Source organism: Symphalangus syndactylus, chromosome 13, assembly GCF_028878055.3.
Source record: "Symphalangus syndactylus isolate Jambi chromosome 13, NHGRI_mSymSyn1-v2.1_pri, whole genome shotgun sequence".
NCBI classification, from domain to species: Eukaryota; Metazoa; Chordata; class Mammalia; order Primates; family Hylobatidae; genus Symphalangus; species Symphalangus syndactylus.
In genome coordinates, this window is record NC_072435.2 from 21,527,351 (window position 1) to 21,585,000 (window position 57,650).

General features: G+C 45.9%; 2 protein-coding genes and 1 non-coding gene across 5 annotated transcripts; 2 read left to right on the top strand and 1 right to left on the bottom strand.

Annotated features, from left to right (window-relative positions):
* The first annotated feature begins 6,069 nt into the window (after window positions 1–6,069).
* Window positions 6,070–13,494, top strand: ZIM3 (zinc finger imprinted 3). The gene is made up of 4 exons (XM_055236158.2): window positions 6,070–6,084; window positions 10,083–10,209; window positions 11,437–11,535; window positions 12,317–13,494. The coding sequence occupies exons 1-4, from the start codon at window positions 6,070–6,072 to the stop codon at window positions 13,492–13,494; spliced, it is 1,419 nt and encodes a 472-aa protein (XP_055092133.2).
* Window positions 13,495–14,471: 977 nt separating this feature from the next.
* Window positions 14,472–14,685, top strand: LOC129461398 (small nucleolar RNA U3). The gene has a single exon (XR_008650533.1). It is a non-coding gene; the product is annotated as a small nucleolar RNA U3 (small nucleolar RNA).
* A 2,138-nt stretch (window positions 14,686–16,823) lies between these two features.
* USP29 (ubiquitin specific peptidase 29) lies at window positions 16,824–32,002 on the bottom strand. 3 transcript variants are annotated; one of them, XM_055237455.2, is made up of 4 exons: window positions 31,841–32,002; window positions 28,515–28,664; window positions 26,879–26,980; window positions 16,824–20,034 (listed from the first exon to the last, which is right to left on the bottom strand). In XM_055237455.2, exon 4 carries the CDS (start codon window positions 20,016–20,018, stop codon window positions 17,283–17,285), a length of 2,736 nt encoding a protein of 911 aa, XP_055093430.2. In that variant the 5' UTR covers window positions 20,019–20,034; window positions 26,879–26,980; window positions 28,515–28,664; window positions 31,841–32,002; the 3' UTR covers window positions 16,824–17,282. The 3 variants fall into 3 exon arrangements, with proteins under 3 accessions (XP_055093430.2, XP_063471340.1, XP_055093429.2); XM_063615270.1 differs by lacking the exon at window positions 31,841–32,002 and adding an exon at window positions 30,951–31,036; XM_055237454.2 differs by lacking the exon at window positions 31,841–32,002 and adding an exon at window positions 30,827–30,984.
* Between the last annotated feature and the right edge of the window lie 25,648 nt (window positions 32,003–57,650).

The window sequence follows — 57,650 nt, forward strand, 5'->3', positions numbered from 1 at the left end:
GGCTATTGCATGTAATCCCAGTGTTTTGGGAGGCTGTGGCAGGAGTATTGCTTGAGGCTAAGAGTTCAAGACCAGCCTGGGCAACATGGCGAGACTCCATCTCTACAAAAAAATTTTTCAAAAAAATTTGCCAGGTGAAGTGGCACATGCCTGTGGTCCCAGCTACCTGGGAAACTGAGGTGGGTGGATGGCTTGAATCCAGGAGGTTGAGGCTGCAGTGAGCTGTGATTGCACCACTGCACTCCAGCCTGGGTGACAAAGAGAGACCTTGTCTCAAAAAAAAAAAAAAAAAAAATTGAAGGAAAGTGACCTATGGGGAAAGAATGTAAAGAAAACATTGGACGCCGGTGCTGTGGCTCACACCTGTAATCTCAGCACTTTGGGAGGCCGAGGTGCATGGATCATCTGAGGTCAGGAGTTTGAGACCAGCCTGGCCAGCATGGTGAAACCCCGTCTCTACTAAACATACAAAAGATTAGCTGGGCGTGTTGGCGCACCTTGTTAATCCTAGTTACTCGGGAGGCTGAGGCAGAAGAATTGCTTGAACCTGGGAGATAGAGATTGCAGTGAGCCAAGATCGCGCCATTGCACTCCAGCCTGGGTGACAGAGCGAGATTCTGTCAAAAAAAAAAAAAAGGAAAAAAACATCGGATAGTTTGGCTAGAGCATAATAGACTTTCTGGTTTTCCAAAGTTTGAATTACAATAAGAAGGTGTGATGTACTGCTTTTGCAATTTTCAGTAGCAAATAAATGTGCACATAGAGAAACAATAAAATTGACATATTTGAGTCTCTTAAAAAAAACACTTTAAGGCTGGACGCGGTGGCTCACACCTGTAATCCCAGCACTTTGGGAGGCTGAGGTGAGTGGATCACCTGAGGTCAGGTGTTCGAGACCAGCCTCAACATGGAGAAACCCCGTCTGTACTAAAAATACAAAAAAAAAAATTAGCCGGGCATGGTGGTGCATGCCTGTAATCCCAGCTACTCGGGAGGCTGAGGCAGGAGAATTGCTTGAACATGGGAGGTGGAGGTTGCAGTGAGCTGAGATCACGCCATTGCACTCCAGCCTGGGCAACAAGAGCGAAGCTCAGTCTCAAAAAACAAACAAACAAACAAAACTTTATTTGCTTATCCATAAGAAACAATTCCTCATCTGTTCAAGTTTTTTTTTTTTTTTTTTTTTTTTTTTTTTTGAGACGGAGTCTAGCACTGTCACCCAGGCTGGAGTGCAGTGGTGTGATCTTGGCTCACTGCAGCCTCCACCTCCCAGGTTCAAGTGGTGTGATCTTGGCTCACTGCAGCCTCCACCTCCCAGGTTCAAGTGATTCTCTTGCCTCAGCCTCCTGAGTATCTGGGACTACAGGCACGGGCCACCATGCTTGGCTAATTTTTGTGTATTTTTAGTAGAGGTAGGGTTTCACCATGTTGGCCAGGCTGGCCTGGAACTCCTGACCTCAAGTGATCTGCCTGCCTTGGCTTCCCAAATTGCTGGGATTAGAGGCATGAGCCACCGCATTCGGCCAGCATAATTCTCAGAGGCTTAAAAATTTTTTAAATGGCAAGTGAGCATTGGATTAAACTCAGTCACCAGATGCATTAGTTTCATGTAAGAGAATCCTCGTGTCCTTGGAAGCTTTGAGGCCAGGCACTGACTTCTCTCTAGCTATAAAAATCCTACATGGAGTCTCTTTCCAATAGATGGCTTTTTCTTCTACATTGAAAATGTGCTGTTGCGCCAGCTGCAGTGGCTCACGCCTGTAATGCCAGCAATTTTGGGAGGCTGGGATGGGAAGATCACCTGGGGCCAGGAGTTTGAGACCAGCCTGGGCAACATAGTGAGACCCTGTCTCTAAAAAAATAAAAGTAAAAAAGGCCAGGTGCAGCAGCTCAGAAAAAAAAAAAAAGATAGAAATCACTCCACCCCTTTCAGTTCACCCTCAGGCTTGTTCTGTCCCTCAGGCTGGAATGCAGTGGCAAGATCCTTGCTCACTGCAGCCTTGACCTCTTGGGTTCAACTGATCCTGCCACCCAGCCTCCCAAGTATCTGGGACTACAGTAGTCCTCCAAGGCGGCTGGGATTCAGGTGTGAACCACCGGGCTGGCTGGGTCATTTGCTTTTTTTGTTTTTTTTGCTTTTTTTTTTTTGAGTTGGAGTCTCCTTTTGTTGCCCAGGATGGAGTGCAGTGGCATGATCTTGGCTCACTGCAACCTCCACCTTTTGGGTTCAAGCAATTCTGCCTCAGCCTCTTGAGTAGCTGGGACTACAGGTGTGCAATACCATGCCCAGCTAATTTTTGTATTTTTAGTAGAGACAGGATTTCACCATGTTGGCCAGGCTGGTCTCGAACTCCTTACCTCAGGTGATCTATCTGCCTCAGCCTCCCAAAGTGATGGGATTACAGGCTTGAGCCACTGCACGCCGCCAAGGGTCATTTGCTAATACGATCTTTGGATACCTCTTCTCCTGGGAGGAGGTCTAGTCTGGTGCATCCTGTCCCATGAAGTCTGGTTTAATCTCTTGGAATTCAGTTGGATGCTCAGTTTTGGAACCTCTCCATGTCTGCAGGCAAGGGCATGTAGCCTGTGCTTAAATTCAACACCCAGACTAGGGTGGGGCTGGATTGGCATGTTGATCTCATTTTGAGAGTATTAGTACCACTGAAGAGATTTTGCCGGTTGGAGGTTGGAGCCTGAATACTTTCTGTCGGGCGGAGAGCACTTTAAGGCATTGTTCCACCCCCGTTGGCCCTATTTCTTTTTTCTTTTCCTTTTTTTTTTTTTTTTTTTTTTTGAGACGTGAGACAGGGTCTCGCTCATCGCCCGGGCCGGAGTGCAGTGGCACGATCTTGGCGCACTGCAGCCTCCGTCTCCTGGGTTCAAGCGATTCTCCTGCCTCAGCCTCCCACGTAGCTGGGATTACAGGCACGTGCCACCATGACCAGCTCATTTTTGTATTTTTAGTAGAAACAGGGTTTCCCCATGTTGGCCAGGCTGGTGTTGAACTCCGGTCCTCCCAAAGTGCTGGGATTACAGGCGTGAGCCACTGTGCCCAGCAAATTTTTTGCCTTTTTAATTTATTTTCATCCTCTGACATTTGGATAATGTTTTCCATGCTTTCTATTTCAAAGTCAAGGTAAAAAATTTTTACTTGCATGAACTTAAAAAAAATTTCCATTGGAAACTGATTGGGCAGATTTGAAAATTAAGCTTTCACGATCACAACTTTTATGAGAGCTCATTCAGTTTTGGAGAAGTCAAGGAAAGAATTGGGAATTGAAATTTTGACGTGGCCTGATAGGATTAGGTGGGGCTTTCGTAGGAAGTGAGTGTTTTGGGTTGTTTCTTGACTGGATTATGATGCGGAATACAGTGGGTAGGGGGCCAATTAAGTTTTAGTCATTAGTTTAGCTTTTCAGTATATATGCCTTTTCATTTTCAGTCCCTTTCAGAAGAAAAGACCACAGGCATCAGAAATCAATCAACTTGATAATTTATGCCAGATTCCACTGGAGGTAAGCTGATTTTTTTTTCTCCCTGAAAGCCAAATGTCTGGGGTTTTGTTTGTTTGTTTCTTTCTTTTCTTTTTTTTTTTTTTTTTTTTGCATTTTTACTTAGTTTCATTTTTCTACCTCTCCTGTTTGCTGGAATAAGCCAAATGTTTTACATTGGTAGTTTAGATTTTTTTTAAATTGTCATATTGAAAAGTGATGCTCCCAGGAGACTCAAAATTATTTTCGTGGCCCTCCAGTCCTTAGCATTACTGCTGGCCCACAGCTACTTCTAAAAACTTTTTTATTGACAAATAATAATTGTGTTTATTTATGGGGTACGATGTGATGTTTTGATACATGTTTACATTGGGGGAATGATTCAATCAAGCAAATTAATCTATTTTTGTGGTGAAAGCATTTACAATTTACTCTTTTTTTAAAAGTATATATATTTTTTGTTGTAGAATTGGACTCCTCAAACTTTAATAAACATTAAAGTTGTGCCTGGCAAGTTTACTGTTTTTTAAAACATATTTGCTTATTTAACACTTTATTCCTGGCTGGGTGTGGTGGCTCATGCATGTAATCCCAGGATTTGGGGAGGCTGAGGGAGGAGGATTGCTTAGCCCAGGAGTTTGAGACCAGCTTGGGTGACATAGCAAGATCCTTTCTTTTTTTTTTTTTTTTTTTTGAGATGGAGTCTTGCTCTGTCCTCCAGGCTGGAGTGCAATGGCGCGATCTCGGCTCACTGCAAGCTCCGCCTCCCGGGTTCACGCCATTCTCCTGCCTCAGCCTCCCGAGTAGCTGGGACTACAGGCGCCCGCCAACACGCCCGGCTAATTTTTTGTATTTTTTTTAGTAGGGACGGGGTTTCACCATGTTAGCCAGGATGGTCTCGATCTCCTGACCTCGTGATCCGCCCGCCTCGGCCTCCCAAAGTGCTGGGATTACAGGCGTGAGCCACCGCGCCCAGCTGCAAGATCCTTTCTTTACAAAAATAAAAAGTTAGCTGATGTGGTAGCATGCACCCATAGTCTTAGCTATTCAGGAGGCCGAAGTAGGAGGATTGCTTGAGTCAGGGATTTTTAAACTGCTGTGAGCTGGGATCACACCACTGCACTCCAGCCTGGGTGACAGAACGAGGCACTGCCTCAATAAAATAAAATAAAAAATAAAAACTTTATTATTTAAACAGAGGCAGGGGTTTCACTATGTTGCACAGGCTGGTCTCAAACTCCTGGGCTTGGCTGGGTGTGGTGGGTCATGCCTATAATCCCAGCACTTTGGGAGGCTGAGGCAGGCAGATCACTTGAGATCAGGAGTTCGAGACCAGCCTGACCAACATGGTGAAACCCTGTCTCTACTAAAAATGCAAAAATTAGCTGGGCATGGTGGTGCGTGCCTATAATCCCAGCTACAAGGGAGGCTGAGGCAGGAGAATCCCTTGAACCCGGGAGGCAGAGGTTGCAGTGAGCCGAGACTGTGCCACTGCTCTCCAGCCTGGGTGACAGAGCAAGACTTGGTCTTAAAAAAAAAAAAAAAAAAGTAACTCCTAGGCTCAAGTGATCCTCCCACCTTGGCTTTCCAAAGTGCTGGGATTACAGGTGTGAGCTGCCACGCGTGGCCAAAATCTACGCTTTTGGCAAAGAATTACCAATGATCCAGCTGTCCCACTTATGGCAAAGCTGAAGGGCTATCTGCATCCCGTGTTCACTGCGGCGTTATTCATCACGACCACAGCTGCTTCAGGATTCATGGTTTCTGCTCTCAGCCTTCCTCACTGTGCTCTGGCTGATCTGATGCTTGCCTCATTGTGTTTGCACAGGCTTGTTTTAAAGGTGCTGTTGAACTGCTGTTTAGCTTTCTCTCTCTTTTTTTTTTTTTTTTTTTGAGACGGAGTCTCGCTCTGTTGCCAGGCTGGAGTGTGGTGGCACGAACTTGGCTCACTGCAAGCTCCGCCTCCCAGGTTCACGCCATTCTCCTGCCTCAGCCTCCCGAGTAGCTGGGACTACTGGCACACGCCACCCCGCCGGGCTAATTTTGTTTTTGTAATTTTAGTAGAGACGGGGTTTCACCGTGTTAGCCAGGATGGTCTTGATCTCCTGACCTCATGATCCGCCTGCCTTGGCCTCCCAAAGTGCTGGGATTACAGGCATGAGTCACTGCGCCCAGCCAATTTTGTATTTTTGGTAGAGACGGGGTTTCACCATGTTGGCCAGGCTGGTCTCGAACTCCTGACCTCTGGTGATCTGCCCGCCTCAGCCTCCCAAAGTGCTGGGATTACAGGCGTGAGCCACTGTGCCCGGCCTGCACTTTCTTCTTTGAGACCCAGTCTCAATAAATAAACAAACACAAAAAAACCAAAACAAACAAAAAAAGACCTTCATTGGGGGATAACTGAGGTACAAGTCAGGGCTTTTCTGAGTGGTTTAAGGAGAGCTTTTATCCAGGGTGTGGAGCATTCTATGCTGGATGATCCCCAAATTGCAAAGCAAATTCTGCTATTTCATGACTCTTTTCCATTCTCCCTCAGATCTGCCTTCCCAAGACTTTATTGACTGGTAAAGAACAGGAAATGAACAATTCCCAGGTAAGCTTTTCAAAAAAATCTAAATCTCATAATGAATAAATGTACGACCCACGTTCCTCTTGCTCAGAATTAACTCCGCTAACTTTTTGGCATATTTTCCTTCTTCCTTGCGTACTTTTATTAAAAGGTAACACACACTCTACTTTCTGCTTTCCTATTAAAGCTAAAACATTTCAAGTAAAGCTCAAGACTGGGCATGGTGGCTCACACCTGTAATTCAGCAATCTAGGAGGCCAAGGCAGGCAGATCGCTTGAGTTCAGGAGTTTGAAATCAGTCTGGGCAACATGGCGAGATTCCGTCTCTACAAAAAATTAGCTGGGTGTGGTGGTGGTGGTGTACGCCTGTAGTCTCAGCTACTCTGGAGGCGGAGGTGGGAGAATCGCTTGAACCCGGGAGGTTGAGGCTGCAGCGAGCCATGATTGTGCCACTGCACTCCAGCCTGGGCGACAGAGCGTGACCCTGTCTCAAAAAAAAAAAAAAAAAAAAAAAAAAAAACCTTGGTTGCAGAAACACCAGGGGTTTGGTCTGGGTCCTGCTACTGGCTGCACAGAAAGCCAATGACTGAGACAATGGGTATTGCCAACGAAGCTTTAATCAGCTGCCGTAGCTGAAGAAATGGGAGCTCAGCCTCAAATCCATCTCCCTAACTCACTAAAACTAGGAGTTTATACAGCACGGAAGAAATGTAACAGTGTGTAAGAAAGCAAGAACTAGGGAGGGGCAAGGAGACATCTGCTGTGGTGAGTTTCAGTTGATTTTTTTTTTTTTTTTTTGAGGGAGTCTTGCTGTGTCACCCAGGCTGGAGTGTAGTGGTGCAATCTCAGCTCACTGCAACCTCTGCCTCCCAGGTTCAAGCGATTCTCCTGCCTCAGCCTCCTGAGTCGCTGGGATTACAGGTGGGCGCACCACCACTCCTGGCTAATTTTTGTATTTTTAGTAGAGACGGGGCTTCACCATGTTGGCCAGGCTGGTCGCGAAATCCTGACCTCAGGTGATCTGCCTGCCTTTGAGAGATCTGAAGATCTTTTCCTGAGGAAGGAAATCAGACAAAACAAATACAGGTTTCAAGCTTTAACAGCGGAAGGGTCAATTTCTATGTTTATCCAAAAAACAAAAACAAAAACAAAAAACAAACAAAAAACTCACAACTGTCTATGGGATTACTGGGCTGATTTCAGCTCAAGCATCTTTTTTTTTTTTTTTTTTTTTTTGAGACAGTCTCCCTCTGTCACCCGGGCTGGAGTGCAATGGCTTGATCTTGGCTCACTGCAACCTCTGCCTCCCAGGTTCAAGCGATTCTCCTGCCTCAACCTCCTAAATAGCTGGGATTACAGGCGCCCGCCACCATGCTCATGCCCGGCTAATTTTTGTATTTTTAGTAAAGATGGGGTTTTACCATATTGGTCAGGCTGGTCTCGAACTCCTGACCTCAGGTGATCCACCCGCCTCAGCCTCCCAAAGTTCTGGGATTACAAGGGTGAGCCACCACGCTCAGCCTCAAGCATCTTTTGACAACTGCTCTTACAAACCTGGTCCACTGCTAAGCCCTGAGATGTAACAGTGTCATGTGTGTTTCACCCCAACCTATTTTTTAAATGATTGGTGTCTTGAATGTGTGTCCTCTCCCGACTTTGTTCTGTGTGTATTTGAAACAAATTCTATAAGTCCACACAATAAACTGAAAAATCATAAACTAGTACCAATCGGAATCAAAGTAAATTATGGATAGTTGAAAGACCAAGGATAAGTTGTATGCAGTTAGGCAGATAGTAGTTTCTTTGCAATTGTTAAAATTAAGCCTGTTGACCAATTTCCTGTTGACAGGAAAGGCATACTAAGGCTGGGTGTGGTGGCTCACACCTATAATTCCAGCAATTTGGGAGGCCAAGGCAGGAAGACCACTTGAGGCCAGGAGTTCAAGACCAGCCTGGACAATATAGTGAGACCCTGTCTCTACGAATAATAAAAAATGAGCTTATCATGGTGGTGCATGCCTGTAGTCCCAGCTATTCTGGAGGCTGAGGTAGGAGGATTGCTTGATCCTGGGAGGTTGAGGCTGCAGTGAGCCATGATCACGCCACTGTACTCCCGCCTGGGTGGCAGAGCAAGACCCTGTGTCAAAAAATTTCAAAAAAAGCCAGATGCAGTGTCTCATCCCTTTAATCCCAGCACTTCGGGAGGCCGAGGTGGGCAGATCACCTGAGGTCAGGAGTTTGAGACCAGCCTGGCCAATATGGCGAAACCCCGTCTCTACTAAAAGTACAAAAATTAGCCAGGTGTGGTGGTGCGTGCCTGTAGTCCCAGCTACTCAGGAGGCTGAGGCAGGAGAATCGCTTGAACCCAGGAGGTGGAGGTTGCAGTGAGCCGAGATTGTGCCACTGCACTTCAGCCTGGACTACAAGAGTGAGACTCTGTCCGCTTCCCCCCAAAAAAATAAATAAATAAACAAAATTTTTAAAAAAGTGAGCTAGAACACAAACACAACTAAGAAATTTATCTGTCCAAGAGGACACTAGGTGCTGGCTCTTAGAGGTGAGATTTTCAGTTTCTGACAAAGGAAGTCGCTTTACAAGTGTGATTTCAAACACTGTGAGTGTTGAGTGGCAGGAACAAAATGCTGCCATAAGTTCAGTATGGCTGCAGGAGAGACCCAGGGGAGTGCCGTGTGACCCCGTGTGAGTGGGAGTGTGGTAGACATGCCAGACGCTGGCCCCTGTAGCAGGTGTCACCTGTTACTCCCAAATGCAAGGAAAGCTGATAAATTAGGGGAGCGCACCATCCAGTCTGAATGTCGACTGTGGAAAATAGATTACAGTCAGTTTAGATGTAGCTGGAAGAATTAGGGGGCTATTGGCTTATTCTACTTATTTATGTATTTATTTATTTGAGACGGAGCCTCACTGTCACCCAGGCTGGAGTGCAGTGGTGTGATCTCAGCTCACTGCAACCTCCACCTCCCAGGGTTCAAGCGATTCTCCTGCCTCAGCCTCCCGAGTAGCTGGGATTACAGGCAGGCACCACCATGTCTGGCTAGTTTTTGTATTTTTAGTAGAGATGGGGTTTCACCATGTTGACGAGGCTTGTCTCGAACTCCTGACCTCGGGTGATCCACTGCCTCAGCCTCCCGAAGTGCTGGGATTATAGGCGTGAGCCACCATGCCCGGCCTCTATTTAAAAAAGAATTTCTAATAGAGGCAGGATGTCTAAAAGAAAAATAAAAAATAGAAAAAAATATAATAACATTTTTTTTCTTTTCTTTTTTTTCTTGAGACAGAGTTTTGCTCTTGTTGCCCTAGCTGGAGTGCAGTGGCGCGATCTCGGCTCACTGCAGCCTCCACCTCCTGGGTTCAAGCGATTCTCCTGCCTCAGCCTCCTGAGTGGCTGGGATTACAGGCACCTGCCACCATGCCTGGCTAATTTTTTGTATTTTTAGTAGAGATGGGGTTTCTTCATGTTGGCCAGACTGGTCTCAAACTCCTGACCTCAGGTGATCCACCCGCCTTGGCCTCCCAAAGTGCAGGGATGACAGGTGTGAGCCACTGTGCCCGGCCAAAATAATAAAATTTTCTTTGAGATAGGGGTTTCGCTGTGTTCCCCAGCTAGTCTCAAACTCCTGGCCTCAAGCAATCCTCCTGCCTCGGCCTCCCAAAATGTTGGGATGATAGGTGTGAGCCACCATACTCGGCCTCTGCCTTACTCTAAGTAAAAGATGACAACGTGGATTAATTAATAGTGGAGAAGATGGAAACTAATGGCCGGGTTTGAGATTCAGGAAGTAAAATTGGTGGGACTAGAGGGTGGAGAAAGATGGCAGTGTCATGGGTAGGTCTAACGTTTATGGCTCATTGGCAAGATCCTCTGGGCACAATTTATTTTCGTCCAGAGTAGAGTGAATTATGGACATGATTAAAGCTTGGTTCAGCAGAAACAAGTTTCTGTATCCCCAGCCGCAGGATTCAATGGCATTTTTATACTGATTGGGAATCTGTTGTTACAGGGAAGAGTGACTTTCAAGGATGTCACTGTGAACTTCACCCACGGGGAGTGGCAGCGGCTGAATCCCAAACAGAGAAACTTGTACAGGGATGTGATGCTGGAGAATTACAGCAACCTTGTCTCCGTGGGTAAGGACAGCTTCCCAGGCAGGGGGACTCAAAATCTAAGGTGTGAAACACACAGACACCCCATGGTTGGCCGAATAGGGTTGGCACAGAGGTGCTCCTCACTCTGCATATGTTTTTGTAGAGCCGGGACTAGGGTGAGGCAAGTGAAGTGTACCAAGTGCTGCATTTAAGGAGCCCCCATCCTCAGGGTCCTGCAAGTGCCCGGAGAATGAGTGAGGGCCTCTGTAAGTTTTGTGAGCTGGGTGCCCTGCCCTTCACCCTACTCCTGGTCTTGATTTTTGGAAAAGCATTATCCTCCAAGAAGAAAAAGCATTTCCTTCCTTCCCTTCCTTCCTTCCCTCACTCCCTCCTTCCCTCCCTCTCTTCCTACCTTCCTTCTTTCCTCCCTCCCTCCCTCTCTCTTTCTTTCTCTCCTTTCTCCTAATAGGGTCTGGCTGTGTCACCGAGGCTGGAGTGCAGTGGTGCAATCATAGCTCACGGTAGTGTTTTTTTTTTTGGAAACAGAGTCTTGCTCTGTCTCCCAGGCTGGAGTGCAGTGGTGCGGTCTCGGCTCACTGCAACCTCCACCTCCCAGGTTCAAGTGATTTTCCTGCCTTAGCCTCCCGAGTAGCTGGGATTACAGGCGTGCACCACTATGCCTGGCTAATTTTTGTATTTTTTGCAGAGATGGGGGTTTCTCCATGTTGGTGAGGTTAGTCTCGAACTCCTGACCTCAGATGACCTACCCACCTCAGCCTCCCAAAGTTCTGGTATTACAGGCATGAGCCACCGTGCCTGGCGTCACTGCAACATTGACCTGGGCTCAAGCCATCCCCCCACCTCAGCCTCGAATAGCTGACACCACAGACGTGCACCACCACACGTGGCTTTGGTTTTGTAGAGACTGGGTCTTGCTATCTTCATGTTACATGTAACATGTTGGTCTCAAATTCCTGTGCTCAAGCAATTCTCCTGTCTCAGCCTCCCAAAGTGCTGGGATTACAGGCATGAGCCACCACGCCCAGCCCAGAAAAAGCATTCTTTGTTTAGTTCGACTGCTCATGTGCATTCCTTCAAACTGTCCCTCCACACAACTCCCCCCAACCAATGGCACATACCCACACACTGACATACAAATGCTCACACTCACACACAAATATTCACACAAGCACTTATATACACTCACACACTTGCACAAACAACTCACACATCCACAAATACCAAGCCCTGCGGTATCTTCCACCACAGGACGAGAGGAAACCACCAAACCTGATGTGATCTTGAGGTTGGAACAAGGAAAGGAGCCATGGTCTGTGGAAGAGGAAGTGCTGGGAAGTGGCCGTCCAGGTAGGTGACCAGGAGAGCACTGTGCGTCAACGTTGCGTGGAAGCCAGTTCAGCTTTTCTAAATGAGGAAGTCATTTGCAGCAAGTAGAGCCAGCTGTGACTTCCTGGGAGCGCTGGAAGAAATCTCCAGGTATTTTTCTCCACTCAGAAATTTCTTTACATTCTTCTCTGGGTTTTCCTTTGCAGGCAAACTCCTTTTTTTTTTTTTTTTTTTTTTTCTTGAGACGGAGTCTCTGTCGCCCAGGCTGGAGTGCAGTGGCTCGATCTGGGCTCACTGCAACCTCCGCCTCCCGGGTTCAAACGATTCTCCTGCCTCAGCTCCCGAGTAGCTGGGATTACAGGCATGTGCCACCATGCCCGGCTAATTTTTTGTATTTTTAGTAGAGAGGGTTTCGCCATGTTGGTCAGGCTGGTCTCGAACCCCCGACCTCAGGCAATCCACCCTCCTCAGCCTCCCAAAGTGCTGGGATTACAAGTGTGAGCCACCGCGCCCGGCCTGGCAAACTCTCTTTCTTAATCTCCCTCTCCCTGGTATCCCTGGGTTCTCACCTGCTCCCCGTGCACTAGGTCTGCGTTGCTCAGTCCTTTACAGATAGACGTGTGATAGCATCATGTAACATTAGTTCACCTAGACCTCTAACAGAGCTTATATTAACTTTGGTTTCTCATAGACATTAGATTTGAAGTCAGAACGATCACCACAATAGATTGTTTATGGCATTTTATTTCAAGCATGTGAGTGGAACGTTTTACACAGGACATTTTTTTGTATTCCATTTTAGAAAAAAACGGGGACATTGGAGGGCAGATTTGGAAGCCAAAGGATGTGAAAGAGAGTCTTGCAAGAGAAGTCTCATCAATCAATAAGGAAACGCTGACTACGCAGAAAGGTGTAGAACGTGACGGATCTAAGAAAATACTTCCACTGGGCATAGATGATGTATCTTCCTTGAAACACTGTGTACAAAATAATTCTCACAACGATAATGGATACAGAAAATTAGTTGGCCATAATCCATCCAAATTTGTAGGAAAACAACTGAAATGTAATGCCTGTAGAAAGTTATTCACTTCAAAGTCACGCCTTCAGAGTCACCTGAGCAGGCATGCCTGCCAGAAATCCTTTGAATGTCGTAGCTGTGGAAGAGCATTCGGGGAGAAGTGGAAGCTTGATAAACATCAGAAAACTCATGCAGAGGAAAGGCCCTATAAATGTGAGAAATGTGGGAATGCCTACAAGCAGAAGTCAAATCTCTTTCAACACCAGCAAATGCATACTAAAGAGAAACCCTATCACTGTAAGACATGTGGAAAAGCCTTTTCCTGGAAATCATCCTGCATTAATCATGAGAAAATTCATAGTGCCAAGAAATCCTATCAGTGTAATGAATGTGAGAAATCCTTCAGGCAGAACTCAACCCTCATTCAACATAAAAAAGTTCACACTGGACAAAAACCCTTTCAATGTACGGACTGTGGAAAGGCTTTCATTTACAAGTCAGATCTTGTGAAACACCAGAGAATACACACGGGAGAGAAACCCTATAAATGTAGCATATGTGAGAAGGCCTTTTCCCAGAAATCCAATGTCATCGATCATGAGAAAATTCACACTGGGAAGAGAGCTTACGAGTGTGATCTGTGTGGAAATACCTTTATCCAGAAGAAAAACCTCATTCAACATAAAAAAATCCATACTGGGGAAAAGCCCTATGAATGTAATAGATGTGGAAGAGCCTTCTTTCAGAAGTCAAACCTTCGTACCCATCAGAAAACTCACAGCGGAGAGAGGACCTACAAATGTAGTGAATGTGGAAAAACCTTCATCCGGAAATTAAACCTTAGTTTGCACAAAAAAACCCATACTGGACAAAAACCTTATGAATGTTCTGAATGTGGTAAAGCCTTCGCTGACAAGTCTTACCTTGTTAGGCACCAGAAAAGAATTCACTCCACATAGGAGCCCCATGCACTTAAAAAACATAGGAAAATATGTTTGCCTGGAATTGTCACCCCAGAATTCCATGTTGAAATGGCCTCTAATTTGGAGGCTATTTTTGAAGGTAGCAAGGACTTATTATGCACAGTATCCTTTGAAAACCGATTTGGCACCAGGCGTGGTGGCTCACGCCTGTAATCCCAGCACTTTGGGAGGCCGAGGTGGGTGGATCACCAGGTCAGGAGATCGAGACCATCCTGGCTAACACGGTGAAACCCCGTCTCTACTAAAAACACAAAAAATTAGCTGGGCATGGTGGCGGGCACCTGTAGTCCCAGCTACCTGGGAGGCTGAGGCAGGAGAATGGCGTGAACCCAGGAGGCGGAGCTTGCAGTGAGCCAAGTTCGTGCCACTGCACTCCAGCCTGGGCAACAGAGCGAGACTCCGCCTCAAAAAAAAAATCTAAAAAAAAAAAAAAAGAAAACCGATTTGGCATACTCACTCAGCAAATGTTTATTAAGTATAAATATTTATTAGATGCCTTTTGTGTACCAGGAACTCTTAAACACTGAAGATGTAGCAATAAACCAAATGTGCTAAAAACCCTTATGGAGTTTTATTCCAGTGAATAATGACCAGTGGTATCCATAAATTTAAAAACGTTTAAAAGACTATACTTTTGGCCGGGCGCGGTGGCTCAAACGCCTGTAATCTCAGTACTTTGGGAGGCCGAGGTGGGCGCATCACCTGAGGTCAGGAGTTCGAGACCAGCATGACCAACATGGTGAAACCTTGTCTCTACTAAAAATACAAAAATTAGCCAGGCATAGTTGTGGGCACCTGTAATCCCAGCTACTCGGGAGGCTGAGGCAGGAGAATTGCTTGAACCTGGGAGGTGGAAGTTGCAGTGAGCCGAGATCGCGCCATTGCACTCCTGCCTGGGCAACAAGAGCAAAACTTCATCTCAAAAATAAGATAAAATAAACAAATAAAGACAGTGCTTTATACTTTTGGGGATGATTTCTATAATTCATGAGTGGAGAGGTTTCTCTAGAGGTGTAGGGGACTGGAAACCACAACCAGGAAGTACAGCTTTCTCTCCTGAGCGTGAAGCTATCTTGGCATTGCTTCACTGCAATTGCCATTTGCCTTTTGTTCTTTTTCCTTTGGAGATAGGGTGTCACTCTGTTGCCCAGGTTGGAGGGCAGTGGTGTAGTCATAGCTCACTGCAGCCTCAAACTCTTGGGCTCAGGCAATCTTTCCACCTCAGGCTCCCATGGTTCTCAGCCTCAGCTTACATTTTTCTTTTTCTTTTCTTTTTTTTTTTTTTTGAGACGGAGTTTCACTCTTGTCACCCAGGCTGGAGTATGGCGGTGTGATCTCAGCTCACTGCAACCTCTACCTCCCTGGTTCAGGTGATTCTCCTGCCTCAGCCTCCAAAGTAGTAGCTAGGACTACAGGCATGCACCACCACGCCTGGCTCATTTTTGTATTTTTAGTAGAGACGGGGTTTCACCATGTTGGCCAAGATGTTCTCGATTTCCTGACCTTGTGATCTGCCCACGTTGGCCTCCTAAAGGGTTGGGATTACAGGTGTGAGCCACCGCGCCCAGCCTGCATTTCTTTTCATAGTACTTTCCTTCTTTTCCTCTTAAATGCTAAAAATAATGTATTTTTAAAAACCTCGTATGTATGTTTCTGGTTGCTCTTCTCTTCTTTCCCACACCTACTCTGCCTAATTTTGCCCCGTTCCTCATATAATACCAGGCTCTTCTTATCTCTTTGTACCCAAAAAATCCTCTCAATGTCCATTTGTCTACTCACATGGCCATTAAAAAAAATCTTTCTTTACTTCTTGCTGAATTCACAGTCTAACACATCACCCACTGATATTGGGTACATTATAAGCTGTTTAAGGCTTGGCCACCAGGAAATGTTGTACATTTATGAAGATGGGTTTATCGTCTTATTCATATTAATAACATGAGCAACATCTTACAGTGCTTTTGAATTCACAAAATCACACGGATATTTAATATACTGCATTTTGCATATAACCCTGATGTTCTGCCCTGAAATTCTTGGAAAATGGTAAATAACAGTTGATTGCTGCATAGCAAATTTTACTAGTAACCAGTCATAAACACATGTGGAAGCCAGCCAATGGTATATATATGGGTTGGGTTATTATTTTAATAACTTTACAAAGGAAAAGTACTCACCCCCTGCTTTCTTTCTGTGTCGTGACTGAAAATCATGGAGTGCTTTGACCACGCTGACCAGCCAAGCTGCAGGCTTTTCCCAGAAGGCTTGAATCCAAAGCAGAGCCTGAAACATTTCCAGGCACTGATAGAGGTATTTAGGTTTAGGTTGTTGCCCAAAACACTGAAAGAAACTAGTCCCCGCCCTCGACCAAATTCCTTATAAACTTATATAAACCCCATACCCTGACCCTCTCACTGCAGCAGACACACCAAGGTAGACCATCACCCCCTCTTTTTTTTTTGAGATACGGTCTTTCACCCAGGCTGGAGTGCAGTAGTGCGATCATAGCTCACTGCAGCCTTGAACTCCTAGACTCAAGTGATCCTCCCACATTGGCTTCCTGAGTAGCTGAGACATGCCTGGCAAAGTTATTTATTTATTTATTTATTTATTTATTTATTTATTTAGAAATGGAGTTTTGCTCTTGTTGCCCAGGCCGGAGTGCAGCGGCGTGATCTCGGCTCACTGCAACCTCCATCTCCTGGGTTCAAGTGATTCTCCTGCCTCAGCCTCCTGAGTAGCTGGGACTACAGGTGCCTGCCACCACGCCCAGCTAATTTTCTATTTTTAGTAGAGATGGGGTTTCACCATGTTGATCAGGCTGGTCTCAAACTCCCGACCTCAGGTGATCCGCCCACCTTGGCCTCCCAAGTGCTGGGATTACAGGTGTGAGCCACCATGCCTGGCTGCTGAATTATTTTTTGTAGAGACAGGGTCTTGCTATATTGCCCAAGCTGGTTTTGAACTGGTCTGCTCAAGCAGTCCTCCCACCTTGGCCTCCCAAAGTGCTGGGATGACAGGCATGAGCCACGGTGCCCAGCCGGTTGACCATGCTTTTTTCTCTCACTGTCTGCCTGCGGGTATGCTGCAGCACTCTCTAAGTTCCCCCCAATAAATGCTCCGGACAGATCCCTCTGGTGTTTAGTGCTTCTTTCTTTGGAATCCCAACCGGCCCAATCTCAGAGTGGTTTTGGGCACTCTCTTGTTGGAATTTCCCTGCTGCCACTTTTGGGGTGACTATCTAGTCTTAGGTTCAGTGAGACAAAGGAGTGCAAAAAATTTAATGAAAATCATTTATATAACATAAGCAATCCATATCAACAGTAGAAAAATACACCAAGATACTCCACACATTGCCAGTGTTCTTCAAACTTTCACGAGCACTAGAATCTCCGTCTGATTGCTGGTTCACACCTCCTGTTTCTGAGTCAGTTGGTCTGGAGGGTGACCCAAGAATTTGCATTTCTAATCAGTCCCTAGCTGCTGCTGTTGCTGGTTGAAGAACAACATTTTGAAAACGTTTGTCAAAACGTGAAGAGCACCATTCTAATCTTGCAGGGAAAATATGCATATGCGCCTGAGTTCTGGGATCTAGGTGTCTGAAGCAGTTAAAATAGATATTCCCCCAAAATAAGTGTTTTTCATTGAGCTTTCATCCTGAGATACTTGTTCCTTCATTCCGAGTGAAGTACAGGATTCTCTTTACAAGGATGAAGTGAGGCTGAGTGAGGCTGTCAAGCAGGTCTGTACAAAGAGTCATCTTCTTATTCCCCCTGAGGGATCACCCCTGCCTGTGTGCTAAGTAGCTGAAAGTTCTCTGCTTTTCTAAACAGCTCCTCAAAAATCCCATCGTGCATGTAAAAGAAGATATACCCAGAGTGAAGCCTCGCCTCCTGCATTTTGGTCTCTGAGATTTCTGATACACGTAGATCGTTGTATGTGAACCAGGCCTGCTTCTGAAAGTCATACACATCGCTGATGTAATGGCCTGAATTTGGGGAGCTCCCAATATGGCTGACAACACTGATGAGTCTGTAGGCCTGGAGAGGATTCCCCATCTTCACGTTTCTTGTGAGTTCCTTGGCTTCACCTCTTGTGTTCTCTGTATCTAAAATGTTTTTGTTTCCTGGGTTATCAGAACCCAGTGCCCCAAGGTGATTCAGGTCAGCCTTTTGAAGTCTTAATTCTGTAGACTGATTGAGGGTCTCCTCTGTATGTTCCTGGGCATCCAGCTTCCTAACACCTGGAGGTGGTGCCTGCTGAAGAAATTCCTCTATGATGCTCTCCTCAATACACTGCTGGAGCTGGTCAGCCATTCCTTGGGATCCTTCTGGAATCCTGTTTTCTTTACACTCATAAAAGCCATTGGTAGACTCAGTGACACTGTCAAAATTGAACTCTACGAATGTATTGGTTTTCTCATACTTCTGAAGTTCTGGATGTTGAGGCACCTCTTGAAGATGAACCTCGGCAAGCCTTGTGTCTGGGCTGCTGATTGGCTTCCCTCCATTTTCATAGATCACAGGAAGAGAAATGTCTCCCTGGTCCATCAGTGAGTCAGCCACTGGAAGCTCCTTTTCACCGATTGCCCTATCTCTAAAGTGGACCACTTCTGACTCTAGTGCAGAGCCATTTTCCAGGTCTCTCTGATGCTGCTCTTGGCTTGCTTCTCCACAATCTCTCTGGAATCTTTGTAGGTCGGCATTCTTGTCTGGTTCAATGGGTAGAACCCGGGAATCACTGGATTCTGAGGTCAGCTTCACTGATGGTGTCAATGGGCTGGTGATCTCAGAAACCATCTCCTGAGAGACTTCCAGGACTTCACATTTCCCGACAGGTGCACTACTGCTCAAGGGAAGAGGTGGTTTGGTGCTTTCATTGCAATAAGAAGATAAACTTAAATATCTGGGAATATAAATTTGCTTGTTATTCTTCACCAGCAAGTCAGCATTGTTGAAGCTATAGCGTTTCAGATGAATGATAAGGACCCTGGAGAGCCTACTAAATGTATGCCTTGCAACACAACTCTTCTGCTTACACATCTCACAGTTATATTCAAGCTCTTCTTCTCTAAAGAAAAGATCTAAAGAATTCTGAATGGACAAAGGAAGTGGTTTTGCTTCTTGGTGCAGGTTGATGGAGAGATAATTATTAGGTTCTACCTTGAGAGCAGCATGACCACAGGCTTTACAAATAATGGAGAGCTGCAATTCAAACTCAAAATTAGCAACAACAGGGCAAACAACCACTTCGGTGGTAGCACTACCAACATGCATTTGTGGGGATGAATTTTCATCTCCACATTCTTTCCCAGTATTCAAAATGGCATTTAAGTTTCCCATGTCTTCTTTCAGCTGGTCTAAACACTGACCTAAAAACTCATGAGCATCATTCTGCATGTTGCCAGAAAATATTTCTGCAACTGCTGAAATGACTTTTTTAACATTCCCAAGTAATTCTCTCTTGATCGCTGTACTACAGAAATCTTTCAAAGCAAGCAGCTGGGTCAAGGTCATAATAAGAGCCTCAAAGGGAATATATTCCCATGGGACATCTTGAGTGAGTAGGTCATCAGCAAAAGATGGAATTGCAAATAGCGATTGTAAAATTGCATTCATGTAACAGGTGTTTCCCAAATTGGGGAACCCTTGCTGCAGTTGCTCTGAATGAGAGTCAAGAGGCACCTGGGCTTTGTTGCATCTTGGGTCATCCTGGCTGTGCTCTGGTTCCAATGGAGATGCCAAACTATTTTTGGCATCGAGAGTCTGAGGTGCAAGAACAGTCTCATCTAGGTTAGGATTTCCATTACAGTTGGTCTTGAATGAAGGCCCAAGTTTCAAACCTCTATCTTTTTCTAAATCCTCTAAACTTGGGTTCTTCCCATTGCTTTGTATATATTTCAAGGAATCTGTCTTATATGTCTTGTTTGGTACAGGGTTATATTCCTTCAGAATGTCCTTATTTGTCTGTAGATCAGATGATAGTGTGTTTTTCCCCTTCCCACCTTGATTTTCTAATAACCCCTTTTTCACATGTGTTGGTGATTTTGACATAAACAAAGGCATCTTCTGATAACTTGGTTGGTTACAAATGCTGTAAAATGAAGTTTTGTCAATTTCCTTCAGCATATTCCTGCTTTCAAACACACTCCAATCAGCATCAGATTTCATGGGTTGCTGACATTTGTTTTGCTGGATTATGTCCAGGAACATATTCAACTGTTTAGCATCTCTGTAGGATAATTTGTCAATAAACAAGAACACATTGTTTTTCAAAGTTAAATGCAGGTGACTTTGTCTATTTTTACAATGTCTAAGGACCACACTTCTAATGTTATTACTCAGCTGAAAAACTCTTATAAATTGTCCAGATTTGAAAGTGACCACCAGTTTAGTTTCCTTTTTTCTTTGCACTGTTTCAATGAGAGCTTCTTTCACCTTAGTCATCCCAGTCCTCTGGCTCCAAATTTGGATGAATCCATGTACCTTTAGAGATATCATCCTTTCTTTATGTAACCTAAAGAAGAAAAGCACACATGCATTTCAACCAAGAATATATTAACAGTTATATTTTATGAAAAACCTCATCCACATATAATAATGATTTATTTTTAGTCTTCTTATGCGCTAAGTAAAATACTCTTTTGGAGTACTACTTATATCTGAAGCTATGCCAGTTCTCTAGAAGACATAGACTGAGGCACACACATTTTCAAGGGAGCTGTTAGGCGAGAAAGAACATACAAATGGCCAACAGAGATATGAACAGTTGCTCAGCGTCACTGCTCATCGAGAAAATACATATTTAGTTAGGCATGGTGGCTCACGCCTGTAATCTTAGCACTCTGGGAGGCCAAGTGGAAGGATCACTTGAGCCCAGGAGTTCAAAACCAGCATGGCATCACAGGGAGACCTCATCGCTACATAAAATTTTTTAAAATTAAAAAAGGGGAGGGGCCAAGATGACCAAATAGGAACAGCTCTGCTCTGCAGCTCCCAGCGAGACCAATGCAAAAGGTGGGTGATTTCTGCATTTCCAACTGAGGTACCCAGTTCATCACATTCGGACTAGTTAGGCAGTGGGTGCAACCCATGGAGGGCGAGCAGAAGCAGGGTGGGGCATTGCCTCACCTGGGAAGTGCAAGGAGCCGGCACCTCCCTCCCCCAGCCAAGGGAAGCCATGAAGAACTGTGCTACTTGGCCGGGATACTATGCTTTTCCCACAGTTTTTGCAATCTGCAGATCATGAGATTCCCTTGTGTGCCTACACCACCAGGGCCCTGGGTTTCAAGCACAAAACTGGCCAGCTGTTTGGGCAGACACCGAGCTAGCACCCCAGTGGTGCCTGAAACCCCAGTGAGATGGAACCATTCACTCCCCTGGAAAGGAGGCTGAAGCCTCCCCATTCCCATGGAGCCCAGCAAGCTAAGAACCACTGGCTTAAAATTCTCACTGCCACTGCAGCAGTCTGAAGTTGACCTGGAATGATGAAACTTGGTTGGGGGAGGCACATCCGTGATTACTGAGGCTTTAGTAGACATTTTCCCTGGACGGTGCTAACGAGGGTGGGAGGTTTGGACTGGGCAAAATTCACCACAGCGTGGCAAAGCAGCTGTGGCCAGACTGCTTCTCTAGATTCCTCCTCATTGGGCAGGGCATCTCTGAAGGAAGGGTAACAGTCCCAGTCAGGGGCTTACGGATAAAATTCCCATCTCCCTGGGACACAGCACCTGGGGGAAGGGGTGGCTGTGGGCACACAGCTTCAGCAGATTTAATCTTTCCTGCCTGCTGGCTCTGAAGAGAGCAGCTGATCCTGATAAGAGGGATTTTCCCAGCACAGCACAACAGCTCTGCTAAGGGACAGGCTGCCTCCTCAAGTGGATCCCTGACCCCGTGCCTCCTAACTGGGAAAGAACTCCCAACAGGGGTTGACAGACACCTCATGCAGGAGAGCTCTGGCTGGCATCAGGCTGGTGCCCCTCTGGGAGAAAGCTTCCAGAGGAAGGAACAGGCAGCAATCTTTGCTGTTCTGCAGCCTCTGCTGGTGATACCCACGTGAAAAGGGTCTGGAGTGGACCTCCAGCAAACTGCAGCAGACCTGCAGAAGAGGGGCCTGACTGCTAGAAGAAAAACTAACAAACAGAAAGCAACAACATCAACATCAACAAAAAAGACCCCCACACAATAACCCCATCCAAATATCATCAGCCTCAAAGATCAAAGGTAGATAAATCCACAAAGATAAGGAAAAACCAGCACAAAAACGCTGAAAAATACAAAAAACAGAATGTTGGCCAGGCGTGGTGGCTCATGCTTGTAATCCCAGCACTTTGGGAGGCCGAGGCGGGCGGATCACGAGGTCAGGAGATCGAGACCACGGTGAAACCCCGTCTCTACTAAAAATACAAAAAATTAGCCAGGCGTGGTGGCGGGTGCCTGTAGTCCCAGCTACTCGGAGAGGCTGAGGCAGGAGAATGGCGTGAACCCGGGAGGCGGAGCTTGCAGTGAGCCGATTGCGCCACTGCACTCCAGCCTGGGCGACAGAGCGAGACTCCGTCTCAAAAAAAAAAAAAAAAAAACCACAGAATGTCTCTTCTCAAAATGATCGCAACTCCTCTCCAGTGAGGGCACAAAACTGGACAGAGAATGAGATTGACGAATTGATAGAAGTAGGCTTCAGAAGGTGGGTAATAACAAAATCCTCTGAACTAAAGAAGCATGTTCTAACCCAATGCAAGGAAGCTAAGAACCTTGATAAAAGGTTACAGGAACTGCTAACTAGAATAACCAGCTTAGAGAGGAACATAAATGACCTGATGGAGCTGAAAAACACAGCATGAGAACTTCGTGAAGTATACACAAGTATCCATAGCCAAATCAATCAAGCAGAATAAATGATATCAGAGATTGAGGATCAACTTACTGAAATAAGGCATGAAGACAAGATTAGAGAAAAAAGAATGAAAAGGAATGAACAAAGGCTCCAAGAAGTATGGGACTATGTGAAAAGACCAAACCTACGATTGATTGGTGTACCTGAAAGTGACAGGGAGAATGGAACCAAGTTGGAAAACACACTTCAGGATATTATCCAGGAGAACTTCCCCAACCTAGCAAGACAGGCCAACATTCAAATTCAGGAAATGGAGAGAATACCACAAAGATATTCCTCGAGAAGAGCAACCTCAAGACACATAATTGTCAGATTCTCCAAGGTTGAAACAAAGGAAAAAATGTTAATTGTCAGATTCTCCAAGGTTGAAACAAAGGAAAAAAATGTTAAGAGCAGCCAGAGAGAAAGGTCAGGTTACCTACAAAGGGAAGCCCATCAGATTAATAGTGGATTGCTCCAGAAACCCTACAGACCAGAAGAGAGTGGGGGCCAATATTCAACATTCTTAAGGAATTTTCAACCCTGAATTTCATATCCAGCCAAACTAAGCTTCATAAGCAAAGAAGAAATAAAATCCTTTACAGACAAGCAAATGCTGAGGGATTTTGTCACCACCAGGCCTACCTTACAAGAGCTCCTGGAGGAAGCACTAAATACGGAAAGGAAAAGCCGGTACCAGCCACTGCAAAAACACACCAAAATATAAAGACCAATGACACAGAAGAAACTGCATCAACTAATGTGCAAAATAACCAGCTAGCATCATGATGACAGGATCAAATTCACACGTAACAACATTAACCTTAAATGTAAATGGGCTAAATGCCCCCAATTAAAAGATACAGACTGGAAAATTGGATAAAGAGTCAAGACCCATTGGTGTGCTATATTCAGGAGACCTATCTCATGTGCAAAGACATACATAGGCTCAAAATAAAGGGATGAAGGAATAGTTGCCAAGCAAATGGAAAGCAAAAAAAAGGATGGGTTGCAATCCTAGTCTCTGATAAAACAGATGTTAAACCAACAAAGATCAAAAAAGAGAAAGACGGGCATTACATAATGGTAAAGGGATCAATGCAACAAGAATAGCTAACTATCCTAAATATATATGCACCCAATACAGGAGCATCCAGATTCATAAAGCAAGTTCTTAGAGACCTACAAAGAGACTTAGACTCCCACACAATAATAGTGGGAGACTTTAACAACCCGCTGTCGATATTAGAAAGATCAACAAGACAGAAAATTAGCAAGGATATTCAGGACTTGAACTCAGCTCTGGACCAAGCAGACCTAATAGACATCTACATAACTCTCCACCCCAAATCAATAGAATATACATTCTTCTCATCACCACATAGCACTTATTCTAAAATTGACCACATAATTGGAAGTAAAACACTCCTCAGCAAATGCAAAAGAACGGAAATCATAACAAACAAGCTCTCAGACCACAGTGCAATGAAATTAGAACTCAGGATTAAGAAACTCACTAAAAACCACACCATTGCATGGAAAGCCCGGCTTCACCACTTACTGCTTTTGTAACACTAAGGTTGAAACTCAACCCTCCTGAGTCTTACTTTCACATAAGTGAAAATGGGACGGCAACAATAATAGCGACTTCTTAGGATAAGTCATTGGGTTAAAACGGCTCAAAATTAACTGTCAACATCATATTCCTATTGCTAATTCTAGGAATATATTAAACTACAGGGATATCTCATATGGAGAAAATTAAGGCTCCATCATGGGAGGAAAGGGAGTTTAGTGACTTTTATTACAGGTTGATTGTTTGTTGTACTACATCACTCTATATGATGCTCCTGAATGACTACTGGGTAAATAACGAAATTAAGGCAAAAATAAAGAAGTTCTGTCTGGGTGCGGTGGCTCACACCTGTAATCCCAGCACTTTGGGAGGCTGAGGCAGGTGGATCACTTGAGGTCAGGAGTTCAAGACTAGCCTGGCCAACATGGTGAAACCCCGTCTCCACTAAAAACACAAAAATTAGCTGGGTGTGGTGGTGCATGCCTGTAATCCCAGCTACTCTGGAGGCTGAGGCAGGAGAATCGCTTGAACCTGGGGGGCAGAGCTTGCAGTGAGCCACGATTGTGCCACTGCACTCCTGCCTGAGTGACAGAGTGAAACTCTATCTCAGAAAAAAAGAAGGAAAAATAAAAATAAAGAAATAAAGAAATTATTTGAAACCAATGAGAACAAAGGGACAACGTACCAGAATCTCTGGGACACAGCCAAAGCAGTGTTAAGAGGGACATTTACAGCACTAAATGCCCATATCAGAAAGCTGGAAAGATCTGAAATCAACACCCTAACATCACAATTAAAAGAACTAGGGAAGCAAGAGCAAACAAATTCAAAAGCTAGGAGAAGACAAGAAATAACTAAGATCAGAGCAGAACTGAAGGAGATGGAGACGTGAAAACCCTTCAAAAATCAATGAATCCAGGAGCTGGATTTTTGAAAAGATTAACAAAATATATAGACCGTTAGCCAGCCTAATAAAGAAGAAAAGAGAGGAGAATCAAATAGACAATAAAAATGATAAAGGGGATATCACCACTGATGCCACAGAAATACAAACTACCATCAGAGAATACTACAAACACCTCTGCGCAAATAAACCAGAAAATCTAGAAGAAACGGATAAATTCCTGGACACATATACCCTCCCAAGACTAAATCAGGAAGAAGCCGAATCCCTGAACAGACCAATAACAAGTTCTGGAATTGAGGCAGTAATTAATAGCCTAACAACCAAAAAAAGCCCAGGACCAGATGGATTCACTGCTGAATTCTACCAGAGGTACAAAGAGGAGCTGGTGCTATTCCTTCTGAAACTATTCCAAACACTAGAAAAAGAGGGACTCCTCCCTTTATGAGGCCAGCATTATCCTTATACCAAAACCTGGTAGAGACACAACAAAAGAAGAAAATTTCAGGCCAATATCCCTGATAAACATCAATGTGAAAATCCTCAATAAAATACTGGCAAACAGAATCCAGCAGCACATCAAAAAGCTTCCACCATGATCAAGTCCGCTTCATCCCTAGGATGCAAGTCTGGTTCAACATATGCAAATCAATAAATGTAATCCATCACATAAACAGAACCAGTGAAAAAAAAACCATATGATTATCTCAACAGATGCAGAAAAGGCCTTCGATAAAATTCAACATCCCTTCATGCTAAAAACTCTCAATAAACTAGGAATTTATGGAACATATCCCAAAATAATAAGAGCTATTTATGACAAACCCATAGCCAATATCATATTGAATGGGCAAAAACTGGAAGCATTCCCTTTGAAAACCCACACAAGGGTAGGTGTGGTGGCTCATGCCTGTAATCCCAGCACTTTAGGAGGCTGAGGTAGGCTGATCACCTGAGGTCAGGAGTTTGAGACCAGCCTGGCCAACATGGTGAAATCCCGTCTCTTCTAAAAAATACAAAAAGCCAGGTGTGGTGGCAGGCACCTGTAATATCAGCTACTTGAGGCTGAGGCAGGAGAATTGCTTGAACCCTCGAGGCGGAGGTTGCAGTGAGCTGAGATCACACCATTGCACTCCAGCCTGGGCAACAAGAGCGAAACTCTGTCTCAAAAAAGGAAAACAAAAATTAAAATCATACCTGATGAGTTATCATTTGCTGTCATGTTTGGACTGGAGTGGATTGAAGAAGTTGGAAAACATGAAGGAAAACTGGAATACTATCAGGAAGAATTGGTGGGGCGGAGAGTAAATGCTGGCTATGCAACCAGTGGTATCAATACAGGGAGTGTGGCCTGGGGGTGGTGGCTCAGGCCTGTAATCCCAGCACTTCGGGAGGTCGAGGCAGGCAGATCATCTGAGGTCAGGAGTTTGAGACCAGCCTGGCCAGCATGGTGAAACCTGGTGTCTACTAAAAATACAAAAATTAGCCGGGCATGGTGGCAGTCGCCTATAGTGCCAGACACTCGGGAGGCTGAGGCAGGAGAATCGCTTGAACCCTGGAGGCGGAGGTTGCAGTGAACCGAGATCTCGCCACTGCACTCCAGCCGGGGAGACAGAGCAAGGCTCCGTCTAAAACAAAACAAAACAAAACAAAACAAAACACCAAAAAACAAAACAAAAAAACCCCCCAAAAAACAGGGAGTAAGGAAAAGGAGTAAGATGGCGAGTTGTTGTGCTAGCTAATTAGCAAAACCGAGGTGGGGAGAGAGACAGAAAAAGGGAAATATGAAGAGTGAAAAAAAAAACCATGAAGGGAAAGACATCTCAAAACACAAACAGGTTTCAGAAAAAATAAAAAATATCTCTCTTAATTTGCTCCCTCCCCTTACTCATTTGCCCATTTCTCTCCAGGCAGTGAGGAATGCCTACTTCCTTCCAACATTCCAGTTTCAGGAAAAGCAGTGAAATCCCAATGAAACCAACAGAAAAAATTGCCCTTTGCCTACTCACAGTTCTTTCTGAAGAAACTTGAGTCAATTTACGGAAGTTTAAGCTTTGGAGAGCTGTCCATGGTCACAACTGCAGGCAGAGCCCTGACTGCCACGGCTGTTACTAGAAAGAAACAAAAAGGTCAGAGTCCTGAAACTGAGCTTTATTTAAAAAGTCTGCACATAATCCCAACCATCTTTCGTGTTAATTTATTGCATTATATCTTAGAAACTGGGAAAACCAACCTTCCTCCAAAGTCTTTTACGTTAATTCAATCAGGGAGAAAACCTCGTATGTTAATGGGATTATCTCTAAATGCATTCCTAAAATCGCCCCTCCCCAATTACACAGATTAGATTAATATATCAACTGACCTCACATTCATTGGTTTTCTTGAAACTCTGCCACAACCAGACCTTCTAACAACATTTGTTGCTTGAGAAACCCTATACTTTATGGGTCTCTAATTTAAAGACTAGTTCTGACTTTGCTCACCTAGAACTTTAAGCATCTTTATTTTTTTCTTGTTACAAAGAGGCACTACAGAGAGGATGCATCGAGATCACACATTGTACATTCCAACTTCCAGGATTCCAAGCCCGGCTTTACCACTTACTGCTTTTATAACACTAAGGTTGAAACTCAACCCTTCTGAGTTTTACTTTCACATAAGTGAAAACGGGACGGCAACAATAATAGCGACTTCTTAGGATAAGTCACTGGGCTAAAACGGCTCAAAATTAATTGTCGACATCATATTCCTATTGCTAATTCTAAGAATATATTAAACTACAGGGATGCCTCATATGGAGAAAATTAAGCTCCATCATGGGAGGAAACGGAGTTTAGTGACATTTATTATAGGTTTATTGTTTGTTGTACTACATCACTCTATATGATTTACATGCCTTAATACAATTTAATTCTGCAAGTGACCATATGATATTCAATTTTATTACATTTAATGTAGTAAGAAAACTGAGGTCCAAATACATTATTAATACATTAAGGGACTTTTAGGAGTCACTCAACTAAAGAAACAGGGATGTGTAATCAGAAATGGCTGCTGTTGATGGGTGCCCACATTTCTTCAATGTAGGGCATGAGCTATACTATGCCAAACTCAGCAAACCATGTGGGAAGCAGAAAATCTTCCATGATTATTATTAATGTGTCCTCAGTTTCCTGAGAGATCCTAACATCATATCTAGAGTGTCAAGAAAAGCCCTTCCATTTCATCCTGCTGCTGCTGATAAATTAGTGCCTCTTTAGGGAAACTTCACCCTCACTGGGCCTTAAATTTAATGAAAGGAGGAATCACAAAAATTAGAGATCATCAGCTTTTCCCTGAGCTGAGTTCAAAAGACAGATAGGCTTCATCATTTTCATTTTGAATGCATGCTCTTTTCTGAAAATGCCAATATCCAATGCCACAGAAAACAGAAAACTATCCCTCAAAATAAAAACCCAGAATCAGGATTTTCGAATTTACAATTCAACCTCATAAAGGGTGGAAGATGAAATTCCCCTCATCACGATATCTGACAATATCTTTAGGTCATTAAGTTTAGACAGACTCCTTCCAACACTTGTACACAAACACACACACACACACACACCCCATCACCCAAACAAGCAAACCTTGAATGCAACTTACAGTTTGAAGAGCTGTTCCGGGTGAGTGGATGATAATTCTTTTTTCAGAAATGAGATCTTGCTATTTTGCCCACGGTGGGCCCAAACTCCTGGCCTCAATCGATCCTCCAGCCTCAGCCTTCTAAAGTGCCTGGATTACACTCCATAGCGCCTGGAGGAGAATGATGAAAGTTGAGTCTGACAGTGATTATGATGTTCCGACCTTTTATTCCCAGGTGGCTCCACCCATATCACGGGTTTTTCCAGGACATCCGTTTCTTGATTAACTTATCTCTGCGTAAGAGTTTAAACTATTTGTCTAGAAAAGGCTAGCTAGTGACCTATTTTACTTTATTTCAATTTGTAATTTAAAACTTTTATTTAGAAATTATTGCAAATATACATAAGAATTGCGAGATTAGTAGAAATAACTTATATTCCCTTCACCCAAATTTACCAATTGTGTATATTTTGCCACATCTGTCTGCTTTCTCTCTCCCTCTTTTGATGTTCTATCTATCTATCTATCTATCTATCTATCTATCTATCTATCATCTATTTTTTAATAGAGACGAGGTCTTGCTATGTTGCCCAGGTCTCGAACTCCTGACCTCCAGTAATCCACCTGCCTCAGCCTCCCAAAGTGCTGGGATTACAGGCATGAGCCACCATGCCCAGACAGACGATCAAGTCCCTTATATAAAATGATATACTTTTACTCCAATTAATGTTTACCTGTTTTCCTTGCAGTAACCATGCTTTTTGTTTTATATATATATACACGTGTATATATGACATATATAAGTGTATATATGACATATATATGTGTATATAACATATATAAGTATATATATAAAACATATATAAGTATATATAACATGTATAAGTATATATATAACATATATAAGTATATATATAACATATATAAGTATATATAACATATATAAGTGTATATATAACATATATAAGTGTATATATAACATATATAAGTACATATAACATATATAAGTGTATATATAACATATATAAGTGTATATATAACATATATAAGTGTATAGATAACATATGTAAGTGTATATATAACATATATAAGTGTATATATAACATATATAAGTATATATAACATATATAAGTATATATAACATATATAAGTATATATATAACATATATAAGTATACATATAACATATATAAGTATACATATAACATATATAAGTATATATAACATATATATCATATATATGTATATATAACATATATATAAATGTATATATAAGATATATATAAGTATATATATAAGATATATATCCTACATTTTCAACAAGTGTAACAAATGTGGATAGTTTCAAAAAGAACATTTTACGTTCTAGTAGTTACCCTGTTTGACCAGAGTGTAGTACTTTTATTTTTCTATTTTATCTTTTTTATTTTTCTATTGCAGTGCATTTTCTTTTTTTTTTTTTTTTTTTTTGGCGGGAGGCGGGGGAGGGGAGCGGGGACTCCCAGGGTGGAGTTTAATGGCGTGATCTCGGCTCACTGCAGCCTCTGCTTCCTGGGTTCAAGTGATTCTCCTGCCTAAGCCTCCTGAGTAGCTGGGATTACAGGAGCCTGCCACCACGCCTGGCTAATTTTTTGTATTTTTAGTAGAGACGGGGTTTCACTATGTTGCCGAGGCTGGTCTCGAACTCCTGATCCACCTGCCTTGGCCTCCCAAAGTGCTGGAATTACAGGCTTGAGCCACTGTTCCCGGTCTTTTTTCTTTCTTTTTTTTTTTTGAGACGGAGTCTCTCGCTCTGTCACCCAGGCTGGAGTGCAGTGGTGCGATCTCGGCTCACTGCAACCTCCACCTCCAGGGTTCAAGTGATCCTCCTGCCTCAGCCTCCCGAGTAGCTGGGATTATAGGCACCCACCATCATGCCCAGCTAATTTTTGTATTTTTAGTAGAGACAGCATTTCACCTTGTTGGTCAGGCTGGTCTCAAACTCCTGACCTCAGGTGATCTACCCGCCTCGGCCTCCCAAAGTGCTGGCTTGACAGGCGTGAGCCACCGACCCAGCCCTTTTTTCTTTTATATACTTTTTGAGACAGGGTCTTGCTCTGTTGCCCAGGCTGGAGTGCAGTGGTGCGATCATACCTCACTACAGCCTCGATCCTCAAGGCTCAAATCATCCTCCAACCTCTGCCTCCTGACTATCTGACACTACAGGCATGCGGTAATTTTTAAATTTTTTTGAGACATAGTCTCACTTTGTCGCCCAGGCTGGAGTGCAGTGGCGCGATCTCAACTAGCTAATTTTTAAATTTTTTGTAGAGATGTGTGGGGGGAGGGTCTCACTATGTTGCCCAGGCTGGTCTCCAACTCCTGGGCACAAGCGATCCTCCCGCCTCAGCCTCCCAAAGTGCTGGGATTACAGGCATGAGCCTGGCCAGCATTTTCTGTTTGGATATTTTTACGTAACCGGAGTCGTCATGATGGAGGTACAGTTCCTTGGACTTCCGGCTCCCCTGGCTCTGGAAATCTCAGCTCGGACCTGCCCCTTCCGGCGCCGCCTCCCCCGATTCTCCCGGGAACATAAGAGTTCCGGGCTCCACACGCTGTGTCTGCGCAGTGCCAGGCGCAGGCCTACCGACCTAGGGGACTCGGTGCGGGCTCTAGCGTGGCGGGGGAACATGGAGTTGCTGGCCTAGAGCGGGTGGGGCCTAAAGGCAGGAGTTAGGGTTCAGAGAAAACCAGCCCAGGGGCGGGTTCACCCCGCTACCCATTCAGCCTCAAGCGAGGTGGGATGTGGTAGGTGGGCTGGTGCCAGAAACCACGCCAGGAATTGTTAATAACAGTCATCTCGGCCGGGTGCGGTGACTTAGGCCTGTCATCCCAGCACTTTGGGAGGCCGAGGAGGGCGGATCACCTGAGGTCAGGAGTTTGAGATCAGCCTGACCAACGTGGTGAAACCCCGTCTCTACTAAAAATACAAAAATTAGCCGGGCGTGGTGGCGGACGCCTGTAATCCCAGCTACTCGGGAGGCTGAGGCAGGAGAATGGTGTGAACCCGGGAGGCAGAGGTTGCAGTGGGCCCAGATGGCGCCACTGCACTCCAGCCTGGGCGACAGAGCGAGACTCTGTCTCAAAACAACAACAATAAAACCCAAAAAAACGGTCATCCTCCAGGTAGAAGAGACAGAAGAGAGGGTGCGGAAGAGACTTAAAAGTCTCAGGCCTTCAAGCGTGTTTGTTTCAGCCACCCGTGAATCCTACAGGAAAACTAAAACAACATGGGGACAAGCCCCTAAGTCTTGGGGAAGCGGACGGTTTCCCAGCCGAGCTTTAGGAGGAGGCGCCGCGGGGCCTCACGGGTGACGTCGTCCCCGGGGGTAGTTTGCGCAGAGGGTCGCTTTGGGCGCGTGTAGAGTCGCGTGGCGCCTGGGCCGGCGAAGCCCAGGTGCAGTCATTTGTGGCCCTGTCCCGGCGCGCGAGGGGCCAAGGCTGGCCAGGGGTTGGGTCCGCGCGGTGGCGACTGCGTCCTGCCCGCTTCCATCTCTCCGCCTGAGGGCCTGAGCGGCTGCCAGAGTCAGATCTCCAGGCCGGGCGCTCACGCGTCTGTGCCCAGTGAGGCCCCAAGATGCTGGTGAGGCCTCGACCCGGACTGGTGTCCAGGCTCTTGACACTGTCGTGAGAAGGAATTCATGGACGAGCAGAACAAAGTGTGGAGATTCATTGCGAAGGGAATACGTACATACTGAAGAAAAAAAAGTGCAGGCATACCACAGAGCATCACGCCCAGCGGAGTTTGGGGCTGCTACCTTTAAATATTTATTTAACCAAGAGGTGGAATATTCATGAAGGTTCTTGGAAAAGGTAAACATTCCTTGGTACTGTGGTACCACTCATTTTTGTACTAAATATGGGTGTTCCCCAGAACTGTCACAGTGGGTGTGTGACTTAGTATGTTAATAAGCACATAATGAGAGGTCCTAGGTGAAACGGGTCAAATCCAGCACCATGTTGGGTCCAGTTGGCTTTAGCCAGCTTGGCCCACACCCTGTTTTCAGAGTCTTATCCGCTCCTAGCTTATGCAGCTATTTCAACGATTTACTTTGCTAGTCATGTGAAACCGTTGCCTGGAATTTTCCGTTCTCCTGTGACCACCTTTATTATTCCTGTCTCAAGGGGCACCGCATTTGTGCCTATAAGGAGGCTGCATTGGGACCAGGCTCCTGGCTGCTCATGGAGCCTCAGCCAGATGGTTGTGTGCCCGAGTCCTGTGTTCATTCCACAAACATGCAGCAAGGCTGCGTGGGTTCCAGCCCTGCCTCCAGCGCTTCCCTGCTGCATGACACTGGCAAGTTGCTTAAGATCTCTGTACCCCATTTCCTCCTCAATAAGGCAGGGATGGTGATCGTACTCGTTCCAAAGGATTATTGTGAGAATTAACATAATACATGAGTTAAGACGTATAAAATGCCTAGACCCTTGTCTTTGGATTTCCTCAAACATCCAAGGTGTTTGTACACTAAAGGAAGACACCCAACTTAATTTTGGATCTACAGACCTTGCATTATCTGCAAAATACCACTGGCTTCATGACACTGAAGTTATACAAATGTGCCATAATTTCCTTCACAAGTTTCTGGTGTATGTTGATGTTGCTTGAATTAAAACAACCCTGTGACAAGTGGCCTTGTGGAAGTCTTTGCACATGGTCATGCTTGTCTTCTGTGGCTGAACTTGTGGGATTTACCTGAATCACCTGTAGGCAAGGTTGTCCCTACCTCAACATGGTCCCCTCTACCCTTCACAAGACTTCAGTGTGGCCGCATGTCAGCTAAGGCAGAGATTTGGGGCTATATTACTGGGTAGGGCATAGAGCCAACCTGGATTCTCACATCTGTTTGTCTTTCCCAAGATCTGCTCCTCAGCCCGATGCCCTTCCTCAGGAGGTGCAGGAAATGACCAAAACCCAGATGAGTTTGCATCACTTTTTTTTTGTTTGTTTTTGAGATGGAGTTTTGCTCTTGTTGCCCAGGCTGACTTGCAATGGTGGGGATCTAGGCCCACTGCAACCTCCACCTCCTGGGTTCAATCGATTCTCCTGCCTCAGCCTCCCTTGTAGCTGGGATTACAGATGCCCACCACTATGCCTGGCTAATTTTTGTAATTTTAATAGAGATGGGGTTTCACTATGTTAGCCAGGCTGGCCTTGAACTCCCAACCTCAGGTGATCTGCCCACCTCGGCCTCCAAAGTGTTGGAATTACAGGCATGAGCCACTGTGCCTGGCCAGTTTGCATTACTTTTTAACTTGTTCCTACATCATTTTCCAGCTGTGTAATACATTTAACAAGCACTTATTGTGTATTGAACGCTCACTTTTCTAGGTTAGTGATTCTCACTTGGTGGCAGTTTTGCCCCCTAGGGGACAATTGGCAATGTCTGGAGACAGTTTTGGTTGTCACATGGATGCTTCTGCCAGGGTAGAGGCCAAGGACACTACTCAGCATCCTACAGTGCAGTGGATGGCACCCTCCCCACCCACCCCAATCTCCTACAAAAAGAGTTATCCGGCCCAAATGTCAGTAGTGCCCAGGCTGAGAAACCTTACTCTAGGTATGGGAGATGTGGAAGTGAACCCAGCCAACAAAAATCCCTGACCTCATGTAGTTCATGTTCTCCTGGGCCACATTCTAATGGAAGTATTTACATGTATTATCTATTTATCCATCCAGCCTTCTGTATATTTGCAGAGAAAAAATATCTGGGATTGGCCAGGTGTGGTGTCTCATGCCTGTAATCCCAGCACTTTGGGAGGCTGAGGCAGGCGGATCACGAGGTCAGGAGGTTGAGACTATCCTGGCTAACACGGTGAAACCCCATCTCTACTAAAAATACAAAAAGTTAGCCGGGCATGGTGGCGGGCGCCTGTAGTCCCAGCTACTCGGGAGGCTGAGGCAGGAGAATCGCCTGAACCCGAGAGGCGGAGGTTGCAGTGAGCTGAGATCGTGCCACTGCACTCTAGCCTGGGTGACAGAGCGAGACTCTGTCTCAAAAAAAAAAAAAAAAAAAAAAACCTGGGATTTTATTATTTGCCTACTGTTAAAGATAGTAACCTCTGGGAACTAGGATCTGGAGTGATTACTTTCATCTTTGTCACTTTGGTGCAATGTGTAATTATTTTCATAAGCATGTGTAATTTTTACCAAATAAAAGTGATTTTTCTCAAAACTAAAAAACGTTGGGATGTGCATCTGCAAAACTGTTAAGGATGTGGTACAGGTGTTGTGACACAAATGTGTGTAAAAGGTACATTAAGAGTTGGGTGCAGTGGCTTGCACCTGCAGTCCCAGATACTTAGAAGGCTGAGGTGGGAGGATGGATGGCTTGAGCCCAGAAGTTCAAGTCCGGCCTGAGAGACATGGTGAGACCCCATGTCTTGAAAAGAAAAGAAAAAGGTACAACAGAGCATCAAAGGCACAAAGAATGGAATGTCTCTCCTGCCCAGGTATTTTCACTCAATCAAATTCTTTTTTTTTTTTTTTTTCCATGAGACAGAGTCTCACTCTGTCACCCAAGCTGAAGTACATTGGTGCTATCTGGGCTCACTGCAACCCTGCCTCCCTTGTTCAGGCAATTTTCCTGCCTCAGCCTCCCAAGTAGATGGGATTACAGGTGTGTGCCACCACACCCGTCTAATTTTTGTATTTTTAGTAGAGATGGGGTTTCACGATGTTGGCCAGGCTGGTCTCAAACTCCTGACCTCAGGTGATTCACCTGCGTCAGTCTCCCAGAGTGCTGGGATTACAGGTGTGAGCCACTGCGCCTGGTCTCAGTCAAATTCTTAATGGAATTATTTTTGGCAATTTGGAAGAATATTTGAAAATTTAACTTAGATAAATAAAGGGGCTAAAAGAAAGCCAGAGGAGGAAAAATTAGGGAAATTACCCAAAAGAAATGAGTGGGATGATCCAAAGAACAGTAGGCTGGCCACCGCGTCTTCTAAGGCCAAAGGCACAAAAGACCATGAACCCATTTTTAAGACTGCCGATTTATCTCTAGTGGGAAATCTGGGAGTATCTGTTAAAGTTTCAGATCCATACTGGTCCAGAAAATCTGCCTCTAATGTTCTTTTGAAAAAGAACATTAACCCTGAGTGACTTTGACATCATAGTATACATACAAAGTGTGTTATGATAACTGCACAATATCCCTGTATGTATAGACCGTAGACTTAGCCAGACGTTCCTTGGTGAATATTTAGGTTGTTTCCAATCTTTCACCATTAGAAACCATTCTTCAGTAATTAATCATAATACTCAGTCCTTTTCCATCTTCACAAGTATATCCTGGGATACATTCTTAGAGGTAGACTTGCTGGATCAGTCTCGATCTGAAGCTTTGATAGGTACTGCTGGATTGTCCACTAGAGATAGACCAGTGGACTTAAAAATGGAGTCCACAGTCATTCTTGCCTTGGGCTTTAGGAGATGTGGTGGCCAGCCCGCTGTCCTTTGGATCATTTTGCTCATCTTTTTTGGATGATTTCTCTGATTCTCCGTCCTCTAGCCTTTGTCAGCCTGGCTCTCAGCCCCCTGCCCTTACACCTTTAGATATACATAAGTAAATGTGCTTTCTTTAAGGATGACTATTGGACACTCATCTTCCTTTTGTTAAACTTCCATTTTCTTTTTTTTATTTCCTCTGAAATGCCTGGCATCTCATTTAATTTCCTGTCACATTCTGACACATAATATGCATTTAAGTGAGTCAAGACTCCAAAACATTTAATAAAAATCAGTGACATTGCTACGTCATACTTCTCAGAGGAGAGGAAAGTGCTGATCTTGTGATGAGATAAAGAAATATTTAAAGTGTTAATATGTTAGAAATTCAAGGATGTGATTATAACTCAGGTAACAAATTGTTGAGCAAGGCACCTAATGAGAATTATTAATGCAATAATTTCTGGAGTCTGAGTGCTTTTCAGGGTTCTTTTGTTCCAATAACTTTTAAGAGTTGGTTTATATTAATGGAGAGCATAACAGATTGCTGACAATTACAAATATTCACTGAATTTTGGAGAGAAGAACAAGTTTATGGTCCCATAAATGTTCTTCATTGGATACCTTATCAGATCGGATTATTTAAATCATATTATTGAACTATAGCTAAAGAGGAGAGAGGATATCTTTTCTTTCTGAGATTTTTCCAGTGCTTGAAAGATATATTTCTTTGACAAGATTCTGTAGTGCCATTTTAATGAGGTGAAAGCCTATGAAACTCAAATTATACTAAGGGATGATAAGTGACATAAGCCAGACACAGAAATAAAAATATTGCATGATTTCACTTACATGCGAAAATTTAAAAAAAAGTTTTAAACTCAAATTTGTCTGAATATATGTGAAATTAAAAAAAAAAACAACAACATCAAATACAGAATGGTGGTTACCTGGGTGGGGAGGAGGAGGAAGTGGGGTGATGTGGTCAAATGGTACAGAAGTGCAGTTATGTAGGATGAATAAATCTAGAGATCTAATGACAGCAGGAGGACTACAGTTAATAGAAATTTGGTCCTTGTCTCCAGTTTGTAACCCCCAGACCCCAGCATTTCCCATAAAAATGGCGTCCTATTCCCATGTCAGGTGTGATCTTTTTTTTTTTTTTTGAGATGGAGTTTCGCTCTTGTCGCCCAGGCTGGAGTGCAATGGCACGATCTTGGCTCACCACAACCTCCGCCTCCTGGGTTCAAGCAATTCTTCTGCCTCAGCCTCCCAAGTAGCTGGGATTACAGGCATGCACCACCAAGCCTGGCTAATTTTGTATTTTTAGTAGAGACGGGATTTCTCCACGTTGGTCAGGCTGGTCTTGAACTCCCGACCTCAGGTGATCTGCTCCCCTTGGCCTCCCAAAGTGTAGGGATTACAGGCGTGAGCCACCGTGCCTGGCACATATGTGATCTTTAATTTAGAGTGAGGAGAAGAGCCATGGATGTTGGGAACAGGATCCCCATATCAGGGTAGTCCAGGTGAGCCCCTGCACATCTGGCAAACAGGGCACAAGAAAGTCACACATCCCTGATGATCAGTGAGGGGTTGGAACTGTGCATGTTTCACTCATAGAGTTTGAAATATTGTTTATGGAACTGAATCTGAACAAGACCAAGAATTCCATCATTTGCCTGTGTATTAGCGTTCTCTAGAGGGGCAGAACTAATAGGGTAGATGTATATATATAGGGGAGTTTATTAAGGAGCATTGACTCACACACACACAAGGTGAGTTTCCACAATAGGCTGTCTGCAAGCTGAGGAGCTTGGCACCCTGGTTTGAATGGAGCAAAAGGTTATTTGTTGGAAATACCTTGGCCAAGCATGGAGGCACGTGCCTGTGGTCTCAGCCTCTTGGGGAGCTGAGGTGGGAGGATGGTTACTTAAGCCCAGGAGGCAGAGGTTGTAGTGAGCCACGACTGTGCCACTGCAATCAGCCTGAGTGGATACAGCCAGACCTTGTCTCAAAAAAAAAAGTTTCCTTCCTTCCTTCCTTCCTTCCTTCCTTCCTTCCTTCCTTCCTGCCTGCCTGCCTGCCTTCCTTCCTGCCTTCCTTCCTTCCTGCCTTCCTTTCTTTTCTTTCTTTCTTTCTTTTCTTTCTTTCTTTCTTTTCTTTCTTCTTTCCTTTCTTTCTTTCCTTTCTTCCTTCCTTCCCTTCCCTTCCCTTCCTTCCTTCCTTCCTTCCTTCCTTCCTTCCTTCCTTCCTTCCTTCCTTCCTTCCTTCCTTCCTTTCTTTCTTTCTTTCTTTCTTTCTTTCTTTCTTTCTTTCTTTCTTTCTTTCTTTCTTTCTTTCTTTCTTTCTTTCTTTCTTTCTTTCTTTCTTTCTTTCTTTCTTTCTTTTCTTTCTTTCCCTCTCTGGCCCACGCTACAATCTACTCGGCTTGCTGCTGCCCGCGCCGCAGACTGCCTGGGACTGCCGGCGCGCACCACCGCTGCCTGCCTGTTCTCCTTTGGATGCAGGCACGCGTTCGCCATCTTGGCCACGCTGGTCGCCAGCTCCTGACGCCGAGTGCTCTGCCCGCCTCACCCTCCCGAGGTACTGGGACTACAGACGGAATCTCGCTCACCCAGTGCTCGGTGTTGCCCGGGCTGGAGGGCGGTGGCGTGGTCTGGCCTCGCGGCAGCCTCTACCCCCCGGCCGCCTGCCTTGGCCTGCCAGGGTGCTGGGATTGCAGCCCCTGCCCGGCTGCCGCCCCATCTGGAAGGTGGGGAGCGCCTCTGCCCGGCCGCCCCGTCTGGGAAGTGAGGAGCGCCTCTGCCCGGCCACCCACCATCTGGGAAGTGAGGAGCGCCTCTGCCCGGCCACCCACCGTCGGGGAAGTGAGGAGCACCTCTGCCCGGCCACCCACCGTCTGGGAAGTGAGGAGCGCCTCTGCCCGGCCGCCCCGTCCGGGAAGAAGTGAGGAGCGCCTCTGCCCGGCCGCCCCGTCCGGGAAGAAGTGAGGAGCGCCTCTGCCCGGCCGCCCCGTCCGGGAAGAAGTGAGGAGCGCCTCTGCCCGGCCGCCCCGTCCGGGAAGAAGTGAGGAGCGCCTCTGCCCGGCCGCCCCATCCGGGAAGAAGTGAGGAGCGCCTCTGCCCGGTCACCCATCGTCTGGGAAGTGAGGAGCGCCTCTGCCCGGCCGCCCCGTCTGGGAAGGGAGGAGCGCCTCTGCCCGGCTGCCCCGTCTGGGAAGTGAGGAGTGCCTCTACCCGGCTGCCCCGTCTGGGAAGTGAGCAGCGCCTCTGCCCGGCCGCCCCGTCCGGGAAGAAGTGAGGAGCGCCTCTGCCCGGCCGCCCCGTCCGGGAAGAAGTGAGGAGCGCCTCTGCCCGGCCGCCCCGTCCGGGAAGAAGTGAGGAGCGCCTCTGCCCGGGCGCCCCGTCCGGGAAGAAGTGAGGAGCGCCTCTGCCCGGCCGCCCCGTCCGGGAAGAAGTGAGGAGCGCCTCTGCCCGGCGGCCCCGTCCGGGAAGAAGTGAGGAGCGCCTCTGCCCGGCCGCCCCGTCCGGGAAGAAGTGAGGAGCGCCTCTGCCCGGCCGCCCCGTCTGGGAAGTGAGGAGCGCCTCTGCCCGGCCGCCCCGTCCGGGAAGAAGTGAGGAGCGCCTCTGCCCGACCGCCCCGTCCGGGAAGAAGTGAGGAGTGCCTCTGCCCGGCCGCCCCGTCCGGGAAGAAGTGAGGAGCGCCTCTGCCCGGCCGCCCCGTCTGGGAGGTGAGGAGCGCCTCTGCCCGGCCACCCATCGTCTGGGAGGTGAGGAGCGCCTCTGCCAGGCCACCCATCGTCTGGGAGGTGAGGAGCGCCTCTGCCCGGCCACCCATCATCTGGAAAGTGAGGAGCGCTTCTGCCCGGCTGCCCCATCTGGGAAGTGAGGAGTGCCTCTGCCCGGACACCCATCGTCTGGGAGATGAGGAGCGCCTCTGCCCGGCCGCCCATCGTCTGGGAAGTGAGGAGCGCCTCTGCCCGGCCACCCATCATCTGGGAAGTGAGGAGCGCCTCTGCCCGGCCACCCATCGTCTGGGAAGTGAGGAGCGCCTCTGCCCGGCCACCTATCGTCTGGGAAGAAGTGAGGAGCGTCTCTGCCTGGCCGCCCCGTCTGGGAAGTGAGGAGCCCCTCTGCCCGGCCGCCCCATGTCTGGGTAGAAGTGAGGAGCTCCTCTGCCTGGCCGCTCCGTCTGGGAGGTCTACCACGGAGGCCAGAAGCAATGTGGGGGCTGGACGTGGTGGCTCACGCCTGTGGTCCCGGCACTCTGGGGGGCGAGGCGGGTTGATCACTTCGGGCTAGGAGTTCGAGACCAGTCTGGCCAACTTGGCGAAACATGAAGAATACAACAGACAAACCAACCAACCAACTCAATGACAACAAAACAGGTCTACCCTGGAGTCATACTCTAATTTTTTCTATTTTCCTCCCTTTCTGATCCTTTATCCCACTTTCTTTTTCTTCCTCTTCCTTCTCCCTCTTCTTTGTCAAATAGAGGATTGAGTTATTATCACTGATCCATATAAAGTCCCTCTCTCATTTATTTTAACTCCCACCCCCATTGCTATTCCCCGACTTCCCATGTGCAACCTTCCTAATATGTTTGATACGCATCTTTTTGTTTTTATGTATTTTTAGAAAATGTTTATTGTTTTTGTATGCAAAAAAAATTAATAAAAAAAAAAAAAGTGTATTATTAATTGCATGGTGTGGATCCAAGTGACAGGAGATTGGGTGCCAGGCTGGCATTTACTTCATCTTTCATATTTGCTGTGCTTTTGTGGGCTAGAGGAATCGTAGGTTTGTGCTGAAGAGCGAAGTTATTGTACATGGTTGTCAGCAAAGGAAAACAGAAGTAAGAAAAAAACCCTGAGGTCTAGAGCTGAGATCCTGGTCTCTGAAGTGCCCGCAGTTAATGAAAGTCAGATGCAAAAACCAGTAAGTAAAAAAAAATTGATGTATGGAACAAAATAAGAGTATATACCCACCAAGGGGTATGTGTAAAAAAGTTTAATTCCACAGTGTGATAATGGGAAGATTCACAAGTGATAAATTCTCTCTTCCCTTTTAGGAAATGACTAGGAAGTTGGTAACCAAATAGAGATGCACTAAGAAAACGAAGAGAGACTTTTGTTTTTCTTTTTTTTTTGAGATGGAGTTTTGCTCTTGTTTCCCAAGCTGGAGTGCAATGGTGTGATCTCAGCTCACTGCAACCTCCACCTCCTGGGTTCAAGTGATTCTCCTGCCTCAGCCTCCCATGTAGCTGGGATTACAGGCATGCACCACCATGCCTGGCTAATTTTGTATTTTTAGTAGAGATGGAGTTTCACCATGTTGGCCAGGCTAGTCTGAAATTCCTGACCTCAAGTGATCCACCCGCCTTGGCCTCCCAAAGCGTTGGGATCACAGGCGTGAGCTACCATGCCTGGCCAAGGGGACACTTCTGAATCAAATTAATTTCATCTGTGAGAAAACATGTACTGAGCAGAAAGTCTGTGAATGTGAAGCTTTTGTAAACAGTATCCCCTCAAGACAAAAACTCCATGAGCATGTCTTAAGTGGAGGGGGCTTGAAGCATAATTTTGATTTACTTAATTATAGAAGAAATAACCTTTATGGATTTAATGGAGATGAAAAATCATTCAGTTATAATTCATCTTAAATAAAGCATGAGAAAATTCATACAAGTCAGAATGTAGTGAAAGTGAGGAGGTATTCAGGCAGAAGTTATACCTAAATGGACATCAAAGAATATGCACTAAAGACAAACCCTGTGGATGCAATGAGTGTGAGGAACCCTTTACTGATTGCCCATCCTATGCTAGACACATAAGATTCCATACAGTTGAGGAACCCTAAGAATGCAATCTCTGCCTGAAAGCCTGTAGCAGAAAAGCACACCTTATTATACACTGGAAAATTCACATTGGAGAGAAACTTTATGATTATAGTCAATGTAGGAAAGGCTTTATTGATAGTTCATCTCTTTTTCAACATATGAGAACTCATACAGGAGAGAAGCCCTGTGAAGGCAATCAATGGGGAGAAGCTGTCAAATGCAGCTCAGCTTCCTTGCAGCGTGGCAGAACTGATGTAGGAAAGAAAACCTGTGATTGTAAAAAATGTGACAAAGTGACAAGAAGCAAGACCTCCCAGCTCATCCTACATCAAAAAACTGATACTGGGGGAAAACCCTATGAATGTACTGAATGTGGGAAGGCTTTTAGTGAGTTTTCCTCCTTAAGGCAACATACTAGAGCTCACACTGAAGAGACACCCCACAAACATAACATATGTGGAAAAGCATCTGTCGCGTGACTCACATTATTCAACACCAGGAATCTATAGTGGAGAGAAACTGTTATGTCTCTAATGCATGTGAGGAAGCCTTCCAAAATAGCTTAGCCGTTACTCTACTTGAGAGAACTCATACTGAAGAGAAGCCCTATACATTTAATAAGTGTGGAGAAGCCTTTGCTCACAGTTCTTCCCTTAGTGAATGTGCAAGAACTCATATAGGCAAAAAATTTTGTGAGTCAAGCCTTCAAAATTAGCTCAATATTTATTAGAAACTAGAGTTCATATTATACGTTAGTAATTTTTTTTTTTGAGATGGAGTCTTGCTCTTGTTGCCCAGGCTGGAGTGCAACAGCACGATATCAGCTCACTGCAATGCAACCTATGCCTCCCCGGTTCAAGCGATTCTCCTGCCTCAGCCTTCCAAGTGGCTGGATTACAGGTGCCTGCCACCATGTCCACCTAATTTTTGTATTTTTAGTAGAGACAGAGTTTTGTCATGTTGGCCAGGCTGGTCTTGAACACCTGATCTCAGGTGATCCTCCTGCTTTGGCCTCCCAAAGTGCTGGGATTACAGATGTGAGCCACCACACCCAGCCTATATGTTAGTAATTTAATGGAATTAAATTAAATTAAATTTAAAATTTAATTTAATTAATTAAAATTTAATTTAATTAATTTAAATTTAATTTAATGGAACTTATACATTTTCCAACTCTGTTATATTAGAAATTACTTTCTAGACCTAAAAGCCAACTTATTATTAAAGGTTTATGGAAAAAACTGGCTGGGTGCAGTGGTTCACACCTGTAATCCCTGCACTTTGGGAGGCTGTGGTGGGCCGATCACTTGTTCCCAGGAGTTCAAGACTAGCCTGGACAACATAGCAAAATCCCATCTCCACAAAAAAATACAAAAAAATTAGCCAGGCATGGTGGCATGTTCCTGTGGTCCCAGCTATTTCGGAGGCTGAGGTGGGAGGCTCATGCGAGCCGGGGAGGCGGAGGTTGCAGTGAGCCATGATCATACCACTGCACTCCAGCCTGGGTGGCACAGCAAGACTGTCTCAAAAAAAAAAAAAAAAAAGATGAGAAAAAACTTATGTTAGGCCTGTGTTTTGTATAATATAAAAGTTAAACATGAAAAAGTAAGAAAAAACAAAAAAAATCAAAATAATATATGCAGTTAAATGGTGTATCTCATATTGTATACAACTTACATAAAGTCAATTATGACATCTTTTTAGATTTTTCTAGCAGTTAGATGAGTATCTACCTTTATTCTTATTAAAACTTGTTTTAAAGACAGGGTCCCTCTATGTTGCTCAGGCTGGTTTCAAGCTCCTGGGCTCAAGCCATCCTCCTGCCTTGGCCTTCCAAAGTGCTGGGGTTACAGGCATGAGCCACCACACCTGGCTGATGAATACTTATGTTGATTTTTAAGAAATCAGAAGGAAATGTGTATATTTTTATAATTATTTATTTAGAACATTACATGTAAAGGTGATTCAGTGGAGAAATGGAGATGTTTTGCATTCCTGTTAGCAGTTGTGTGAATATCTCATTTTAAAAATGCCTAATCCAATACAAACTAAAATGTTAATTGCTTTCTTACTACAATGTCACTTGATATTATGTAAAAGCAGAATTGAGTCTTCATAAGCATAGATCATGATGAAGCACCGATGCATACTACACTGGCTCTTATCAGTTTTCTCAAGTACATTTCATTCATTAAAACAGTTAATTGTATTCATGTTCTAAATATTTATTTTAAATGATGTTTGGGGTCATAAGTCGAAATGACCATAAAATAAAAGTCATTTTATGGGTCACAGGTCTTATCCTTCAGAGTTGTCTTCTGTATCTATATCATTTTATTCAAGCATGAGAGGAATTTTTAACATTCCTTTTACATTTTATTTATTTACTGAGACAGAGTCTCCCTCTGTTGCTCAGGCTGGAGTGCAGTGGCGTGATCTCGGCTCACTGCAACCTCCGCCTCTCGAGTTGAAGCGATTCTCCTGTCTCGGCCTCCCGAGTAGCTGGGATTACAGGCACGCACCACCAAGCCTGGCTAATTTTTGTATTTTTAGTAGAGACGGGGTTTCATCTTGTTGATCAGGCTGGTCTTGAACTCCTGACCTCAGGTGATCCACCCGCCTCAGCCTCCCAAAGTGAGTATTGGTTTTTTTGAGTGATGTTCAGAACAATGAACACTATTTTATGGTCATGGCACTTCCTTACTAAGTTATCTTTTCTGTCTCATCTGCTTGGCTTTTCTCTTCTCTTTCCCTCCCTATATCTGCAGTGTCATCTCAGGAACTGCCAGGTTTCTGCCTAGACATTGAGGCTCGAAGAAGAAAGCTAGTATGTGTCAGGTTCAGAGGAATCATTTCATGAGCTATACTGATGTATTTAAAGTTTTACTCTGACTTATAAAAAATTATAAAAGTAAGTAAGAGTCGTTCATTTTAGTGAATACTTTTCTAGGGACAATTTCTTTGGCAAGAATGCTTCTAAAACTTGCTTTTTTTTGATACAGGGTTTCACTTTGTCACCCAGGCTGGTGGGCAGTCGTGCAATCATGCTCATTGCAGCCCTGAACTCCTGGGCTCAAGCGATCCTCTCACTACAGTCTCCCAAGCAGCGGGGACTACAGGCACACACCCATACCCGGCTAATTTTTATTTTATTTTTTTATAGAGACAGGGTCTCACTGTGTTGTCCAGGCTGGTCTTGAACTCCTGGGATCAAGTGATCTTCCCACCTTGGCTTCCCAAAGTGCTGGGATTACAGGCCTGAAACTTAGTTTTTCTCTTCTCAATCTGTATCGGTTAAGATTCTTTGTGTTGGAAATGACAGAACACACAAACTGATATAAACAACAAAAGAAAGTTTATTGGCTCATATCACTGGAAAGTCCAGTAGACCTAGTGGACAGGAAGAAAGATATGTCGTAATTTTTACAGAAGAAATGACTGCTTAGAAAACCAAAAAGAAACAAGAAAAAATAATTGAAAAGTCATACATTTAGTAATATGACCAAGCACACAGGAATATTTTAATGAATAACATTTAAATCAATAATATTCCAGAATAACTACCATTAGAATGAAATGGGAAATTATTCCATGTGAATAGTTTAATAAAATGTAAAGTGCTTAGGAATGAGTATAACCAAAAAATATGGTCTCTACGTGATTGGAGGAAACAAAATATTGTGTTGAGTTCACATAATATGTTAGAAATAAGTTGAAAATGACCTGGAGAAAAAGAGCCTTGTGAAAACATTATAAACCTGGTGAGGGGCGTGTGGGAAGGCATACTATTTCAGCAGCAACTGGTCTTCATAAAATACTATAGAAATTAAACGTCTTGGCTGGGTGCAGTGGTTCACGCGTGTAATCCCAGCACTTTGGGAGGCCGAGGTGGGTGGATCACGAGGTCAGGAGATCGAGACCATCCTGGCTCACAAGGTGAAACCCCATCTCTACTAAAAATACAAAAAAGTATTTGTATTTTTAGTAGAGATGGTGGCGGGCCCGCGTGGTGGCGGGCGCCTGTAGTCCCAGCTACTTGGGAGGCTGAGGCAGGAGAATGGCATGAACCTGGGAGGGGGAGCTTGCAGTGAGCCAAGATTGTGCCACTGCACTCCAGCCTGGGCGACAGAGCGAGACGCGGTCTCAAAAAAAAAAAAAAAAAATAAAATAAATAAATAAATAAATAAAAAAGAGAAGAAATTAAAGATCTCCTTTCCATATTTTAACTACAGATACATGAAGTAGTTTGCACACATTTTCAAGAAAATTAACCAACGGTAGTGTTGTCATCACTAAGGAAGGCCGAGAAATGTCAGACAAGTTGGTAAGGAAACCCCCAAACTATGGAAATATTAGGAGATGGAAATCCAAGCCTCATTTGGGTATGGAAATAGTCACATCCTGGTGCCACCCTGGGAATGGACGGCTCCCCTGCGCGCCGGCCCCCACGATCCCCCCACGCGGCCCGCCTATCCGAGCTCTGGGCAGGACGCGGTGCCTCTGCTCTCTCCACGGCAGCCCCCGCAGGGGTCCAGAGTGTGGCAAGTCGAGGGGGCCCAAGGCCGCCCGGAGGGGTCGCGTCCTCTCCCGGCTCCGCCTGCGCCTCCGCCTGGTGGTTAAACGCGGGGCCCCGGCCCTGAGCTCGAGGGCGACCAGGCGAGTCCTGCGCCCGCCCAGGCCAACGTCCGCTGCAGAGCTGAGGGCGCACGGGGCCGGGAGCTCGGTTCGCGGTGTGGGCCGAACCCGCAGCGGCTCCACGCGCCCTCCCGCCCCCCACAGTGACAGACCTTGAACAGAGGGTGGAGGGGGTGGCAGCAGGAGAAGGCGGTCACCGCTGCCGCACAAGGCGGGGATTGTGGCTGCAGGAGGAGCGAGGGAAGCGTGTGCTCCTGGGCGCGCCCAGGAGCTGGCGACGCAGGCAGGAGGAAGGATGCACGGGAAACCGACGGCGAAGACGTTTAACAGCGCGCCAGTGACGCCCCTTCGCTGCTTCAGGGGAGGAGGAAGCTGGACCCAGGCCCTTTTCGAGTCCTGTAGGCTGGAATCTAACCCCGCACAGCCCCGAACAGCGCGGCCGCCGACTCCACCTGGAGCGCCGCGCGTCTCCCCTGGTGCACAGCAGGTGCCAGGCTGTGCGCGCCGCTTCCCTGCCCTTCCCTTCCCGGGCGAGTGCGGGGCGCAGGCTTCTGCAGCGCCCTCCAAGACCCAAGCGGGGGCCGGCCCTGGCAGGTCAGGAGGCACAGGCGGATCAGCGCTTTGAGACCAAGGGAACCCCCACACTTACCTAGGGCCTTTGTGCCGGACCCGCAGGTGTCTCGGGCTCTCCTGGGTGAGTCCTCCTCCCCAGTGCGCTCCGGGATGCAGCGAGGCCGGTTGCCCAGACTGTGGTCTCAGGAAGGTGGCCCTTGGTGGGACTGCAGGCGCTCTGAGGCCCCAGGTGCAGTCATGCCTCGACGGACGAGGGGGACACAGTATGAGAAACGCATCCTTAGGCGATCTCCTCATTGTGCGAATGTTCTAGAGTGACTCACAGCAACCCGGATGGGGCAGCCTGCTGCACACCTGAGCTACATGAATAGCCTGCTGCTCCTCGGCCTCGCACCTGTGCAGGAGGCTACTCTACTGAGTACTGCAGGCGGTTGTGACACAAGGGAAAGTATTTGTGGACCTAAACCTGGGAAAAGTGTAGTAATGCGGGGCGCCGTGGCTCATGCCTGTAATCCTAGCACTTTGGGAAGCTGAGGTGAAGAGATTCCTTGAGCCCAGGAGCTGCAGATCAGCCTGGGGGCGTGGAGAAACCCCATCTCTGCACACACACACACACCCCAACATCCCCCGCCCCCCGCCAACTTTAGCCTGGCGTGGTGGTGCATGCCTGTAGTCCCAGCTACTTACTCAGGAGGCTGAGGTGGGAGGATCGATGGAGCCCAACAGGTCGAGGCTTTAGTGAGCTGTGATCGTGTCACTGCACTCCAGCCTGGGGGACAGAGTGAGACCCTGTCTCAAAAAAAAAAAAAAAAAGAAAAAGAAAAAAAAGTACAGTAACCATGTGGTATGAAGGATAAAAAAATGGTCCACCTGCATAGTGCACTCACCATGAATGCAGCTTGCAGGAAGGGAAGTTGCTCTGGGTATTGTGAGTGAGTGAATGTGAAGGCCCTGGGACATTGTTGTAGACTTTATAACACTCTAAGCTTAGGCTACGCTGAAGTTATATTTTAAAAGTACAGTACTTGTGCTACGATGTTACTTTGGCTACCGCATCACTGGGCGGTAGGGCTTTTCCAGCTTCATTATGATCTGACGGGCCCACCATCACGTATGCGGCTCATTGTCGACCAAAACGTGGCTATGCGGCACGTGACTGTATTAGAAACTACTCAAGTAATAGCAGCGACGAATTTGAGAGAAAAGATAAAATAAAAAATAAAGTGTCTTTGAAAATTGCTCAGAGTAGACTTTACGTTCTCACCACAAAAGAAAAAAAAAAGCTATGTAGAAAATCAGGGCCGGGCGCGGTGGCTCACGCCTGTAATCCCGCACTTTGGGAGGCTGAGGCGGGCGAATCACAAGGTCAGGAGTTCGAGACCAGCCTGGCTAACACGGTTAAACCCCATCTCTACTAAAAATACAAGAAATTAGCCGGGCGTGGTGGCGGGAGCCTGTAGTCCCAGCTACTCGGGAGGCTGAGGCAGGAGAATGGCGTGAACCCGGGAGGCGGAGCTTGGAGTGAGCCGAGATTGCGCCACTGCACTCCAGCCTGGGCGACAGCGAGACTCCGTCTCAACAACAACAACAACAAAACAACAACAACAACGAAAAGAAAATTACATAGCTACATTTAGCCATTCCACAAGGTATAAGAATATCGAAACATCATGTGGCATGCCATAAATATATACAACTTTTGCTTGTCAATTTAAAAATAAATAAAGATCTAAAAACCGAAAAAGGCCGGGCACGGTGGTTCATGCCCGTAATCTCAGCACTTTGGGAGACCCAGCTGGTTGGATCACCTGAGGTCAGGAGCTCGAGACCAGCCTGGCCTCGAACATGGTGAAACCCCATCTCTACTAAAAATACAAAAATTAGCCGGGCGTGGTGAAGTCGCCTGTAATCCCAGCTACTCGGGAGGCTGAGGCAGGAAAATCACTTGAACCTGGGAGGTAGGTGGAGGTTGCAGTGAGCTGAGATCGCTCCACTGCTCTCCAGCCTGGCAACAGCAAAACTCACAAAACAAAACAAAACAAAACAAAACAAAACAAAACAAAATAAAACCAAAAAAACAAAACAACAGACCAAAGCAAAAAGCAAAGCAAAACCAAACAAAACACACAACCCCCAAAAACCAAAAACAACAACAAAAGCCCCAAACTACTTTATGACTTGGCTTCCACCGCCACCTAGTGGCAGCACGTGGCAACTGCTACAGAAACTCAGGCTCACTCATGCAAGGCAGATAATGAATCTTGGAAGGAGGCATTTGTGTCTTCCGGAATGCAGTTACTGTTCTCTCATAAATCACAGGGACATTAATGGCTTAGTAAAATGCACATGTCCTGATGGGCTTTTAAACTCACCTCCCTATGTGGATGACTTTAGTATTTCTCTGCATAATGGGAGAAATCATTATTATTTAGAGCAGGATGGTGGAAGGGGTCTCAGCCAGAAGTGGTTCCTCCCCTAACCAGTGGACCTTTGGCAATGTCTGGAGGCATTTTTGATGGTCACAGCTGGGTGAGGGGCTGCTCCTGGCCTCTAGTTGGTGAAACCAGAAATGCCGCTCAATACCCTACAATGCACAGGACAGAACCCAGCCCCCGCCTCCAAAAGCAAAGAATCCTCCAACCCCAAATGCTGAGGGTGCCAGGCTGGGTAGCCATGATTTAGAGTGACGGTGGAGGGAGGGAGCACTGGTGAGCTCACAAGCACCCCAACAGGACGCCGGCTCTGCTCCGTATTCAAGTCCAGCTTTGACAGTTTCAGGAGTTGGGAGGAGTTTGAATCTCACTCTGAGCACATCAAATGATCCCTGGGTGAGGAGAGGCAGTTTGGGTCAGGGATGGGGATATTTAGAACTTTCCGCAGCCCAGGAGATGACGGTGGTGGCTTGGTTTTCAGTGGTGGCAGAGGAGATGGGGGGAAATGGGCAGGTTGATCAGCGTCAAAGGATAGGATGTGGTGACTGACGGGAGGGGCAATGAGAAGGGCACCATTGGCTTCTGGTCAGTGTAACCAGGTGGATAATGGTGCCATTGGTGGAGATGGGCAACTCTGGAAGGTGAGCAGGTGAGGGGAAGGTGTCATAAGCTTCGTTTGAGACAGGTTGAGGCATCTCCCACAAAACATTAAGTAATGAGCTTGTTATAAGCTCAATTTTGTTCCCCCAAATTCATGTTGAAGTCTTAACTCCTAGCACCTAGAAATGTGACTGTATTTGGTAATAGGGTCTTTAGACAGGTAATTAAGGCAAGACAAGGTCCTTAGGGTAGACCCTAATCCAATATGACAGATTTTTTTTTTTTTGAGATGGAGTCTCATTCTTGTCACGCAGGCACTGGAGTGCAATAGCATAATCTCGGCTCACTGCAACCTCCACCTCCTCGGTTCAAGCGATTCTCTTGCCTCAGCCTCCTGAGTAGCTGGGATTACAGGCAAGCACCACAATGCCTGGCTAATTTTTGTATTTTTAGTAGAGATGGGGTTTCACCATGTTGGTCAGGCTGGTCTCAAACTCCTGACCTCAGGTGGTCCACCTACCTTGGCCTCCCAAAGTGCTGGGATTACAGGCATGAGCCACCGTGCCCGGCTGATGTTCTTATAAGAAGAGTTTAGGACACACACATAGAGGGAAGACCACGTGAGGATGCAGGGAGAAGACACCATCAGCAAGCCAAGGAGAGACACCATCGCAAAACATGCTCCATCCACACAATGGAATATTATTTATCTTTAAAAAGGAAGAAAACTCTGATACGTGCCACAACATGGCTGAAATTTAAGGCATTACGCTAAGTGAAATGAGCCAGTCACAAGATGACAAATACTGTATGGTTCCACTTACATGGATGGGGCACCTGGAGTAGTCACATTCATAGAGACAGAAAGTGGAATGATGGTTGCTGGGGGCTGGGGCCAGGGTAATGGAGGGTCAATGTTGAATGGGTACAGAGTTTCAGTTTTACAAGATGAAAAGTGTTGTAGAGATGGAAGGTGGTGATGGCCATACAACATTATGAGTGTATTTAACACCCCTGAGAAGTACACTTGAAAATGGTTAAGATGAAATTTTATGTTATGTGAATTTTACTACAATACAAAATAATTGGAGAAAGAAAAGGTGTTTTAGTTTAGTTGTTTTTTTTTTTTTTTTTTTTTTTTTTGAGACAGAGTCTTGCTCTGTTATCCAGGCTGGAGTGCAGTGGTGCAATCTCAGCTCACTGCAACCTTTGCCTCCCGGGTTCAAGCGATTCTCCTGCCTCAGCCTTCTGAGCAGCTGGGATTACAAGCATCCACCACTATGCCCAGCTAATTTTTGTATTTTTAGTAGAGACAGATGTTTCAGCATGTTGGCCAGGCTGGTCTCAAACTCCTGACCTCCGGTGATCTGCCCGCCTCGGCCTCCCAAAGTGCTGGGATTACAGGCGTGAGCCACTGCGCCCAGCCAAGAAAAGTTTTTTAATCATTAAGAACCTAAAGTTAAGTTTCCATGGTCAATTTTCTTTCTGCAGAGCAAATTGAAGCTACTATCCCCGACTCAATTGAATGCATAAACCAGGAGGCATTCAAGCTACATCTCAGAGAACAAGTTCTCATGGTTTTCTTTTTCTTTTTTTATTTCTGAATGGTGTTGCTCCTTGTGGAGCAGGACTAACTCACGGCAGTAGGTCCGGAGTCTGCCCCACATTCTTATGCTGAAAACAAGGAACACAGGCTGGGCATGGTGGCCCACAGCTGTAATCACAGCACTTTGGGAGGCCAAGGCAGGAGGATTGCTTGAGCCTAGGAGTTTGAGACCAGCCTGGGCAACACAGCAAGACTCTGTCTCTAAAAAATATTTTTAAAAAACTAGCCAGGTGTGGTGCTGCACACCTCTAGTTCCATCTACTCAGGAGGCTGAGGTGGAAGGATTGCCAGAGCCCAGAAGCTTGAGGCTGCAGTGAGCTGTGATCATTCCACTGCACTCCATCCTGGGTGACAAAGCAAGACTCTCTCCAAAAAACAAGAGATGTGACACATATTTCAAAACATCATGTTTTACACAATAAATATATACAATGTTTATCTATTAAAAATAATTTTTTTTAAGACAGAGTCTTGCTCCGTCGCCCAGACTGGAGTGCAGTGGCACGATCTTGGTTCACTGCAACCTCCCAGGTTCAAGTGATTCTCCTGCCTCAGCCTCCCGAGTAGCTGGGATTACAGGCCCCTGCCGCATGCTCGGCTAATTTTTGTATTTTTAGTAGAGATGGGGTTTCACCACATTGGCCAAGCTGGTCTCGAACTCCTGACCTCAGGTGATCTGCCTGCCTCGGCCTCCCAAAGTGCTGGGATTGCAGGCATGAGCCACTGCGCCCAGCCTGAAAATCATTAATTTTTAAAAAGAAAACAAGTGAGATGAAGGCAGGAGCAGGCTGGGGATAAGAGAGCATGGTTTGATTTAGCCGACAGCTTGGCAGAAGGAGAGCCTGTGGCTAAGGTTAGAACCTGAGTTTAATAAAACTAAAGGAGTCAGCATTACGTGACGTCACAGTTGTAGAGACAGTGGGATTCAGTGTGGCCCTTCCATTCAAGGAAGCCAGTTTATGGTAGAACAAAGCATGTGGAGAGAAACACAAGTGAAAACGTTTAGAAAGAGAGGCAGCCTCGTGTAGCAGTTAACACCCTAGAATCTAGGTTCAGGCTTCCTGAGCCTAAATCCTGGCTCTGCCTCACACAGCTGCGTCTCCATGGACTTCACCTTTTGTACTCACTTTTCTCACCTTGGAAATGGGATAATAGTAGCGCTTTCATCACAGATGCTCTGTGAGGATGAAATGTTAATGCATGCAAAGTACCTAGAAGGGTGGGTAAATATTTTCTGTAAATGCCCCCAGGAAAGGGCCAGAATAGCAATTTTTTTTGTTCTTTTTGAGACGGAGTCTGTTGCCCAGACTGGAGTGCAGTTGTGTGATCTCGGCTTACGGCAACCTCCACCTCCCAGGTTCAAGTGATTCTCTTGCCTCAGCCTCCTGAGTAGCTGGGATTACAGGCACCTGCCAGCACGCCCAGCTAATTTTTTTTTTTTTTTTTTTTGGTATTTTTAGTAGAGACAGGGTTTCAGCGTGTTGGCTGGGCTGGTCTCGAACTCCTGACCTCAGGTGATCCGCCCACCCTGGCCTCCCAAAGTGCTGGGATTACAAGCATAAGCCACAGCGCCCGGCCAATTTTTTAACTTTTCATAGAGATGTGGAGGTCTCACTATGTTGTCTAGGCTGGTCTTGAACTCCTAGGCTCAAATGATTCTCCTGCCTCGACCTCCCAAAGAGTTAGGATTACAGGTGTGAGCCACTGTGCCTGGCCTGATTTATTTTCAACAATTTGAACACATAAAATCCATGCTTAGCCTGAGGGCCCTGCAGAAGCAAGCGCTGGTCCATATTTGATTTTTGCCAAACATTGCTCTAACTCTGCAGCTGGCTTTCAGTAAGGCACATGGAAGTGTTGGATAAAGAGGAAAAAAAAAACAACAGAGAAAAGTTCTGCCAGGGAACCCAAGACACTAAATTCCCCTGTTGACCGGGGCAAAGGACTTTAAGCTGTTCCCTTTACACCACAGGCACCAAAGGGGAGTAGCCTGAAGCTCGGACACACTTATCCGCAGACTCATTTGCTTTTGTCAGCATGGTCTTTAGGAAAGAATAAATACGTGACCTTCTTAAACATAAAATTTGGAAGATTTCACTGACAGGAATCCAGATTTCTGGGTTTTGTGACCCACGTTCCTATGCAGCAGCCACAGGTTGGAGCAGAAAAGCAGGGAGCCCCTTTATTTATTTATTTATTTTTTTTTATTTTATTAATTTTTTATTTTTTTGAGACAGAATCTCTCTCTGTTGCCCAGGCTGGAGTGCAGTGGGGTGATCCTGGCTCACCGCAACCTCCGCCTCCCAGGTTCAAGCGACTCTCCAGCCTCAGCCTCCCGAGTAGCTGGGATTACAGGCATGAACCACCACGCCCGGCTACTTTTTGTATTTTTAGTAGAGACGGGGTTTCACCACGTTGGCCAGGCTGGTCTTGAAGTCCTGACCTCAGGTGATCCACCCGCCTCGGCCTCCCAAAGTGCTGGGATGGCAGGTGTGAGCCACTGCGCCCGGCCAGGGAGCCCCTTTAGATGGGATGGGGAGGGACCTCCGATCAGGGCTGCCCACTCCCTCCCCCTCTCTCTCCTTCCCTTCCCTCTTCCATCTCCCTCCCCCACTCCCCCCATCCTTCATTCATCCACCTGAGGTGCCCGACCCGGGTAGACAAGGAAGATATTAAAAATATTTAACAAGGGTGGGGCAGTAGCCAATCCTGATGAGGCCCTGACCAATGATACACGAGCCCCAGCTGGGAGCTATTGGTACGATCTGCAGCTCCTGAGGACATTGACATTTAAATTGATTTAAACTTTTTTTTTTTTTTTGAGACGAAGCCTCACTCTACCACCCAGGCTGGAGATCTCGGCTCACTGCAACCTCCGCTTCCCGGGTTCAAGCGATTCTCCTGCCTCAGCCTCCCAAGTAGCTGGGGTTACAGGCGCACACCACCATGCCCGGCTAATTTTTGTATTTTTAGTAGAGATGGTGTTTCACCATGTTGGCCAGGCTGGTCTTGAACTCCTGACCTCAAGTGATACACCCGCCTCGACTTCCCAAAGTGCTAGGATTACAGGCCTGAGCCACTGCGCCCGGCCAGATTTATAATTTTAGAAAGAAAAAACCAGGGGCACCCCACCGCCTGGGGATCGAGGGGAACCCAGCATAGGGAGGGAGAGGGAGCCAGAGTTATAACGTCCACATTCATACCTCAGCCTTGACCCCTACGTGCGGATCATGGCGGTAGCGACCCGGCAGGAAACACAGCGAGCGAACTGATCTGTGATCGTGGTCAGTGCTCCGAAGAACAGACAACGAGGCGTGGAGCGCGTGCCCGGTGCGATCCTGGAAGGCTCCTCAGAGGAGGTGACATCTGGCTGGGCGTGGCGGCCCTGACGTCCAGCGGCGATGGCGGGCCATGGCCACCAGGTGGCGCCACGAGAACGTGGCTGAAGCAGCTAGGCTGCGTTCCTGCGATCTGACCGTGCAGAGTGCTGTGGCTCCAGGTTTATCTCAAACCATTTTTCTCAGCAGATGAACTTAGGGAGGGAGGCAGGAGAGCAAATTCCCCTCACTGCCCATGTGTCAGTTTTATTTTACCTTAACGGTAGTCAGTGCTGCAGCAGCCGAGAGCCCGGGCCCCCAAATTTGGGTTTACGGGCTGGCTCCAACCCAAACCAGTGTGTCCCTGCCGTGAGGCGTTTTATGTATTTATTATGTATTTGTTTTCCTATTGAGACAGGGTCTCACTCTGTGGCTCAGGCTGGAGTACAGTGGCGCTATCTTGGCTCACTGCAGCCTCCCCAGCTTGAGCAATCCTCCTGCCTCAGCCTCCCGAGTAGCTGGGACTACAGCGCACCACCACACCCAGCTAATTTTTGTATTTCTTGTAGAGGAGGGTTTTTGCCATGATGCCCAGGCTGGTCTTGAACTCCTGGGCTCAAGTGGTCTGCTCACCTCTGCCTCCCAAAATGCTGGGATTATAGATAGGCATGAGTCACCACACTTGGCAATTATTTATTTTTATTTTTACATTTTTTTAGAGTCAGGGTCTCACTCGTTGCCCAGTCTGGAGTGCAGTGGCACAATCTTGGCTCACTGCAACCTCTGCCTCTTGGGTTCAAGCAATTATTGTGCCTCAGTCTCCCGAGTAGCTGTGACTACAGGTGCTCACCACCACGCCTGGCTAATTTTTGTATTTTTTAGTAGAGATGGGGTTTCACCATGTTGGCCAGGCTGGTCTCAAACTCCTGACCTCAAGTGATCCACCTGCCTCAGCCTCCAAAAGTGCTGGGATTACAGGCGTGAGCCACCGTGCCTGGCCAGTTCATTAATATTGAGATAAATCATACTCGTGTAAGACGCTACTAACAGGGGAAGTCGGGTGCAGGAACAAGGACAACTTTCTACTATCTTTGCAACTTTTCTCCAAATCTACGTCGATTCTAAAATAAAAGTTGATTCTTTTTTGTTATGTATCTGAAATCCATATTTAACCAGGCAACTTGTATTTTTATTTATTAAATTGGGCAACCCCAGTGCAGAGCTAAGGGAGGCAAGTGGATTCTCTAACCCAGACACACGTTTTTGAGCCATCAGCATCTGTGATCCAAGCCGGGAGCCGGCATGTGATCCCGAGTGAGGGAGAGTGATGGAGACTGCGGTGTCTGGAGCCGGAGATGCAGGGAGGCGAGTGAGAGCTGTCTGAGCAGTGGCTGAGGGTGTTCACTGCTGGGCGACTCAGTCTCTCCACACCTCACTACTCTTCTCTGTAAAATGCACACTAGAATCACACCTGCCTCGTGGGCTTTTGGGAAATGCGATGCCTTTGATAGAGCATTTATTGCTACATCAGGTGCACAGGATGCAGACAGGGTTAACTTACTCCCATCCAATTTCTTCATGGACGTGTGTCCACAGATACACATACAGACATGTGCCCAGGGAGACATAAGTAGAATATATGATGCAAGTTTATGTTCATAATTGTAATTTAATGTTCAAATATATTCATACATTTATATAAAGTATAGATACACAGTTAATTCTGTATTTAAATATATCTTGGTATAATTTGATCAATACGGTTTTTTTTTTTGAGACAGCGTCTCACTCTTTCACCCAGGCTGGAGTGCAGTGGTGCGATCACGGCTCATTGCAACCTCCACCTTGCGGGCTCAAGCGATCCTCTCACCTCAGCCCCCTGAGTAGATGAGACTACAGGTGTGTGTCACCACGCCTGGCTAATTTTTGTATTTTTTTGTAGAGATGGGGTCTTGCTGTGTTTCCCAGGCTGGTCTCAAACTCCTGGGCTGAAGCGATCCAACCTCCTCAGCCTCCCAAAGTGCTGGGATTACAGGCATGAGCCACCAAACCCAGTACATCTTTATATATAATGTATTTAATATCTTTTTATGTTTAATATATGTTACATAATATATAATTTTTTATAAATTTAATGTATATAATTATAATATATCTCTAAATTTTTGAAGAAGAGAGCACAAATTAGGTAATGTGGAATATTTTGTTCCTTTATTGACTATGATTTCACAAAATTCCACTGAGCACTTATTGTGTGCCAGACACTACGCTAAAAACTTGTAAAGACACAAAACCTGCAGATTATAAAATTAAATGTTGTCAGCTCTCAAAATTTGAGTGAAAATTGTGGAGGACCGAATCCAGGAATAATTTGTGAAACAGATGGCTATTTAGAGAAATGTGATTTTAAACAGACGTCTCTGCAACACTGTCCACATTGTTTAGTGTCTAAGAGAAAAATCTTCCCATCCTTAATTACATGGGGATGTATATAATTCTTGGAATTCCTCCTGGCCTTTAGCTCGGTGGAAAATTCCGTTGCGGACTTGAGAGCTGAGGTTTCATCTGGCCGCTGGAGAGATGGTAAACATCCCAGCTGCGCTTTCTCCTTGAGCACAAGCTCTCTGTACTTTCATTCTTTTCACGTCGCCTCTCGCCAACTCCTCTC

Bases quoted from the DNA above. Each gene is read 5' to 3' on its own strand.
- ZIM3 (XM_055236158.2), top strand. The intron at 10,210-11,436 runs GTAAGGACAGCT...CTTCCACCACAG, and splicing joins CAGCAACCTTGTCTCCGTGG to GACGAGAGGAAACCACCAAA. The intron at 11,536-12,316 runs GTAGGTGACCAG...ATTCCATTTTAG, and splicing joins GCTGGGAAGTGGCCGTCCAG to AAAAAAACGGGGACATTGGA.
- USP29 (XM_055237455.2), bottom strand. From the start codon at position 20,018: ATGATATCTCTAAAGGTACATGGATTCATCCAAATTTGGAGCCAGAGG.